Genomic DNA, 61,935 nt, shown 5'->3' with positions numbered 1-61,935 from the left:
GAGCCATGGGAGTGGCTGAAACTGCACCAAGGGGTGCTGGTTGGATGTCTGCTTGGAGCCAGAGCAGCAGGCTGAGGGCTGGCCTCTGTGCCAGTCAAGGGCCCATGCCTGGACACCTACTGCCCATGCCCCAGAAGGCATCGCAAGGGGCCCAGAGAGCCAGGGCAGATCAGGTTCAGGCGCCCCTCACACTAGCTGCATGCTGTTTCACATTCAAATGCCCTATACCCTGCCCTGAGACCCCCCCTCCCCCGACTGCTAGTGCCCTTCCCCAGCCCTGAGCATCCCCACCACACTCCCAACCAAGGGGCATTTAACCCTTCCATTACCCATAGCAAATAGGCTGCGGGTCCCATCGATCATGCGGCAGGGGTGGGCCTGCCTGCCCAGCACTGTTCAGAGCCCTCGTGTCATGCAACATAGTAAACTGACTTTGGAAGAGCCTCCCCCGGCCCAAACTGTACATCCACTGGCCCCCCCCACACACCACAGAGTGACACCTGCCCCCTCCGTGAAAGTGGCTGTGCGGGTGTACTCTGCTCCCAGCAGCGTGGTCCATTGCAGTAAGCCCTGGGAAGGGCCCTGGCACCCAGCCTGCTCTGTCTAGATGGCACCAGCAGTGTCCTCACCAACAGGCAGCCTAGAAGCTGGGCTTAGCTGAACCAAGAGCACTTGTGCTTTCTCTGGGTGGTGCTTGCCATGGGGTTCCAAGGCCCCACCTACCAGCTTCCCCTTGGCCTCTTGAGGGGATGGCATGGGCAGTATGCACACATCCCTTCCCTCTTCTGTTCACAAGGACTACCTCCTTGACACCTCCCTCCCCCCCAGCCCCACTGGAACTCTCAGAATTGTTTTCCAAGCTTGCTGGAGCTGAGGTGCAGCTAGACTACATGCTTACAGCATCCCAAGGAGCTCCTAGGAGCAGTACAGCACCTGGCCTGACTCATGCCCTGGCTCCCTTCAAGATCATCTACACCTGGGAAAAGGGTATGTGTGTGAAACTCCCTGATCAGCATGCTCCACCTACAGCCCCCCCCCCCATGAATAAACAGGCTGGGACAGGGGAAAAGGCCCATCTTGCCCATTTCATTCCATTGCCCCTGCTCCCCACCACAGCCTGGGCTCAGTTCTTTCCCCTACCACCACTGTTCATTAGGCCCTGGGGAGTAGACATGCCTTGGCCAAGGTCCTAGTGCTGGAGCTCTATGCCTGGGCCTCCAAACCCCTGTTAGAAGTTCCTTCTTATGCTACTCCGTACTGCTGCCCTGGCCTGTGAGCAGGTGCCCAGCAGCTTGTGCACACGTGTGCTGAGGTGAGAGGCCAGGCCTAGACTCCAAGGCTGGTACTACTCTGGCCTTGGGAGTAACAGCTCCTCCATGGAGCTAGGCTGAAGCACAGCTGAAGATTTAAAACACTGAGTTAGCAAGAGCCCAGCCTTGCCTTTTTGTGTCATCTCACTGAGCACAGTTGCTGCAGTGAGTAGCAACAGCTATATGCACAGAAGGTGGCTGGGGCACACTGGAGCAGGCTGCACTAAAGCAGTTTGGGCTAGAGGGGCAGAGTGGTAGAAGTGGCACCCTGCTTTCACTTGCCCCAGCTGATCCCCTGCCTGGCGGATATAAGGCTCTAGGAAAGCACACTGGAAGAGGATGCTACCCTCAGGCAAGCAAGGGGGCAGGGCTGGGCTCTTACTCAGCCGTAACAAAGGGCTGTAGCAGTAGAGCTCACTGAGCAGTGTGCAGATCCCAGGGGACAGGGTCATTTCTCTCACCCCACCCTGTGAGCACAGGAGTTCTCATCCCAAGAACAGTGCTTCCCCCCTGCCACCACCAGTTAACAGGACACGACACACACAGCGATAGAAGAGCCGGGAGGCAGAGGGCCTGATGCAGGTTTTTCTGTACATAAGTGTTTTTTGACACCACAGCCGGTTGTTTATAATAAAACAGAAATCAGAAAGAGCAGCCAGAATACACACCCAAAGGCAATAACCCTCAGCTTAAAAAAGGAACTGTCTGGTCCCAAGGAGGGGGAGGCAGACAAGTGGTGGTCAGGGGAGGCTACAACTGCCCCGGCTGGGACGAAACACAACACAAAGAAAAAACCACCCAACACTCCCACTGCAGGGCAGGACAGGGGAGAGCCAGGAAACAGATTGTCCAGTCCTCAGCATCCTTGTTAGCACCTGTACAATAAAACTGTACCATCTACACAGCGGTGCAGCCCTGCTCTCTGCTCCTGCCAGGGGCAGGCACTTGCCCCTTCAGGCCAGCTCTCTGCAGTAGAACTGCTCCTCTGAACAGAAGAAAGGGGCACAGACGGGTGGAGGAAGGGGCCTGTCTGCATGCAGACACTGCGTCAAGGAGGATGGCCCTCCGGCAGCAGCAGGAGCCCATGAGGATGGGAGGCAGCTGGAGTCCCTGTCTGTGGCTTTAGAATAGCTCTTGGGCTGCAGCTGCCTTTTCAAAGTGGCCCAGAAGAATCCAGAAACAAGTGATGTAAGTGAAATGCATGAGACAGCCAGGCAAGCACCTAGGGGAGACTGAACCCTGGGCTGGAGAACAGCTCTCAGCTGGACTTGCTTTTGGGAAGGGAACAGCCCCAGCAGAAGCTGGTGAGGGAAGGGGCTGCCCACGGGCCCTAGAATTTAACCTGGGGACTGTTGTGAGAGATGGTCCCTTTGCTGCCAGGCCGCAGCGGTTCGGTCACTGGACAGCTAGCTGCTCATGGAAGAGCAGTGTCCTCCGGGCATATCCTGGGAGAGGGGCCAGAAGAAGCCCTCTTCACCACAGCCCGGGGCTCAAATAATCACAGTGATACAGACTCAGCAGAAACCAGAGAAACATTACAAATTAAATAGTAATTAAATAAATACTATGGAAGACATTGGGGGGAGGGCAGCTTGAGAGAGAGGCGCAGTTCTATGGGGGGGGCAGGGCAGAAGCACCCACTGCCCCTCACTTCAGAGCCCATGGTCCTACAGCCAGGAGTGCCCAGCTAAGGTAGCCCAGTGGGGCAGGTCCGAGCTTCCCAGCTGATCTAGAAGGGGACCTGCAGAGAGCTGCATCTGTTGCTGCTCATCAGAAAGGGACTTTGGGAAGTCCTTGGAGACAAGTGGAGTCTCTCCCCAATCGGAGTTCAGGGGCCGCAAGGAGAGAATAAAACAGCCAAAGACTCCAGGCCCCGCTGCTGGCATTGAAAAGGCTGCTTCCCATCAGTCCATCTTATTGCCTCATGACGCAGTCCAATGTGGGGAGAGCTCCAGCCCCCGTCAGCTGCTCCAGGCCTGGAACTCCACTGCTGAGCCCAGGAGCTGCAGTAGCTCTGGCTCGTAGCGCACCAGCTCCACTGTCTCTGCAGGGCCGTGGGGGAGCAGCTCGGGGCTCTCTGGCACCTCCTCCTGGGCCAGCAGCTGGCTTGAGGACACCTGATGCTGGAACTCCACCTTGGGCAGGGTAGCAATTTCAAAGTGTGGGAAGCGAGCCTGGAATATGCGGGAGGAAAGCTTAAGCCTCTTGAGAACGTCAGAGAAGAGAAACCAATTGCAGGGCCTGTGAGAGCAGTAAGAGAGGCACAGGTTAGTGAAGAGGGACCCATTCCACATACCCCCACCAGCACCACAGGGAACAGCCCAACCACACAGATCCAGCACAAGGCAGCTATTAGTTGGTGTCTGCTTATCACATGAAAACTGGCTCCTCTGCATTTATCTAGGATAGAAAGGGAAAAAAGCTGCATAACAAGGGACTTTAATTTGAGTAACATATGCTGGAGGTCTCATGCTGTCAGGACTAAAGCGTCCTTGAAATTTCTAATATTATAGACAACAATTTACTAATTCAAAAAAGCTCTGCAGCTAATACTAGAGAATGCTATGACAGACCTTGACAGAGAGGAACTGATCACTGAACTAAAATTAATGGTAACTTAGGTACAAGTGATAGGACTTGATCACATTTATAACATGCAGGCAGAATAAAGTCCAGATCAGTGCTATATATAGCTGGTGCTTCAAAAAGGGCCAAGCTGACAAAGATGAAAACAATTATGAGCCAAAACTGCTGATAGGAAGAATTTATTCAGAAAAATGTGATTGATCATTAGGAATTGTTTAAGAAAGCTTTATTAGACTCCTAAAAAAACAAACAATTAAGGAAGACGGCAGTATTGGTTTAAAAAAAACTTGAAGTGAAAGCAACTATAAAAAATGAAAAAAAATACGTATAATAAATAGACAGGGAAAGCTGATAGTAACAAATATAAATCAGAAGCTAGGAATTGTAGAAAATTGATAAGGGAAGCAAAGACACAAGGCGAAATCTATGACCAGTAGAGTTAAGGAAAATGAGAGGGAGTTTTAAAAGTATAATAGGAACAAAAAGAATTCTAACAATGGTATTAGTTCATTAACTAGATGGAAATGGAATTATCAATAATAATGCAGAAAAGGCATAAATGTTCAATATTGCTGTTCTGTATTTGGCAAAAAAACAGATGACAATCATATTCTATGATGACACTCCTTCCATTCTGTTTAACATTCTTGAAGGAGGATGTTAAACAGCATCTATTTAAGTTAAACATTTGTAACTCAGTAGGTCTGGATAACTTGCATCCAAGAGTTTTAAAAGAAGAGCTGACTGAGGAGCTCACTGGATTGTTAACGTTGATTTTCAGTAAGTCTTGGAACACCAGGGAAGTTCAAGAAGACTGGAAGAAAGCTAATGTTGTGCCAATATTTTAAAAGGGTAAATGGAATGATTCAGCTAACTACAGGCCTGTCAGTCTGACACTAATCCCCACATGATGGAGTGGCTGCTATGGGATTTGATTAATAAATTAATAAATAAATAAATAATTAAAGGAGGATAATAAAATTAATGCCATTCAACATGGGTTTGTGGAAAATAGATCCTGTTAAACTAACTTGATTCTTTTTCTGATAAGATTACAAGTTTGGTAGATAAATGTAATACTGCTGATACTTAGATTTCTGTAAGGCATTTGACTTGCTACAGTATAACATTTTGATTAAAAACTAGAAAGATTAAAATTAACATGGCACACATTAAATAGATTAAAAGCTGGCAGATGTGTCAAAATGTAATAGTGAACAGGGAATCATCAAGTAGGATGTGTTTCTAGCGGTGTCCTGCACTGATCGGTTCTTGACCCCACACTATTTAACATTTTTATTAATGACCTGAAGGAAACCAAAATCACCACTGATAAAGTTTGCAGATGACACAAAAATTGGGTGAGAGGTAAATTATGAACACAACAGGAAGCGAGATCGGGATCACTTGGTAATCTGGGTGCAAGGAAACAACATGTGTTTTAATATGTTAAAATGTAAATGTATACACCTAGGAACAAGAAATGTAGGACATACTTCCAGGATGGGGACTCCATCTTGCAAAGCAGTGACTCTGAAAAAGATTTGGAAGAGGTGGTGAATAATCTGCTGAACATGAGCTCCCAATGAGACACTGTGCCCAAAAGAGCTAATGTGATTCTGGGATGCATAAACAGGGGAATCTCAAGTAGGAGTACTGAGGTTATTTTACTTTGTATTTGCCACCAGTGTGACTTCTACTGGAATCCTGTGACAAGTTCTGGTGTCCACATCAAAGAGAGATGTTGATAAATTGGAGAGGATTCGGAGAAGAGCCATGAGAATGATGAAAGGATTAGAAAGCATGCCTTTGGATGACAGACTCAAGGAGCTCAATCTATTTATCTTAACAAAAAAGAAGGTTAAGGAGTGACTTGATTATAGTCTATAAATACCTACTTGGGGAACAAATCTTTACCAGTGAGCTCTTCAATACAGCAGAGATAACACAATCCAATGGCTGGAAGTTGAAGCTATATCAATACAGACTGGAAATAAAGTGTACATTTTTAACAAAGAGAGTAATTAACCATTGGAACAACTTACCAAGAGCTGTGGTGGATTCTCCATGAATTACAATTTTAAAATCCAGACTGGATGTTTTTCTAGAAGATCTGCTCTAAGAATTATCTGGGGGCAGTTCTATGGCCTGTGTCATACAGTACATCAGATTAGAGGATCACAATGGTCCTTTCTGGCCTTGGAATCTATGAGGTTAGAGCCTCCCCTACAAAGCCACATTGAACAACACATCCCCCACAATGCCAGGGCTCAAGAATTCAGGCCTGCCTTGATCCTGTCTTGTCCTGGGATTTGGAGCCCATTGCAGAAGGAAGAAGCCATTGGCTAGACTGGCTGGTGAAACTGACACCTTGCTGGACAAGTGCGTTTCATGGCCTAATTTCCACTGGAGCACTCACATGCTGGACCCCTGTGCTCCCCTCGGGCTTGAACTGGTTCCCTCCTGTTCCAGGCCAACTCACAGAGTCAAGGAAGGGGAGGGGCAGTCCCCCCGCACACCTTCTGGATGCCCCCAAATGTACCTGTTCATTCTCACACTCCCTCTTCCTGAGACAGATGCCCAAGACTTTCCCACTCTGGAAGTGCAGTCACTCCATGCCCTGCATGATTGCAGAGCTTGACACCCCTCCGGACCTCTCTCCCCACAAAGGAACAGGTCTTATTGCACATCCCTAGGTCCCCAAGCCCCACGTGGAATGATCCCGAGTGACTGGCTTTCATGCACCTGGGACCTGCTGATTCTGTGTTCTCCCTGCAAAGTAAAAGCAGTAGCATACTACCTTAAAATGCTCACAACAGGCACCACAGCAACTCTTCTCCCTGCACAGGCTCACCCAAGCCTATTGGCTAGTGTGAACTGGACCAGGAAGGTGCATCTCACAAGCAGCTCTGCAAATCAGCCACCTCAGATGCTTGTGACCAAGTTGCACAGCAGTGCTCCCTGCCCCCAGCTCCAAGGGCAGATCTAGGATTGTCAGCAAGAGTGTGACGCTGATCTCAGTAACTGATGTGATCCCTACGGATGTCACATCCCAAACCAGGCAGTGCTTTCAGGATTAGAGCCAACAGCTGCTTTAAAGGGAGAGCCTGCTAGGAAAGCACAGCTCTGTTTAAGCATTTGGTCCCTGCAGAGTTACCTGCAACCTCCCAGATTCCTATAACACACAGGATTTCCAGTCAGTCAGTCTCTCTCTGCATTGGTTCCCTTTGGTTACTCTGCACTGCGGCTCTTTGGGAACCCATGAGTAGTCAAGGGCCAATGGCTATGACAGTGAATCTCTCTGGCAAGGGATGGCTATACCCCAGCAGCTGTGAAATAACCTTAAGTCTCATCAATTCCTCATGGTACTTTCCCCTTCTAACCACTTGGGGGGCGGCGAGCCAGTCAGGTCCTTCTGAAGCAGGCACTGCCTAGAGTGGATGAGGAGATATGGAGCAGTGTCATGGAAGCCCTAAATAGCTCATGATCCCCTGAAGGTAAATGCTGAGCAGAAAGGATCTCCCATGAGAAGGGCCTCTGAGGATGGATATGAAATTGCCCAACATGAGACCTCGTAGTACAACTGCCTCCTTGCTGGACCCTCAGGGGCAGCTGAGTAGCAGAGCATGATCAATGAAAGACTGCCAACAGCAGCAGCCCAGACATGTGATGTGTCTGCACAGCCAGAAGATCACTGACCTTGATCCAGTCCTGTCTATGAACTATTCCCAGGCCAGAAACTAGAATGATAGGGATCCAGGCCTGGAGGACTCCAGATTAACCCAGAGCTGTTTTGTCACAGTCAGTGTGTAAAGTCAGAAAGGATCACCTAGTCTGACCTCCTGTATATAACAAGCCACCAACACCACCCAGCATCCACACTGAACCCAACAACTGAGATGAGACCAAAAGTGTCTCAGCCCACAGGAGACTAGACTGTTATGTGCTACAGGTAGAGAACGAGGGAACAAGGCATACCGTATCTGAGGCCCCTGCTCTGGCAGGGAGATGATTAAGTGAGAGATACTCAGATAATCCAGGCAAGTGACTCACACTCCCACACACTGCAGAGCAAGGCAAAATGCCCCAAAGTCACTGCCAATCTGACTTGGCAGAAAATTCCTTCCCAGCCACCTATAGGTATACCAGGATCTAGCTGATTGCCAGACTTTAGTAAGGCATTTTATACGGTCTCACATGATATTCTTATCAATAAACTAGGCAAATACAACTTAGATGGGGCTACTATAAGGTGGGTGCATAACTGGCTGGATAACCATACTCAGAAAGTAGTTATTAAACAGTTGCCATCCTGCTGGACAAGTTATAACAAGTGGTTCCGCAAGGGTCTGATTTTGGCCGGGCTCTGTTCAATATCTTCATTCAATGACTTAGATATTGCATGAAACTACGCTTATTAAAGTTTGCAGATGATACCAAACGGGGAGATTGCAACTGCTTTGGAGATAGGGTCACAATTTCAAAATGATTGGACAAACTGGAGAAAATAGTCGAGTAAACAGGATGAAGTTAATAAAGACAAATGCAAAGTGTTCCACTTAGGAAGAAGCAATCAGTTTACACATACAGAATGGAAGAGACGTCTAGGAAGGAGCTATGGCAGAAAGGGCATCTAGGCAATACAGTGGACCACAGCCTAAATAGAGTCAAAGTGTGATGCTGTGCAAAAAAAATCAAAACGTGATTTGGTATGCAGTTAACTGATGTGTTGTGAGTGCAACACAAAGAAGTCATTCTTCACTCTTACTCGTGCGGCTGGTTAGCCTCAACTGGCGATATTGTCTGCCAGTTCTGGGCACCCGCCACTTCAAGAAAGACTTTGGAGAAATTGGAGAGGGTCCAGAGAAGAGCAACAAGAATGATTAAAGGTCTAGAGAACATGACCTACGAAGGAAGGCTGAAAGAACTGGGTTTGTTTAGTTCGGAAAAGAGAAGACCGAGGGTACATGATAGCAGTTTTCAGGTATCTAAAAGGGTGTCACAAGGAGGAGGGAGAAAACTTGTTCATCTTAGCCCCTAAGGATAGAAGAAGCAGCAATGGCCTTAAACTGCAGCAAGGAAGGTTTAGGTTGGACATTAGGAAAAAGTTCCTAACTGTCAGGGTGGTTAAACACTGGAACAAATTGCCTATGGAGGTTGTAGAATCTCCATCTCTGGAGATATTTAGGAGTAGGTTATATAAATGTCTATCAGGGACAGTCTAGACAGTATTTGGACCTGCCATGAGGGCAGGGGACTGGACTCGATGACCTCTCAAGGTCCCTTCCAGTCCTAAAAATCTATGAATCTGATCATGTGAGCAAGAACCAGCCAGCCAAGCACCTGAAAGAGAGAATGCTCAGTGCCACCTCAGAGCACTGGTCCACTCCATCCTATGTCCCATCTCCAGCCAAGGCCATCCCTGATGCTTTAAAGGAAAGAGATTTTAAAAACAGACAGAATACATGGACAGGGAAGAGAGAGAATCCCTTTCTGATCCCTGAAGATGGTTGTCTGAAGCCCTGAAGCATGAACTTTTAGAAACATAAAATAATCTAGAAGGGACCCCCCATTCCGCAGGGCTACTAAGCCCATCCCCCACCATCAAAAGCAACCCCATCATACAATCTGACTGAGAAATTTGTCCCACTCTCCCTCTCAAAACTAACTAAGTTGTTTGGCCCCACAACTTGTACTGGAAGGCTGTTTCCGAACCTTGTTATTCAGATAGTTAGAAACCTCCTTCTAATTTCCAGCCCAAATTTGTTCATGGTCAGTTTATACCCATTTGTTCTTGTGCCAACAGCATCCTTTATCTTAAAGAGCTCTTCTCCCACCCTGGTATTTACCTTCCTGATGTATTTACAGAGAGCAAACAGATCCCCTCTCTGTCTTCTTACAGATAGGCTAAATAAGCCAAGCTCTTCCCATCTCCTCTTGTAAGATAAGCCCTCCATTCCCCTGGTCTTTTCTGCACCTGTTCCAGTCTAAATTCATCTTTCTTAATCATGAGTGACTGGAATTGTACACAGAATTTCAATAGCATTAATACTTCCCAATCTCCACTAGAAATGCCTTGTCTGATACATCCTAGGATCACATTTGCCTTTTTTACAGCTGTATCACATTGGTGGCTCATAGTCATCCTGACTGACCCATTCATCCAGATCTCTCTCCATCTCTGCCATTTCCAACTGATGAGCCACAGCTTGTACCAGAAATTCTTATTATTAGACCCTAAGTGCACTGAATTTCATCCCATTTCTGTCACTCCCATCTTCAAGTTTATTCAGATCTTCCTGTATAATGTTCTGATCCTCCTCTGTACTGACGATGCCTCCCACATTTGTATCATCAGCAAACGTCATTAGCACACTCCTGCTTTTTGTGCCAAGCTCGTTAATAAAAATATTGACTAAGATTGGTCCCAAGGCCAATCCTTGAGGAGCTCCACTAGTAACCTCCCTCCTGTCCAATAATTCACCTTTCACAACAACCTGTTGCCTTCTTCCATTTAGCCAGTTCCTTATCCACCTTACAATGCTTGTATTCTCCATAATGTATTTAATAATTTCACATGTGGTACTGTGCCAAATGATTTACTGAAGTACAAGTATATTAGATCTGCTGCACTTCCCTCCTCTAAAATAATCAGTTATTGTCTCAAAGAAGGAAGTCAGGTTACCCTGGCATGATCTACCTTTGGTAAAACTATGTTGCCTCACATCCTCTCTACCGTTTAACTCCACGAATGTAATTATCCTTTCCTTCACAATGTGTTCTAAAGCCTTGTATGACTAAAAAGTACGTTATTAACCAGATCACATCCCCCCACTTCTTAAACAGAGGTACAATGTTAGCTATTCTCCAGTCATATGGTAACACCCCTGAATAGACCGGTGAGGTCATTAATGTCTAATGATGGCTTCTTGAATGAGGGCCTGGCCCATACTTGTGTGGCTGGTAATTTAACCTCCCACAGGCAAGAATTAACCTTCATCAATCCAAGACCTGGAATTAGGTCCTAATCTCCCTCACAAACCCATATGAAATGGCCCATACTGCACACTTCCTTGCTGCTGCTATGGTCAACTTTGGTACATGTATTGTCATGTCCCCTTGGACACACATACGTAAGACAGACTGGTCACTTCCAGCAATCGAACATACTGAAACAGACAATAGCAAACTAGCCACACCATCTTGTCTCTGACAGTACCCATGGCAAGATGCTAGAGGGTGGTTTAAAAACCCATGGTGGTTTCTCTCTCATTAAGGAGCCAGACTCAGTGCATGGGAAAGTTTACTGGGTTTACCGAAGTGGTGTGAGCACTGGGATGCAATGGTGTGACCCCAAACTTGCTTCATCACATGGGTCTCATTACCATCAAACTCCTCCCTCACTTTAATTGCAAGAGGGTGCTAGCAGCTGGTCTAAAGAGAAGTGCTCCAGCTAGGTATTAGCAGTTGATGATATTGGGAAACTGTCTGCCAGTTGCTTTGAGAGAAGACACAGCTACAGCACTAGTTTGTGACAGTGGTCTCTAACACTGCATTGGAACTGAAACAGAACAAAAGCAAGCCAGCAATCAGCATGTGAGCGAAGATCTGGTTGGCCTGCCAGCAGTAAAAATAAATGCACACATGCTTGGGACACTGGAAAATCCAGCTGTCAGCAGTGGTCCAGCTCTGGTGATGGCAAGAGAATGCTTGGCACTCGGTCATTCCCAGGCACAGGCATCAGTAACTTACACTTATAGGGAGTAGAAAAAAATCCTGAGAAACTCCAACTGCACTCTGTGTTGGGTGAAGGTCCAAGTTGCACCCATAAACACTCTGAAGTCAGGGAAGCCCAAAGTTGGCACTGAGCTCACCTCAGTCACTGCCCAGCTTTCGAGGCTGTCAGAACAGCTGTATGATATACTGCACTATCAAAGAAATAGTATGTGCATGTCTTTAAGCCTCTATCATAATGCCTTAATACATGAGGGCTGGCATCCTCTGATTTCTGGCTGCTAACTGTCCAGCCTTAATGAGCCCTGTGTTTTCTGATGGAACTTCCCAGGTCTACAAAAAGGAAGAAAGGATGCTCCCATGAACCTTGTGAAATCCATTGTGGGAGCTCATTCTGCTGCAGCCCTTAAGAACTATCCTTACAAGATAGGCAGGGATCGAGGAGGCCCAGTTTTCCTCTTGTTCCAAAGAGGAAAGTCAGTCTGGAATTCACTGGGCTCCTCCTCAGTAGACCTACTCCAGGTGGTGCTTTGAAGCTGCACAGGGACTTATCCAGGAAGGTCTCAGGCCCAGTATTTGATACGAATTGCTGGCCCAGCACACAGACTTGATTTCAGGTGGGGAAATCGATGGCAGCTAGAAGGAAGGTCAAACCAGGCACGATTCAGCTTCTATCTTATTTTGAAATAAAACATCAAAAACTAGGGTCTCCGTCAGATATAGGGTTATGTGCATAAAAACTATGTATCAAATTATTTGCAGCACATAATGACCTATGTGCATACCATGGCATGTGGTGAAAAGACTTCAATGTAAGCTCTTTTGGACTTGTCATGCTGTGTCCTCAGGTAACAGCTAGCACACAAGGGCAGTCTCTGGGCAAGAGCAAACAATGTAGATGCCAAAAACTTCACCAGCTGAATTGTACTGGTTGCTCCTTCACAGCTGCTGGAGACCTCCCTCCTCCAAATGTAGCATGATGTCCAAGTGCCACATTCACACCAGCTGCAGTCCTCCATGCGGTGCTTCTCAGCAAAGTATAGTCATACATTGCATATACAAACTATACATGTACTGGACTGTATTGTGTCCATGTGGATCTGAGAAACTCCGCCTCGACCGGACAAGCTGGGAGGGAATGCGGACCGGGTACCAAAGGAAAGCTGGGCTAGTGCCCCTCCCAATTTTTGTTATGACGCATCAAGAAAAGCTGAAGCGTCCATTGTCGCCCACCAGAGTTTTTATTTCTACTTGATTTTAAGCATGAGAAATTCAGATCCTGTCTAGACTGATGGACTAAAGAACTCGTGCACTGGTGAAATCACAAGAGTTAAGAGAATAAATGCTGAGCAATTAAAGGAAAAGAGTTTTTACATCTTATAACAAAAATTGTACTATAACTAAATCAGTTTACAAACTGGTTTAGTTTAACTGATGCCAAGCCCCTTGTGTGGGCACTAAGCTAAAGTAACTTTCAGGCCTCTCAAATCTATTTCAGAACATCTATACTTGGGGACTGCACCACTCAACTATATCAGGGCCTAACTGATTTAATTAAACAGTACAGTGTGAGTGTGAGTGTGTGAGTGTAAACAAGGCTTAAGAGAAAAAACTAGCAAGAAAACCCTCACGTTCCAGCCCTTCCTTTAAGTCAAAGAAACAGAGACAATGCAGCAAGATAAACCCAATTTTTTAAACACTCCTTTGCATGGTCACTGGCAGTTAAAGCATGCACAAAAACGAGGGGCAACTGTTATGAAGATCTACATTGTCTCATTTTGGCATCAGAGTGGGTGAAGCTCAGAATATGGCGGCCTAGGGGAAATACCACCACTTATTTCTGCCTCCTCTCTGTCCTCTGCAAACTGGCACTGGACACAGTTCCCTGTCAAAATTACTTAAACTGGAGCCTTTCAGCTTTGCAATTGAAAGTTAAACACTAAACACTGCACCTGAAATGTCTGTCTGCTGTAACAGCGACCCACTCAGTGATGAGCAATGCTAAGGGCTTCTGACTATCTAACCTACCCATGAGCACAAGTCCATTAAGACAGTAGGACTATGTAAACATTCACATTTTTCCAGCAGGCAGGGACCGAAAGAGGAGTGATCATTTTTGTTGCCTTTTTGATTGATTTTTTTTGCAGTTTAAGCAAAATATTATAGTTCTATCAATAGCAGTCATGAAGAGTTTGAAAGAAAAGTCCTTTTCGAATCAAAAGCTAAGGTTTGCAAGTCAAGGTGCATGCCATGAACTCAGAGGCAGGAAAATCCACCTATTACCACATCGCTGTGCTCCAGAATCTCAGCTGAACAATATTTCTAAGAGTACATTTATGCTAGAACATAAAAATGGCCATACTTGGTCTGACCAATGCTCCATAGAACCCAGTATCCTATTGCTGACCGTGGCCAGTGCCAGATGCTTTAGAGGAAATGAACAGAACAGAACAATTTGGAGTGATCCACAACCTGTTGTCCAGGCCCAGCTTCTAGCAGTTGGTGGTTTAAAAAAACCCAGAGCATGGGATTGGGTTCGTAACTATCTTGGCTAATAGCCATTGAAGAACCTATACTCCATGAAATCATCTAATTCTTTTTGAACCCAGTTATAGGTTTGGCCTTTACAATATCCCATGGCAATGAGTTCCCCAGGTTAACGTATGTTATGTTTTAATCCTGCTCTTTATTAATTTCATTGGGTGACCTCTAGATTCTTGTGTGATGTGAAGAGGTAAATAATACTCTCATTCACTTTCTCCACAGCATTCATGATTGTATAGACTTTTATCAAATCCCCCCTAGTCATCTCTTTTCCAAGCTGAACAGTTCCAGTCTTTTTAATCTCTCCCTCTATGGAAAATATTCCATATCCCTAATCATTTTTGTTGCCTTCTCTATACCCTAATATATCTTTTTTGAGATGAGGCAACCACATCTGCATGCAATATTCAAGATGTGGGTGTACCATGGACTTATACAGAAGCATTATGATATTTTCTGTTTTATTATCTAAACCTTTCCTAATAGTTCCTGACACTGTTAGCTTTTTTGACTGCCGCTGCACATTGACCGGATGTTTTCAGAGAACTACCCACAATGACTCTTTCTTGAGTGGTAACAGCTAATTTGGACCCCATCATTTTATATGTATAGTTGGGACTGTGTTTTCCAATGTGCACTACTTTGCATTTATCAACATTGAACTTCATCTGCCATTTTGTTTCCCAGTCACCCAGTTTTATGAAACTCCCATGTAACTCTTCGCTCTCAGCTTTGGACTTAACTATCTTGAGTAATTTTGTATCTTCTGCAAACTTTGACACCTCACTGTTCACCCCCTTTTTACAGATCATTTCTGAATATGTTGAGCAGCACAGGTCCCAGTACAGATCTTTGAGGGAACCTGCTATTTCCATTTCTCCACTGTGAAAACTGATCATTTATTACTACTCTTTGTTTCCTATCTTTTAAGCAGTTACTGATCCAGGAGAGAATCTTCCCTTTTACCCCATGACTGCTTAGTTTAAGAGCCTTTGGTGAGGGACCTTGTCAAAGGCTTATGGAAAGTCCAAGGGTACTGTATCCATTGGATCACACTTGTCCACATGGTTGTTGACCCCCCTCAAAGAATTTTAATAGATTAGTGAGGTGTGATTTCCCTTTCCAAAAGCCTTGTTGACTCTTCCCCAATACATCATGTTCATCTCTGGGTCTGATAATTCTGTTCCACACTATACTTTCAACCACTTTGCCTGGTACTAAAGGTAGCTTTATTAGCCTGTAATTGCCAGGATTGTCTCTGGAGTCTTTTTTTAAAAAAATCAGTGTTACATTAGTTACCCTCCTGTCATCTGGTACAAACGCTGACTTAAGACATAAATTACATATGACAGCTAGTACAGTAGTTCTGCGATTTCGTATTTGAGTTCCTTCACAACTCTTGGACGAATACCATCTGGTCCTGGTGACTTACTACTGTTTAATTTATCAGTTTGTTCCAAAACCTCCTCTATTGACACCTCAATGTGGGACAGTTCCTTAGATTTATCACCTAGAAAGAATGTTTCATGTGTAGGGATCTCCCACATATCCTCTTCAGTGAAGACCGATGCAAAGAATTCATTTAGCTTCTGAACAACAGCTTTGTCTTCCTTGAGTGCTCTTTTAGCACCTCCATCATCCAGTGGCCCCACTGTTTGGCAGACTTCCTCCTTTTGATGTACTTAATTTATTTATTGCTGTTAGTTTGTGTGTCCTTAGCTGGTTGCTCTTTGAAGTCTTTCTTGGCCTGCTTTATTATACTTTTACACTTGATTGCAAGAGTTTATGCTCCTTTCCATTTTCCTCAGTAGGATCTGACTTCCAGTTTTTAAAAGATGTCTTTTTGCCTCTAACTGCCTCTTTTACTCTGCTGTTTAGCCATGGAAGCTGGAGATGCAATACCCAACTTGAGTAGATGAATATGCACTAGCTCTTATTGAGGTTGTGCACTAAAAATAGCACGGTAGCCACGGCAGAAGGGGCAGCTGCTCATGCTAGCTCCCCAGAGTACAATCCCATACATCCTAACTACATATTCAAATGGTTAGCCTAAGCTGCTAGAGCTACACTGTTAACATGTTTATCTACCTGAGCTGGGAACTACATCTCCAGCTGTAGCGTGGACGTACCCTTAGAAGTTGACCATTATCTTTGAAAATTCATGGCGAACAGGAGAGGTCCCAGAGGACTGGAAGAAAGCAAATATAGTACCTATCTTTAAGAAAGGGAAAAAGGAGGATCCAGGGAACTACAGACCAATCAGTCTCACCTCAATCCCTGGAAAAATCATGGAGCAGGTGCTGAAGGAATCCATCCTGAAACACTTAGAGGAAAACAAGGTGATCAGAAGCAGTCAGCATGGATTCACCAAGGGTAAATCATGCCTGACCAACCTGATTGCTTTCTACGATGAGATGACTGGACTTGTGGATGGGGGCAAAGCTGTTGATGTTGTATACCTTGACTTTAGTAAGGCTTTTGACACGGTTTCCCACAGCATTCTCATCAGCAAACTAAGGAAGTATGGGTTGGAGGAATGGACTGTGAAGTGGATAGAAAATTGGTTGAATCAACGGGCTCAGCGGGTAGGTATCAATGGCACACTCTCTAGTTGGCAACCAGTAACAAGTGGTGTGCCCCAGGGGTCTGTCTTAGGGCCCGTTCTATTCAATGTCTTCATTAATGATCTTGATGATGGGATAGCTTGCACATTAAGTAAATTTGCAGATGACACCAAGTTGGGGGGAGTGGTGGACACGCTGGAGGGCAGGGATAGGATTCAGGGAGACTTAGACAAATTGGAGAAGTGGGCCACAAGAAACCTCATGAAGTTCAACAAGGACAAGTGCAAAGTCCTGCACTTAGGACAGAAAAACCCCATGCACTGCTACAGGCTGGGGACTGTTTGGCTAAGTAGCAGTGCTGAAGAAAAGGATCTTGGGGTTACGGTAGATGGAAAGTTGAACATGAGCCTACAGTGTGCTCTTGTAGCCAAAAAGGCTAATAGCATACTGGGCTGTATTAGTAGGAGTGTTGCCAGCAGATCGAGGGATGTGATTATTCCCCTCTATTCGGCACTGGTGAGGCCGCATCTGGAATATTGTGTCCAGTTTTGGGCGCCACACTACAAAAAGGACGTGGAACAATTGGAGAGAGTCCAGCGGAGGGCAACAAAAATGATTAGAGGACTGGAGCACATGACTTATGAAGAGAGACTGAAGGAACTGGGCTTATTTAGCCTGCAGAAGAGAAGACTAAGGGGGGATTTGATAGCAACCTTCAACTACTTGAAGGGGTGCTCCAAGGAGGAGGGAGCTAGGCTGTTCTCAGTGGTGACGGAGGACAGAACAAGGAGCAATGGTTTGAAGTTGCAGTTGCGGAAGTCGAGGCTGGATATTAGAAAAAACTTTCTGACTAGGAGAGTGGTGAAGTATTGGAATGGGTTACCTAGGGAGGTGGTAGAATCTCCATCTTTAGAGCTATTTAAGGTCCGGCTAGACCGCACCCTGGCTGGGATTATTTAGGGAAAGTGGTCCTGCCTTTAGCAGGGGGTTGGACTAGATGACCTCGTGAGGTCCCTTCCAACCTTTTGATTCTATGATTCTATGATTCTAGGTTGGAATGGTTCATTCATCTCAAGGGGAAATTAGCACTGAAGCCTAACAAAATGGTAGTGTTCATATTAACTCATTTACTCCTGATCGTTTTAACTGAAACCATACTTATCCTACAATTTGAAGCAATCTCCCAGGTGCCAAGTGGCCCACCTGTCCTCTCCTCACCTGCCCTTGCATACATATGGGGTGCAGCTACATGGCGTTAACACAAAAAAATCTGCAGCATATTGAAAAGAATCCAGGACCCACACTGGAGAATTCAGGTTCAGTTTGCTATGACAGATGCCTTGCTTCTCAGAGAAGCATAGTTTCAACCATAACTAGGGAGCCTTGACTGAGCCGTGTGTTAACGCTTTTTGTCTTTAGAGTGCTTTACATACATCAACTGAGCCTCAACCCCGCTACCCACCCACACACAGTGAAGTAGGCACTGGCCCCATTTCATGGATGGAGAAGAAAAAGAGGAATACTCAAAATTTCAGCCACACAATTTTTTTCAGAGAGATAGCTTATTTCCTAAAAGTCTCAGTGTTGGTAATTTCAAAACTCTCCCTGAATGTGACACAAATTCATTAGTTTTGGCCAATAATACTTTTCAGGCTCGATTCACAAACTGGTAAGTGTGAATTGAAATTTGTTTTTGATTTTCCAGGGTTGCCAGAGAACCGAAACCCCTCACTTAATTGCCCCACTCAGTTCAAGGCTTCGTTTACACTAGGATGCTTCCCCCCATTGCTACAACTGGCACAGCTCCACTTGTCAGGGTGCTAGTGTAGACAGGGCACTGGGGTGTTTTAAATACTGTGTCACTTAGACCTGAGCAGAGTCAGATGACATACGTGATGATTAAAAAAACCAGCAGCATCCCAGAAGCGAGTCTACACAAGCCGCTGCTGTTACAGCCACTCTTGGGGCTGAACAGAAGTAAGTGCAGCTATGGAGGGGAAAACAAAGACTGGTTTCCTAGTGTATGAAGAGCCCAGGTGCCTAAGCATGACAAGCCAAGAGTAACTAATTCCCAGCAGAAAGCATCTACCACTGCCATACTGTCCCACCGGGATATTCCTGCTTGTCTTCAACTGGCAATGTGCTTATGCCAGAAAGATTAAAGATTGATAGGCCTTGTGATTTTATCCCAGCTAATGTAATTGTAGGTGTCACTCATATACATGCATTTACTCTAGCTATGAAATGTATCCATCTGTTTGCCTCAATGTCCTGCAGCAGAGTTTTCATCAGGGAACTCATATATTGCATCCTAAGTAGTTTTTAAAAGAATGTCACTTCGAAAAAGATTATTTCTTAAGTATTTTGAAATGAAACGTCTTCTAATCCAGTGCCTCCTGTGCTTGTTTTATGGACAAGGGTAAATTAGAATAATTTTAAATTTGTAAATGTAACCCGAAAGATATCCACTCAATTCTTTACAACACTGAAACACACCCACCTTTGGAGCAGCAAGGCAGAGCTGTAAAAGTGTATGGCAATACTAAACAAGAGTTTAGGACAGGAAGTTCACATAAACAAATGAACGACAGAAAACGTTGCTCTCATCTGCATTTTTCATTCTTTTATAGGCTTCAGTCTGAGCTCCTTCCTAAACCACATAGCCTGGGTTTTTTATTCTCTTCTTGTATGGAATCCCCCCATGTCTCACGACTCACTGCTCTTGTCTGGACCTTTGACACCTCTGTGCTATTCTCCACCCAAAAGTTCATGATTTCTGATCTCTTATTTCCATCTTTGATTTGGGGTTTTGTAAGGCTTGTGTCCTCCCTTCCATTCCTGAACAGAACAATGGTCCATACTCTATGCCTTTATGAGACAGTTCTGTGCAGTGGGTAGTGCATCAAAATGGGAACCAAGAGACTTGAGTACTATTCCTGGCTCTGTTACCGACTTGCTGAGTAACCTTGGGGAACCTCTCCATGTCTCCACCGCCCAACTGTCATATAATGGTAACATCTGCAGTGGTGCTAAAGATGTGTTGGTCCCAGGATATGAGTGACAAGGTTGGTGAGGTAATATCCGTTATTGGACCAACTTCTGTTGGTGAGAGACACATGCTTTTGAGCTACACAGAACTCTTCTTCTTCTGACCTGAGGAAGAGCTTTGTGTAAGCTCAAAAGCTTGTCTCTCTCACCAACAGAAGTTAGTCAGATAAAGATAATGACATTTCGCCCACCTTGGCAAAGTGCTTTGAGACCTACCAATGGAATATGCAAGGTACGTGCAAAGCGTTAACATTCTCTATTGGGATTCTACAGTGCCTGTTACCTAGGTGAGCAATCGCCTAAGGCTCTCAAAAGTGCTCAAGCAGGCATCATCTGTTGCTCAATAATAGAGACAGCCCATGTACTCTGCATACTGCTCTGCCCCCGTCTGAGGGCAGCGTGGGGCCTACTTCCACTCTCAGCTAACTCTGAGGACTCATGTTCTCCGTTCCTGCTCCCATTTCTCAATACGCTCACTGGTTCCCCAAATTTGTTCAAAATTTGCTCTGCCCAAGATTTGCTATGCAAAGAGAAAATAACACTCACCCCCGTGAGACCGACACCTGGAGATTATAGCAAGGAAGCAGGGGCTTGTCTGAGAACTCAAACATGAAGCTGTCTGATTCTTGCTCCTCTTCTTCCTGATCAGAGCTTCCGGGAGGGTTGAGCAGAAGGTCGCAGCCAATCCCATCCTTCCCCTCTGAAACAAGCAAAATTAGGTGTTGGCATCTCCCATACTTTCACTCTTGCTGGTGCACAGTGTTTCCCTAGGAACTGGGGAGGAGATGGAGGGAGGAACAGAAAATATTCAGTACCAAGAGTGAAACTCAGAATCCCTGGGCAGGAAACTGGACTTGGTGTCTTACTGCACATTTCTGCTCCCAGCTGACTCAGGACACTACAGCTGTTGTTCCAGGTCTCCAAAGAAGAGGTTTCACCTGCTAGATTGTGATCTGTGTCACAAAGGTACCACCAGACAAATGAAACGCGCACTGCTGGCTGCAGACTCTGCTGGAGGAACCCCAGTACACAGCAACCCACTGCCCTGAACAGCCCACTGCCAGAAGCCAGGCTTCAATTGGACTTGTCTTTACTTTTGTGCCCATATATGTGCATCACAAGCCACCAGATCAATGTGGCATGACCGAGAAGCCAGTCTGCAGGGAAGTTGGGGTTACATGTGACTCAGAACTGCAGTGCACCAGAACTGCAGGTCAGGAGTAAGGGGTGCTAGCAAAGGGGCATGTGGAAGAAACTGGCACGTCTGCCCAAACTGCCCAGATCTACCCAGTGCAACTAGCGTCTCACCTGCACAAGTACAAAATAACAACACAAATTCAGAAACAAAACCCAGTTGAATCTCACACTTCCCATCCACCCCATCATCTCCCACTGGAAGGGCTCAGCCCCAGGGATTGCCCAGTAACTCCCTGCCCCGCTCTGAATCAAACAGTAGACTTGGGAGTACCAGCTCCTTCTCTCGTACCTCCTTGCAGCGCTGACTCGGGACTGTTCGGTCAATAAAATCTTTCCTGAGCCCATGCCCTCCAGCCACTACTAGACCAGTGCCACCAGATTCTGCCTGAACCTCTGGCCTGGTCCCATGGTTCAAGCTGGAGCACTGCAGAGGACTGTGTGCAACAGACAGCTCGTTACTCAGTAGGACAAGTTGCAGTGGTGACTCTGTCCTGTGGTTCATGAAAAGCTGGGAAAAGTTACTCTCCTTACAGTAACTATGACTCAAATGTTTTACCCCCACAGATCCCATTCTTGGCACTATGCACATGAGATACAGCTCTTTTGGCCAGCAGTATCTGTTGGGGCCACTCATGCCCCTGCATGCCCTCAAGCCCCTTACTCGAGGACATAAAGGGCTCAGTGGCCCCAACCTCCACTCTGTTCTTTCACCAATACAGAATCCCCAAGGCAAAGACACTCCACAGTCAGGGGAAGGAAGCGTGGAAGGTGAGATCTGTGTAGACAAAGCACCCCAAAGAACCAGTTACTGTAAGGCAAGTAACCATTCTTTCTTCTTTGAGTATCTGCTCACATTGATCCCACCTTAGGTGACTGGCAGGCAGTTGTCTCTCCAAGGTGATGGGTGACAGGAGTCCTGTTTGAATAAGATCTGTAAGAATGCTCTGCCAAACGGTATATCAGATCTAAAGGCTGACACCAAAGAATAGCAGTTTATAAAGGAATGTATGGAGCTCCAAGGAGCTGCTCTACAGATTTTGAGTACAGAGATGCCTCTTAAAAAGGCTGAGAAGGTTGCCTGAGCTCTTTTACAGACTTTAAGGTCAGAAGGGACCATCATGATCATCTAGTCTGACCTCCTTAAATCAGTTCACTAGAAATTCTAATGCATTCTGATATCCATTTTGAGAGTGTGTGTCAAAACACCCAGTCCTCTGGACTTATCACCAGAAGACAAATTGCCTGGGTGATCTGTGCGATGGTTTTGTTGTCTTGAGGTAATATAAGTTAGCTCTTTAAATGCTGAAGCATCTGCAGGAGATTAGAGAGGTCTTGGAAAGAACACTTGTAAGAGAATAAACTGATTAAAGTGAAAGAACGAGAGCATTTGAGGCAGAAATTTAGAATAAGAATGGAGAGTAACTGTCCTTATGGAAGGAGGTCCTACCATCAGTGCTTGTATTTCTACTCGGTTTGCGAGTAGAGCACCAATCTAAGAATGTTGTCTTAATCGACAAAACACAAAGAACAGGACGATGTAGGTTGAAACGGAGGCTCTGAGACAAGAGGACTACATGTATGTCTAAGAGAGGGGAAAAAATTCTTAACAGACAGAATAGCCCCTTCCAAAATTTGGTTACTGGAAAACCAGGAAATAAAAATGCATCCCTGTATTGGCAATATTGCTACTAAGTGAACTTAACAGAACTTCTGGAGAAACCTGAAAGCTTCAATGATAGATAGGTAATCTAGGAGGATAGGAACAGACACACCCACAGGGAGGAAAATTATGGTGGAAAGCCCATACTGAAAACGTTTTCATTTGGCCCCATAAGCCTTGAAGAATTTTGGCTTTGAATGAGAATGTTCTGTACCTCTGCTGAGCAACATCTATCTTCAAGCTCAGCCAGAGAGCCTCCAATTCAGTAAAAAGACATTGGATCTGGGTTTAGAATCAGATCTCAGTCCTGGGATATTATGTCCAGAGAGACATCTCTGAGTACAAAAATTGTCATGCCCATGCCAGGGCCATTAAGATGGCTTGAGCCCTGTCTAGTTTTATTTCGTTAAGAATGCTGTGCATCAGAGAGATTGGGGGGAAAACCCTTAGGGCAGATTCCTGTCCCAATTAATCAGAAAAACATCTGAGAGGGAGCCTGGACTTCTTCCTCCCCTGGAGCAAAGCATGGGACATTTATTTTTTAGACTGGTTGGAAACAGATCTATGGTGGAAAGGGCCCTCTTCTGAAAAGTTCTCAAAAGAACTGAGTCCTTGAGGGAACATTCATAGGAAAAGAGTATTTTCTACTGAGTACATCCATTGCATTATTCTGGAAGTCAGTTAAGAGTAGGGCTATGGAGCTGGACATGATGCTGAACATACCATTCCCACAGGAGAATGGCCACTAGACACAGAGGGGATATTTTGCTCCTCTTTGCCTGTTCAAAAGTGCCCCACAGTAGTAGTGTCAAAACATGGGCAGCGGTGCCCTGAAGCAGAGATAGAAATGCTCTGCAAATTGGACAAATAGCCTCAAGTTCTAGTATGTTTATGTGTAGTTGGGATTCTGTAGGTGGAACATAAATCTTGAGTTAGCTGTGCTCGCCCCGGCCCTGTTTGGAGGGATTTGTCACCAGACTGTTTGTGGGATTTGGAGATGAAAACATTAATCCCTAAAAGCCATTCTGAGGAATTCTACAAGATTAGTGCTGAAAACATGCTCTCACAAGAGTGGTCCCTGAAAGAGGATGGGTTGGAGGGCAGGGAGTAGGCATAGATTGGAATTGTATCTCATAGCCCTTCCGGATGACTTTGAGACCCAGAGATCTAGTAATTTCAGCTAATGCATCAGAGGCGCAAATGCCAAATGGAGGGAAGAAATGCATGATTTGGTCCAGGCATTCAACCATGGCATCAAACTTGCTGCCTTGTGCCTGATGTGTTGTGAGATGTTACAGCAGAACCCCTTTGCTTCTGATAATAGGGCCTCCTCTTAAAGGTTTCTGATGGTCTCTGGTGTTAAAAATAAGAGGAAGGAGGCATCTATCTTACCTGGTGCTGTGGTTTGAATGGTTTCTTTCTTTGGGCTGGGGTGTAAAGATCTAGGCAATGAAACATCAGTTTGGAATCTTTCAATGAGTGCAATACTTCATGTGCTTTAGAATTAGAGAGGCCATGAGCATCAAAGGGTAAATCCTTTATTGGGCTGTCTGGAGCCCAAACACTGTACACATGGTGCCTGCAGCTACCACTGATCTTGTGACAGTGTTGGAGGCATCAAACGCAGCTTGAAGAACCACTGTTGCAATTAGCTGACCCGATAAATATAGAAACTTAAGTTCAACCCTAGAATCCTGTGGAACTTCACACAAGAACTGGTAGACTCTCCCTCTGGAGACAATCATACTTAGGTAGCAAAACCTGGAAGTTTGCAAATACTGGCTTGAAGGCTAAGCAAGGAATAGACCTTCCTCTCAAATAGGTCCAACTTCTTTGAGTCTTTGTCTCCAAGAGTAAATCTTGGCTGACCAGCTGCTGCCCATGCACAATGAACCTGAAACCAGGTGAGTATAAAGTTCTCAGAGCCTTTACTTGGAACTTGAAAACAACAGCCTGCTCTTTCGGAGGTAGCTGAGTTGGAGGCCAACGTCTGCCAAAGGGCCTTGGCTTGATCGAGAATACCTCCATTAATGGCCATCACCAAACAGCCTTCATAAACAGTGTGCAATAGAATCAAACTTTCTATGTGACCGTTCTTGTACCATCTGAACAGGAATTTCTAAGGTGTCAGCGATCCTCTTCAGAAGGTTCTGCAAGGCCTTAAAGTCCTTGACAGTGGAAGGTACCCTAAGGATTAATAACTTCATAAGGGCACAGCAGGGTCCAGGGAAGGAGCACCACCTCCACCCCCGACTCACCTTAACAGGTCACCCATATGTCTGGGGCTGTGTGCCAGTGGCTGCTCCCCCAGGGCTCTACTGGTCCCATCGCCGCCTGGGCTGGTGACTCTTGCCCACATGTTCAGGGTTTAACTGATCGCCATATTTGAGGTCGGGAAGGAATTTTCCTCCAGGACAGATTGGCAGACACCCTGGACATTTTTCACCTTTCTCTGCAGCATGGGGCACGGGTCACTTGCTGGAGAATTCTCTGCAGCTTGAGGTCTTCAAACCACAATTTGAGGACTTCAATAACTCAGACACAGGTTAAGGGTTTGTTATAGAAGTGGATGGGTGAGATTCTGTGGCTTGCGTTGTGCAGAAGATCAGACTAGATGATCATAATAGTCCCTTCTGACCTTAAAGTCTATGAGAAGAAGAAGAAGAAATAGCTAATGGAACCAAAGGGTCATCATAGCAATCCATGTTATCATCTCTTCATTCCAGAATTCTTGAACCAGATGTTGAGAAGCACTCTGTGGGGTGGATGAGAGGTTGTGATACAGATAAATCTCCTAAGGTGGATCTAACTACAGAAGCTTTAGAAGAATATGGAGTGAAAGGAGGTGTGGGCTCAAGGAAGGTCAAATGGGCAGGATTGCATCCCATATGGGTATGGCATATGGGGCCAAGAGGGAAGGATCCAACAATTCTGAGATCTTCCTGAATTGTCTTGTACGATGAGAAGAACAACATCTTGAAACCCTCTTCTCAGGGCCCCCTTCACAAGCTGACTGAGGAGAAAAGGAGGCAGCGCTAGGCGATGGACTTCTGCTATAGACTGAAAGTGATGATGAGGCAGAAGAATACACCTCTTCTGAAGGAGGTGCTGATCTTTGTGGAGTTGAGGAAAACTGTGGAGAACTGATACTATGTGATGTCATACTGAAACTGAAGATTATAGTTAAGTGAAATCTTCATTACTGGGACTCTTGTCTCCAGTATCAATGAGAGATTTATTGAGAAGGGAGAAACATCAAGTAGAGGAAATACCAGCTCAGGTCTCCAGATATGCTGAAAACAGCTGCTTCAAGATCTGTGATACTGATTGCATAGATACTGGAGCAGAAATTGTCACCAATGCTAGTCTTTTGTCACTGCACAGTGCTGGAACAATTTAAGTGAGCGACACAGAAGATGACACCCAAGACAGATGAAGCGGTGGTAGCTGATATGGAATGGTGCTGAATTGGTACCATAGTTGTCGTAGCCAGCAGGTCAGGATTTAGAAGACAGAGCCTACACTTGGTCAGATGAGGGGTATGTTTTCACTCCGTTTTTAGCTAGTATTGGGGATGGTGATAAGTGCTAGGACAGTTTCAGAGGTTTTTTTTCCTGTCACAGGCAGCAGGAGCCACAGACTCACCTGAGGGGATCTGTGCCAGAGTATCAGCAGCCTTTGATAAATGCCCAGTCTTTCCGAACACAAAGAGACTTGAGATCTGGGAGCAACCTCACAAATAGAAGCAGCATTGACTTAATGCTGTCAGTCATGGAGTGGTGCGGGGTTCTTTCTGCCAAAGGATCGCAGAATTAGACCCTCTCTTCATGGAGTAATCTAACAAAAATAATTTTAAATGTGCAGCTCTAGCCTTTGGAGTTTGTGTCAAAAAAGATACACAAATGGAGCACTAGACATTTAAAATACCCATCATTTAAAAGAATGGCTGCTTTGCAGTCTGGGCATGACTTAAAGCCTAGAGCCTTAGCCTCTGCAGTACCTTGGAAAACTCCCTGAAGGAATAAAAAGGTTTTGTCTTCTTTACTTTGCCAATGGACTACCAAGACATTAACTATAAAAACATCATCTGCACTAGAGTAACAAAGACATTACAGCTACAGGGTAGTGAAACATACTGAGGCAGTTCTACCTTGCTGCCACAGGCAGCAGGAAGTGAGTGGTGGCTAGGGCCCTTGTCCTTTACACCTTCAGAGGAGGAGCTCAAGAGCATGCAGGGTACACGCATAGCCCAACTAACGCCAGACAAAAGAAGCTAATCTCATGCTCATGGGGTACACGTGACCCTAGACTGGGATCTGTGTGGACAGATATTTGAAGAAAAAGTCCCTTTCAGGAACTAGTAGATTCTTGAGTCAGTGAATGGTGTGAAACTATAGCAGATCACATCCCAGTGAGGGTTCCCTGCTCATTTTCTCGTTCTATACACTTAGCAAGTCCCAGCTTGTGTGACTGTTGTCTAGTCCTCATCCAGCAGCCACACCACACTCTGCCCTGCAAAGGGAGATAGAATCAGCTAAACTTACCCAGTACAGAGCTGCTGTAGAAATCCCATGCTGTTCGGGGGTCCCCATCAGCACGCCCTTGGAGATCCGAGAGGTAATCTGCAAGAGGAAAGCAAGGAAGGGAGGCACCCATAGAGCAGCTATACAACATTCTCATCCTTTCATCAGCAAGGCTCTTGGGGGAAGCAGCAGAGAGCTGAAGTGACTCACTCCTCCCTGCAGCCCAAGGCAATGGTAGACAAGGGACCACAGTCCATGAGGAATATGCCCTCCAACCTCCAAAAGGGTGACCAGGGACTGCGAACAGGAAAAAGAAAGTAGGGGGAGGGGAGGATGAGAAGAACAACTCTAGAACCCACTAGAGTTAAAGTATTATCTATTTGGAAGGAGTGGTTCCAAGCACACACACACACAAGAATTTAGTTAAGTCTAGAAGAGCACATGGGCACAACTTTCCACAACCACAGGAATAAAAAGGTACCTATCATCCTGAATCTAGTGAAGAACAAAAAGGAGCTAAACACAGTTTCAGGCAACACCTGTGTAATCCCATTACAGTTACTTTTTTAACTGTTTCTCTCTGCTTTGCTTCTGTGCAAGACCCACAACAGGAAAATAGCAACACCAATTCCACACAAAAGGCACAGGAAGCAAACAGACATTTTACTTTAAGCGTGCAGTCACAGTGACCTGAAGCATTATTGCTAACAATGGCAAGTAAACACTCTTCAGAGGAAGTAATTTTAGAATTGAGAACATAACTTCTCAGCTGCAAAAGTGCATGTTAATGGAGTGCTGAAGTTGCATAGTAAAGGCAGGAATTGCCAGTTAGGTTTGAACACACATCAGCTCTGCCCTGCATTAGGATACTACCTTTAGTTACATGATCACAGGTTCTTGCAGATGGTTGTGTGTCTATGACTGGAGAAGGACTCATGTCCTTTATTGCGGTATTTGAGAAACAGTATAGACTGGACTGGGCACCAGCGTGCATTGGGGCAGAAGTATGTTTATTCAATCCACCTTTCCTCTGGCATCTCCTGATGACTGAGCGTTTAACTATGGCCCCTGAATACTGCCATGCAGTTTTGTGTTTAACACCTACAGTTTGTAAAGCATTTGGGTTCTTTTGGGGTGGAAGGTACTCTGTACAAACATCAAATCATTACCATGCCCCACTTACCACTCAAGAACCGCTTCATCACCTCACTGCTGGCCAGTTTCATGGCTGTCTGCCCCGAGTAAGTGGCGAGTGTGGGGTCAGCCCCATACGACAGCAGAAGCCACATGGTCTCCAGGTTGTCATTCACCACTGCATCATGAACAGGCCTGGCAAGGGACAAGAGAGTTACCAGAGGAAAAGGAGGGTCTATGCAGTCCACAGAGCAAACGAACAATCTGTTTCTTCCTAGATGGCTATACTGCCAAAGGTCGGTTAGTGACACTGTCTGAAAGACTCCCAGACCCACAGCCCTGGAAGCTGCTGTCTCACTAGCTTCTGCCCCAAACTTTCTGGGCTAGTAGTACTGGGAGCTCGCTTGCCTTGTGCCATCCTGTGCACTGCAGTTCACATTGGCACCGTGCTCTAGCAGAATGTGCAGGATGTCAATCCAGCCTCGTGCGCAGGCTTCATGCAGAGCTGTGTAGCCGGCATTGTCACGGTGGTTCACCTCACTGCTCTTTTTCTGCAGGCAGTAGAGCACCACGTCCTGGAGGAATGACACCACCAGAGGCCTGGTTATACAAACCACAAGAGAGGGGCATGGCTCCCGAGGTACTCAGCAGCAAGCCCCAGCAGGAGGAGGTGGGTAAAAGCTGTTCTGGGCCCAGCACTCACCTTGTAACCAAGCCGTGCCGCTCGCTGAAGGAGAGTCTCCCCGGCATTCTTGTTCACAATCAGCCGCCGAGCCTCAGGAGGGATGTGCTGGGTCATGGGCAATTCAGGGGAGTTTCCTGGGCTGACCTGCCGTGACTTGCAGAGCGGCCACAGCTCCTGGGCCTTCTTCATAGAGCATGGCTTCGGCTGATTCCAGTGCCCTTTCACCTGGAAAATACAGATGGAGGGAGCTTCCTCAGAGTAGCTGGACGAGGCTGGATCCAGATATCCCCTCCCCCCTACACATGCTGGGTTGATGATCCCCGTTCCCTAGGCCTGGATCATACCTTCCCCTCTTCACAGATCCCTGCCAGGTGTTTTGTTTTACATTTGCGTTTTCCTGATGGTTTCTCGAGTGCTTCCTGGATGGAGGAGTTGTCTGGGTGATCCAGGAGAAAGCCATTTCGGAAGTCCGGGCGCCCTTGGGACTTCCGAGGCGATGGGGAAAGCCTGCTCCTCAATCGCAGCTCTGAGCCTTTGCCTTGGGTACATTCCTTCTGCTTCCGGTACCTGAAATCTAAGAAGAGACAGGGTCCACAGGATGCAGAGACAAAGACTAGGGGCCCAGACTTCCCCCTGTAGGTCAAGACCGGTCAGCCCCTGCAGGACTTCGTTGGCCACATCTGGCAGCTTTGGCCCAGGTCCACCAAAGCCACGGTTACTCTGCCAAGAAGCAGAGTACAGAAGAATAAGGGTATATGGAGATGAACACAGCACATTGAAAATGAAAGTGCATCAGTGGGATGCATGATGACAGAAGGCCTTACTGGTCTGACCCTATGCAGGTCTCTATGATGAGCAGTCGTGGAGCTGGTTATACACTCACTTGGATATTCTATTTCTCCGGACAACGTGTGCCTGTTATTCTGCACTGGGACAGTACTCAGGAGAACAGTCTGATTTCTCATCCTGTTCGCAAAAGTTCTCCAGTGGTTTAATAAAATGCATTAACAAAATCAGTATCCTGTAGCCATACTGCTACAGGGTGTGATCTATTCATATCTTTGAAGCTAAGCAGTGTTGATGAGAGACATCTAAGGGGAAAATAGGGAATCCTCCTATCCACAGATGGCACCTGCTATTCCACTTCCTGCCAAACTATGCCCTGTAATGCTGTCCATGCTGCCTTTTCAGTGATTTTTCTTATTTCTTCCTCTTAAGTGCAACATTAAGGCTCTGATTTTACATACACAGAAGTAGGGACATTCTGAGTTAAGGTTTCTCAACGGAAATTTGGACTCTTCCCACCTAATATAGGGTTGCTTATTACAGAACCCCATAACATCAGGCAAAGACATGCAATTTTATAACACCTAACAATGAGGGAACGATTATAAGTGGAAGATATTAAAGTATATGATGAGAAAATAAAGCCCTTGGGTGCAAAGAAGGTGAGAATAAAACCCCTGTGCACTGAGCAATGCACAGGCATTTGCAGTGCTGGCCCTTTTCCAATGGGTACAGATTAACAATTGCTTTAAAGTGGGCTGCAGGGGAACACAGTGACCCTATGTTGCCTGCAGAGCACTATCTGACTGACTGTGTTAAAGGCTAAGCCTGAGAAGAGTCTGAGTGCAGAACAAGGTAGTCACTCTGGATAAGTCACTGCTTCTCCACCTCTGCTCCACAGAGACAAGGCCACCTGCCTCTCAGGGGAATGCATGCACATGACAGTTATGTAAGGGCAACACAGGTGCAGTTCATAATTATAACTCCATAGGTAACACTTTGTCCTCCTACTTTGCAAAGAGATGATGGTTCCTTCACAGTGAAGGTTGCAACCAGCTTCCCCCACCAGACTTATGTGAATGGCCCCCAGCCCCTCCATCAATAACTTTGCTTGGAAACATTGGTTTGGCCCAAGTTGCCATATAAAGGAGAAGTTTTCTGAAGAAAACTGGTCATACTGCTCTTGAGTTAGCACTCATCCAATCAGAAGGTGGTCTGGCTGCAGACTACTTGACTTTCCGAGGCAGCTCCATCAGGTTCCCTCCATCACACATCATTAGTAGCTCCTGCAGTACCTCAAGGGCCATGGTAGTTCTTTCTCCCCTGCCCCAATTCCAGGTTTACACCCCTGGACATTCCACCTGTCTCATTCCCAGGAGCAGGTGGCTGGCTCATTCCCAGATTCATCATGCAGCTACTGATAAAGAAGAGACCCAAGAGCAGGAGCAGTTACTGTGCACTCCAAAGAGGCACCCCTACCCCCCAGAATAATCACAGCAGCGTTCTCCTGCCTGACACCAGCAGCCCCACACCGGGCACATATGAGCAAAGCCAGAGGGTACAAGCAGAGCAATGTACCCACAAGCCAGGCCATTGTGCAGCTCCAGAAGCTGACAAAATTCACTGCTTTCCAAATGCTTCACAAACACCTCCACAGCACAGAAAGGGAGAGCTGGCCTGCAAAGCAGCAGACATCCCAAAATGCCCAGGAAAGAATAGGGGTGTGTGTGTGGGGGGAGCACGAGTGGCTACCTAGACTCAGGAGCATCTGCGTCACTGGCTGAGCCACAGGTGGGAAGCTCAGGAGATGGTGAATGGAGGACTGTGGCCTGGATCAGGAGGAGCTGGGAGGGGAACAACTGTAGCTTTCTGTTACAGCCCTGAATGTGCACTGTGGGACAGGATTCACCCCACAGATTCAGGCATTTTGCTGGGGTCTGTCACACCCCTGGCTCCCAAGTCACCCTCTCTCCTAGGCTCCTGCTGAACAAAGCTTCCCCTGCTCCCTTTCATAAGCCTTACAGCTTACTTATGTATAAAGACAAACGGTTAGCTGTATGTGTAAAAGCAAGTCTTAACTGCAATGGTCTCAGTTCTTTCTACTCCTTGGATGCCTCTCCCTAGGGTCCACATTTACCCAGTGCAATTATACTGGGCCTCCTCCTTCCCTGTGCCCAGTCCAGCCTAACTGTGGAGTGAAGTCAGTACCCAGTTAACACTGCCACATAATTTGGGGTTCCCTGCCCCATCATTTACAGTAATTATCCTGGAAAGGACCGGTGGCCCACCGCAGTGGCAGCACAATGGAGTGAATGGTCCCTGAACATGCAGCCCCTGGCCCATAGGACTTGGAGCTGATGCTCTGGTTCTAAGCCAGAACTTTAAGAGCAGTGCTGGAACAAGAGGCTGGTCTGGAAGAAGTCCTGCAGAATAGCCAGCTGAGCCAAAGACCCTTCCCCTCTGCCAGTGCCGGTACCTGCTTTCGATTTCCGACTCCTATGGGAGTAGCAGCTCACATGTTCCTCCTCTTCTCGCTCAGTCAAGTACTCCCCAGTCTGGTATTTCCAGCTCTTCTGCCGTCTCCTCTTCTTCCTCTTGACATGGCTGTCATCATCCTCCTCATCTGGGTCCCACAGTTGCCTTGGTGCCTCCACTCTCCAGGGCAACTCCCGGACCCTTCTCAGGTGGCAGCTGCCCTTTTCTGCCTGAGACCTGTCTCTGGCCCTGCGGCTGCGATAGCGGGACATTCTGTGGGATTTCCTCAGCCTGCGGCGTTTCAAGGATGTCTCCTCCTCCTGCTCCTCCTCCAGCAGTGGTAAGATCTCCTGGCCAGTCACTTCGCACTCTCCTCTCACACTAGCAGAGGAGCCACCAACACTTCCTGCAGAGAGGACCACACAAGGTGTGTCCAGTTACTAGAGATCTCTCAACACAAGCAGAGCCAAAAGTGCCCACAAGAACACTCCCAGCTAGGAAACTGGAGACAGAACAGTCCCTCCTTAGTACCCCACAAGACCTTCCTGCCCCCAAAACTGACTGGGTCATGTGGGCAGGGACATGCTCCTGCTCCCTTCACCCCCAACTCCCCACTGAACCAGTCACTAGACCAAGTTAGTAAAGTACTCTGCTCCCATCTGCCAGGCACACAGCTTGCAGTGCCTAACGGACAGGACATCTGTCTCAGCCATATTGGCTAGCTGAATCTCCCTGGCAGAGGCTGGCCTCTGGGGTCTGCTGCAATCACCAACCTGACTGACTGCGTGTCCGGCTGCTCAGCACCACTGGGATGAAATCACGAAAATTGTTCTTGGGTTTCTTCTCAAGGTAACCTGGGAAGAAAGAAGACCCCAGAGGACTAATGCCACCGAAAAGCTAATGGGGAATCCAGCAGCTGACAAAGGACTGCTGGCATGGGAATGACAAAGCACCACATTATACTGGATCCCTACATGGGATTCTAACCTGCTGTATGTAGTGCCTAGCTCCACAGCCCATAGGAACTCAGCTCCAGGAGAACTGGCAGCCAGATCTTCTGGCAGGCAAGGGGAGCACAGAGCCAAGACAATGCTACAGCTTGGCTTTGCAACGGAAGAACACTATTCAGAATTTGTAACAGTACCTTCCTCATGGCTGTCCCCACGACGCCCTGGAGACTGGAGCTCTGTCTTTGCTGGCCTCCTGCGCTTGCGCTTTACCCTGAGGCTATTGTGCTCATTCATGGATCCTGGGCCCACCCGGCTTTCTCGTTTGCTGATCTCATGCAGGTCCCCGCGATGCTTTTGCCACTGCAAACACAAGACAGATATAAGTTTCAGTCCAAGCTTCAATACAAGCATCATGTTGGGACAGCAGGAAGGGAAGGACCCCAGAATAGTGTCCCCCACTGCTAGCTGTATCAATACCTCTCAGTCCTGACCCACAGCCTTCCCAGGTACTCAGCTCCACCAATGCCCCTCAGTCCCAACACTCTGCTATTCCAATCATAAACCCAATGCCAGGCAATACTGAGATGCCTGGAATGAAAAGGCTCCTAGTGAGGTTCCTCAAACTCATCTCTTCACCCAGCTGCCAATCCCTCTTGCTGCCCTAATGATGGGTTCCTCTTCCTCCTTACACTGTTGTCCCCTCTTCCCTTACTTTGGTTTTGACCCCCGATATTATTCTAGGAAGTACAGAGCCCCAGCACTAGAACTATCTGTGCCTGCCTCCTTCTGGGGGGCTGGTGACCACCTTGAGTGGCTCCTCACCCACCTTCCATCCATGCAAGCTCCGGCTCCCCGACTTGCTTGGGGCCTCCTCTCCATCTCTGGCTCTGCACTTCAGTCTCTTGTGGGCCTGTTTGGCCCGCCCATCGTGTTGCCGTTTGGATTTGCAACATAAGCTGCCCTCTTGTTTGATTTGCGCTGCTCCCTTGAGTTTGGTCTCTGGAAAGCCCTTGGGGGCTGCCCCAGCTCGCAGACAAGCCCCAGAGGCAAATGACACATCACATTCCACTCGCTCTTTCTTGACCCTGCACAGGTCCACCTGGTGCATAAACTGGGGGGCCTCTGAGGCTGGCTGCTCCTGGGCCACCTCACATCCCAGTTCCTTGCGCTGACTCTCCACAGGTGCAGCTGGCAGCTCAGAGGCTGTTTGCAGGCCTTGCTGATTGACTACAGGCAGGTCATGTGACAGATAGGCAGCTAACACTTGGTTTTTAGGTTTTGAGTCTCCTAACTGCTTGAGGCTACAGCTCCCTGGAGGAGCCTCAGTCTGTACAACACTATCTTTACCGGAGTCAGCCTCTGGTTCATCACACCCTTGGCTCCTGGAAGGGCTTTCTGCCTTCCCCTTTCCCCCACTTGCTTCCACAGTATTGGCCTGAAGAGATGGAGCTACAGCTATGGGGACTGGATTGATGGGCTCCTCACAGAACTTGGGCAAGGCCCTGCAGTTCTTGGCTTTGGACATGGTTTCCCATTCCAGAGACGGAAGTCTTGGCAGACTCTCTGGGACCTTGGAGGCTGCCATGCCAGACTCTACAGGCTGCATGCTGGGAAATACAGGGAGCTCGCCTGCACCAGATGGTTTGGAGGGGCCACTCTGATTCAGGGGCAGCTGTCCAGTTGTGGAGATGCCAATTGAAAGCAGAGGGGTCTGGTGATAGGGAGACCACCCAACAGGCAGAAGCTGGGGACTGGATGGTTTCCCATTAACTGGGCATCGGGGGTAAATGCTTCCCTGACCAGGATTCCAGAGAGAGAGTTCTTTGGATTGGCACAATGAGGCCCCTGGGGCAACTCTGCCATAGAGGAACCGCCTAGCTGGGTCCTGCTGACCCTCCACACTAGCCTGGCTGCCTTTTTTCCCAGAGGGTGGCCCAACATTTCGGGGGTCTCCCTGATCGATGATGGAAATGGGCTCCTGTTTGGGGAGGTGCTGTGGATCCCTGCTGAAGCTAATGCTGGAGTCTTTGCTGAGCAGTAGTGAGGCAGGCACTGGGTTGGCCACCCCCACGTAGGTGCCTGGAATGGTGCTAATCAGTGCAGTGGAGTTTTTCATCCAGGAGCCCTGCTCACCATTACGCAGGAAGTCAGGAAAAATTACCAAGGGAGGGCTGGTACCCAAGCATGAGGTGACACTGCTTCCTGCGCTCTGGGCTGCACGCTGGGACTTGGACAGGACCGTAGTGAGCACTGCCTTGCCACTGGTGTGCACCGGCGTTAGAATGGGCATGGGGGGTGTCTTACGCTGGCTCGGTGGAGGCAGCTTCTGGCGGTTGGATTTAGAGGACAGATCAAGAGGCATCTCACAACATTCTGGGAAGGAAACCATCTCACGCTCCAGCTGTGGGGGGGACTTCAGGGGAGAAAGCGAAGTGGTGGCCCCTTGAGCGACCTGCTCTGGAGCACCAGAGGCCTTAGTATGTACGCCAGTACCTGGTGGGGGAGCTGCACTCCCACATGATGCTGTCAGGGAAGGCTGGCTGGGTGAAAGCAAAGAGCCCTCCATGGATGGGGAAGGGCCATCAATAGCTGCAGCAGTTTGTGTGCTGTTCCCACCTGAAGGTGAAGGGCAGCTCAGCTGGTTCACCTCCACAGACACCACTTTGGAGTCTGAAGGCAAGGGCCTGGCTACGGAGAAGGTACAGGGAAACGAGCACAGCTCAGGGGGAGCAATAATGCCTGGCGGGCCACACTCCTGCAGGTAGGAGGAATGGACTGGGAGAGCAAGTGTGGAGGGGACCCCAAGGGGGCTTGGAAGAGTAGCCACACTGAGTGGCTGCCCACAGCTGGAGGGTGGGATATACACTAGGGGCTGGCTTGGGGCCAGAACTGCCCCGGGCTGAAAGGAGAGGGGCATTTTTTGCATAGCTGGGGCTTGAGATGTGGAAAAACACACTCTATTCAAGGTAAAGGTGGCTGGAGTGGGTGCAAGGGTGTTGCAGCTGGAGGCAACCACAGGCAGTGTCTCCTCCACAGGCACTCCTGCCTCTTGTGTTTCAGCATTCAGGGTGCTCTTCTCTTTCCCAGCATGTTCACTGTCTGGAGCATTGGGACAGGCAAGAGAAGCATCAGCTTGTTTGTCACTGTGAAGATCTGCAGGTGTCCTGGCACTGTCAGTGCTGCTGCTCTCGGGCTCCACAGCTCCCGGGACTGCAGGCTCCAGCTCTCTCTCATCGCCCTGGTTTGCCAGAGGGCCCAGCACATCATCTTCTATCACTGCTTGTCCAGCACACTCTGGTTTCAAGTAGGGTTTGGGTGGCTGCTCTTCCAGCTTGGGCCCAAGTTTTTCCTCCACGCTGCTATTTGCATCCAGCCCCTGGGCATTGCTGCCACCGCTGACTGCTGTGAGCTCCACCTGCAATGAGAAAGGGAGAAGGGACACCCTGGAAGCTGAGACAGCATTTCCCAATGGGAAGGGCTGCTCCCTCTCTCTGCTAGGTCTCTATAGGACAGAGAGAAGCCCACAGGAAAGGGGAGCAGTGCTGCTTCCAGGCCCTGCACTCCTGCCTTACACAGTCTCCGGCCCTGCACACCATACTGTCACAAGGGACTCGTCACTTGGGTCCAGGTCAGGGTCAAACTCCCACACGTGGCCCCTTCCATCACAGTCCTTGGCTCCTCAGCCCAGCCACTCTGTACAAGGAGCTCACCTTGGAAAGGCTGCTGCTGACGCAAAATTCCTGGGACCCCAAATGCTGGGAGCTGCTCTTGTTAGACTCCTCATCAGAAAGCGGGACTCTCCTATGACAGAGATGAGACAAAACAAAGGAGGTACAATGAACCCCAGCAGCACTCTCCTAGCCCACTGTTAGCTCCGCGCTGCACACAGGGCAGCGAGTCAGAAGGGGCTTCCTGGCTATAGGGGAGTAGGGACTCCTACCCTAGAGCCTAAATCCCTGCCTCTCCAGGCTCGCCCCTGTGCTACTTTCCAAGCTCCCAAATTCAGCACAGCAGGCACACGTTGGAGAGCCAGCCAGCCAGAGACTGCCTGCACTGCCCTCAGGTGCAGGTAGTGGGGGCCTGGGATCCCCCTAAAGCCAGGTCTCGGGAAACAGCCAGCAGGTAATTTTTAGGCTACTGCCCCTTTAAGAAGGAGATGGAAAGCACTGGCTTAAAAGTTCCATGGCAGTTGGGAAGTGATAGTTGGCAAATGAAGCTGCAGAGTGGGGGATGGGGAGACCCACAAAATGACCATCACCCGAAGGGCAGGGAGCTGGCCCACCCCCCCAACACCAACCCCCCAGTGCTCCCCACGAACTGCTGCCTGTCAGTCCTCCCTTCCACTACCCCATGGGTGCTCCATCCCCCCCCACAAACTGGCAATCCCACCTTTTCCCAGACCTGCCCCTCAGAGCCTCCCCTCCCGCAATCCGGCAGGCCCACCTTTCCTCGAGCCTCCCCTCCCCCAGCCCGGCAGTCCCTCCTGCCCCCCAGAGCCTCCCCTCCCCCAACCCGGCACCTTTCCCCGAGCCTCCCCTCCCGCAACCCAGCAGTCCCACCTTCCCCCCAGAGCTTCCCCTGCCCCCAACCCGGCAGTCCCTCCTGCCCCCCAGAGCCTCCCCTCCCCCCAACCCGGCAGTCCCTCCTGCCCCCCAGAGCCTCCCTTCCCCCAACCCCAGCAGTCCCTCCTGCCCCCCAGAGCCTCCCTTCCCCCAACCCCAGCAGNTTCCCCCTCCCACTCTTCAAACCCCTCAATCCCACCCCAGAGCACCCTCCTTCACTCCAATGCCCCCCTAAAACTTCCCTCCTCGCTTATAATCTCATCATCTCTCAACTCCCCCTCCTGACCACATCCCCCCTTCCCCCAACCCCAGCAGTGCCACCTTCCCCCAATACCACCCCCCCAGAACCTGCCCCCCACCTGGCAGTCCCACCTTCCCCCAATGCCCCCCTAAAACTTCCCTCCTCGCTTATAATCTCATCATCTCTCAACTCCCCCTCCTGACCACAATCCCTCCTTCCCCCAGCCCTGCCCCATACAATCCCCCCAGGTCCAGTCCCGCCTGCCCCACACTCATTCAGAGTTCTCACCCTCCCCCAGCCTCCTCATGTTCTTGTTTATGTCCTCTTCTCCCCATTTGCACATTCTAGGTCTGCCCATCCCACAGCCAACCCCCTCATCTGCAACCCCCACCTTCCAATCCTGCCCTCCCCCCTAGACTCACATTCCTATCGCACCCACCCTCCCAGTCTCTCTCTCACATCCACACATTACAACTGTTGTTCATTCCTCACCCACCAGGCATACTACCCCGATTCCTCTCACGTGCCCTCCCCCACATCCTCCAGCCACACACTAACCCTGGTTCTGGTCCAAAACCAAATCCCCCCACAGATAATTTTAATTCCACACCCACCCAGTATACCAGTCTTGTCCCGTCTACACACCACCCAGAACCATCTACACTTCTCACCTATAGTTTCTCTTCCCACCCATACGCTAGTGTCAGTCATGTCCCCGCTTCATAGACCCTTCAGATAGCTGCAGAGTCCTGTCACTGCTCCAGGAGCCTGAGCACATTCAGCTCTATTGCCCCCCTCCAGCCTCAAAGCAGGAGACACCTGGGGCCTGGAGTGTGTGATTGGAGCTTTAACCCCTTATCCTTCACAAGACAGAAAGAGGGCAGTTCACTCCTTCAAATAAAGGAGTTCCCCAGGTGGAAAGTGTGAATTCAGAGTAAGGACCATGATCAAATCCAAGGAAAGGAGATATGAGGTGGGAGGCCAATGGCAACAATTGTGCACATGATATGGTCACACTGGAGAGATGGAAACAAGCATTACTTCTGCCTAAGTCAACATCTGAACCAGGAGCTGGTCCGATGGGAGAGAGTATGGTGTCCAGCACAGGGTTCAATATCCTAAGATGGTTTGAGGCCCAACCCTAATGTTTTCTGTCTGCTGACACAACAGCCTGTGAACGTTAACTACAGGGAAAGCCAGTGGGGCAGAATAAACACTGTGATGCTGGTAGTCTTTTCTTTCTCCCCTTGTCTGCTATGACAGGGATTAAGTGATGCAAATCTCCAACCTCATAGCTCCAGTGTCCAGTACTGGTACTCTGCTCTCTTGGCCATCCTAAGGTTGCCCTGGAAGGGATACAACTGCTGAAGTTGTATGCTTGAGTAATGACCTTCAGGTTTAAACATCCTGGTAAGGCAAGCATCCTCGTATTGGCCCATTACACCTGTTCCTTTACAGATGCCCTCAGTATCATGACCCCACACCAGCTCCCCCACCTCACGGTACAGCAATGTTACAAATACAATGCTGGTCTTCCCCACAGCTGCACTAGTTCCCTTGTGCTATGGCAAAAGTACAGCACCTCGTATAGGTCCCTGCGCCCTTCCCACTAGACATCATCCTTGCTGTTATTTACAAACATAATTTGACAGAGATTTCTTAAACCTGGATTTCCCAAGTTAGTCAGGCCGCAAAAGGCTTAAGAGGATTGTTATTAATAAGGGAAGATCAGGTTTCTGCAATAGGCAGCAGCAGCAAGATCCAGAGGGCAGCCAAGAGGTGATGGGATTGGGGGGCAGCTGGAATTGCAAGAGAACCACCCTTAGAACTAATGCCTGAGATAGGCTTTTAGTAGTCTGTAACCCAGGAAAACATAGCTCAGACGCAGAATCAGGTTCCTGCGTCTTGCCCAGTTTGTTAGCCAGGGTGGTGGAGGAAGGAGGGTGGAACGTGCCCAAGGTCAGTCAGGTAGGATTTGTGGCCAGGCCACATATTCTACCCAGCAGAGCTTGTAGACTACTACCTAGCAGGCATGTATGTTCTGGTACTGCCACAGAGCTGGGCAGGAATGGAACTCCCCAGCATCTCAGGTCTAAGCTGGCCTCCCCAGTGTCCTCCTGTGAGACATCTAAATTGCAGTAACTGTGAGTCTGAGGGCTTTTGAAAACGTGCAAGAGCGGTATCGACAGTGCCAGCATGCCCCTTGCGCCCCCACCAGAAGACCATAAAGCTGGAGCTTGGTATGCCAGGAAAGGCAGAGTTAAGGGGACTTTTTCGACCCTGCCCCCACTGAAATGCTGAGAGGGGCCAAAAATCTCATGGCCCTTACCTCAACTATTGTCCCATGGGATCTCTGCCAAAAAGCAGCACAGGCCTTGAGCCCAGGCAGGCTATGGAGGAGCTGGATGGGATCAGTGAAAGAGCAGAGGTGTTAGGGAGCTGAGACCGTGGCCAGGCAGGCATCTCCGTGACAACAAGCTGGATAACTGGCAGAGAGAGCTTCCTATGCACTATGCAGCAGAGCTGGGAGCCCCGCTCTAGCTCCACCTCCTGCTACAACGCCAATCGCGGCCCTCTCGCAGACAGAGGCAGAGACGTGGCAAGGACAGCAGGTGGAGCTAGAGCGCAGTTCCTGGCCCTACAACAGCCCAGGCAGCTTCAACAATCAGGCCCAAGTGAGGGATTGAGCTAGTCAGTAAAGGCAAGCAGCTCCGGCATCCTAGGGTTCCAACAGGTGAGGACAGCCTGCCTGCCAGAGAGGCTTGTCCAACATCCCCCCTTGCCCCTCTCCCCCCACCACAGGAGACCACCATCCCGTTCAAGCTGCCACAACATCATTCCCCCTGTCTTGGAGAGGGGGTGATTCCCTTCCCCCAGGGCAGCACCTGTCTCAAAAGGCACAGCAGATCAGCACACCCAGGCTGGTGATGCACAGGTTGATTGCTGGTTGGGAGCCCAGACAAGTAGCTGAGCTGCCCACTCAGCTTCTAAGACACCCTTGGAGAGAGCACCCCCTCTTGTTCCTGCCACTGTCTCAAAAGCCAAACTAGCAGCCTGCTCTTCTGAAAGCTAATGGAGATGCAAACTACTTTGTTTGTCATACTGCTGGGGAGGGGAGGGGGAAGTACAGTGACTCTGGTGCAGGCAAAAGTGGCCAGAGAGTCAGCCCCGGAGACTGAGGTCTTCTCCTTAGCCCCAGAGCACATACAACCTGGCCAGTGGAGGAACAAACTGCATCCACACTGCTCACTGCCAGTGTTCCTCACCCTGGCCTTAGGGAAGCCACTTCTTGGCACAGAGAGAGCTTAGGATCCATGGTCCCTTAGCCACTCCAAGAGACAGCAAGGAAGGGAGCCAGCTGGGACAGTGATTTCTGTGATGTGAAATTTTGTCCAAGAAGGAAATGGAATGAGTGTTCCCCCAAATGATTATCCCCACGCACCCACTTTACACAGGGGCCAACAACTGGTAAAAAAAAATCCCACCATTCAGTTACGATCAACCTGGTTTGTCTGTCTTGATTTAATCTTGTATTCGGGCTGTTTGGTATTTCTGTTAAGGTGCCTAGACCCCTTAGTGCTCAGGTGCCTGAAACACTGAAATTTATTAGGATCAAGAAGTAGGCCTGCATAGTCTTTATCAAGGGATAACTAAGATGAGAGGCCATACATTACTTGCCAAAATCTCCCTTACCCCACTGTTCTTCTGCCTATCTGTTGCAGCAGCTATCAGCATTCCTAATGCCCGAGACCCTACCATCCCAAATGCAGGACAGTCTGCACCACACACAGCTCATTTTAGTCCATATAACATGACCTTTCTAACCCTCCTAGTGTGTTTGCCACAGCTGAAAAAGCTCCACTGCATCCTGGCACCAGGGAGGCACAAGCTGGCCAGTTCTGAGCACAACACCTGAGAACTGCACGATTAGATAGGTGCTAAAGCTGTGGGTTTGGAGAGGGCTGCCAGGGCAAGGAAATGGGATAGGTCAGGACTCCTGCAAGAAGCAGATCCTGACCAACCGCTAATCTTCCCTAGTCCCTATCTGTGGTGTTCATGCAACTCACCTATCCAATCACCTGATCCAGTGGCTCTCAACCTTTCCAGACTACAGTACCCCTTTCAGGAGTCTGATTTGTCTTGTGTACCCCAAGTTTCACCTCACAAACTACTTGCTTACAAAATTATACACACAAAAATACAAGTGTCACAGCACACTATTAATGAAAAATTGCTGACTTCCGCATTTTGTCTGTATGAAATTTTAGTTTGTTCTGCCTTCGCTAGTGCTTTCTATGTAGCCTGTTGTAAAACTAGGCAAATATCTACATGAGTTGATGTACCCCCTGGAAGATCCCTGCATACCCCTAGGGGTACACATACCCCTGGTTGAGTACCACTGATCTAATCTGCACCGCCCACGCAAATGGAAACACTTCTCAGTTACCTAGTCTGTACTGTCCACGTAGCCCTCTTCCCAGGTCCCAACCTGTCAGGCTCTATGGCAATCAGTGAGGGCACAAATCCAACAAAGTCAAAGAGGAAAGGTACAGAGGGTAACAACGTCATGAGCAGCCTTAACACTGGGGTAGCAAGGCAACAAGAAGCACCCTGGCTCCATACAGCTGGTGGTTCTTGCCCAGAAAGCAGAGAGCCTCCAGCATCATTCCCCTGCAAGCATCAGACCCTTTCTTTTTCTTGGGCATGGAACACAAGGACCATAAAGGAGACTTGACTGCCTAATGCATCCTTGTCCTACCCCTGTGCTTCTTATGAGCTCAGCCCTGTAACAGATAATAGGCTGACCCTGCACTAGCCCCAAAGAGAACCACTAAACAGGATTCAGTATGCTTTCTGTTTCTAGCCTCTCCAATTCCCTGACCGAAGCTCCCTGCTTAAAGTCTTTCCCCTAACAAGCCACCCACGCACCTCACCTCTCCTCGTTGAGGCCACACATGCAAATCCGCTCTGCACTGGCCCAGTTATGCACCCCACTGTACAGAGGTGCTGTAGAGATCATGACAGCTGCTCACCACCAACCAGGACCTGCTGGGGCTCACGAGGCCACTTCGCCTGCAAAGACAAAACAGAGTCAGAAGCTGTTCCTTGGACACTGCATTCAATTCCATTCCTTGGAGTTCTCCAATAAAGTTGTGAGTCTGTGGTACAGTTCAGAGAGATCATCTGCATGCCAGATCACTGAGAAAAGGAGAGGGCAACACCTCCTCCTTACCTGCCATCTGCAGGTTCATTTCCATGCAGCTGGGGTACATCGTTTGAGCAGCTACAAGTCTGTTTGCAAAGAGCCCTCAAGAGAGGAGAACACTCAGGGCTGGGACAATACACAAGGCTTACACTCATGCTAGGATTTTTCACCAAACCCATTCAATCTGTAGTAGGACTTGGCCTCCCCCAAAAGCGCTTTGTGCAGACACCTCTTCATTCCCCAAGAAAGTCTCCCAGACACTACAGGCAGGCAAAAGGCAGCTTTACCCAAAACAACAGACTTATAAAGCCATAGAATTGTCCAATCTTTTATATTTCTCTATCAGTCACCACCAACCAGCTCAGGAGACAATTGTACAAAGAGGAAGATGACTGTTCAGGCAATCAAGTGCCTAGGGTACACCTGCATGGGACCAATGCGGAGAATGTGTGGGGCGGTGCTTGACAAACTTGCAGGGCTTTCACCACTAGAATTTCATTTTAGTGTTGTTAGGAGGTGGCAGGCATTCTTAGGGGTTAGAGACAGAAAGTAGAGCAGAACCCTGAGATTTGTGAGTCAGCCAAGATGCCGGCCTCTGTGATGGAATTTTTCAGGGGAAGATATGCCTGCCATTGCAGTAGGGTTGTCTCATTGAGCACTTCAAGGGCTGGGCTGCTTCTTGAGTCCCATCATTCTGGAGAATGAACTGAGCTAAACAGAATCAGAGCAATGAAGGAGGGGAAGGATCTGAAGTATATGGCCAGCAGGAGCAGGCTAAGTTAGACTGGGCAGGAGAGATTAAGGAGGCAGTGACATTGTCGAAAGGTTCCTGTTTCAGAGATGTTATATACATGAAGCAAAAGGTGTACAAATGGACAGCATCCTTGGGAGAGCAGGAAGGAAATCTAAAGACAGCATGTGATCCAAAGTCTTATATAGTTTTTTCTGTCATGACATGTCAGACGGACACAAGCTCTTGGTGGGACAAGGAGCAGTCTGTAGTATTAGTCCACACTGGAATCCGTTGTATAGGGATAAGCCGACTGAAGGTTTGAGGAATCAGATGGAAAGCTAAAAAACTGAAGGTGTTCTCAGAACATACTGCCTGCTTATTCGGTGCCAGGTATGAAGACACCTGGTACACACAGGCACAGTCCAGGTCAGTGGGGTGTTTCTGGGACGCATTTGGGAAGAGACAAGGGCCACAGAAGCAGGAGGAACCAGAGAAATACCAGTATACTGGCTGAGGGGACAGAGTGAGCCACAGATGAGGGAAAGAGTTTAGATGAGCAGGCAGAGACTGCAGAGAAGAGAAGCTACCCAGAAGTCAGGAAATGAGAGGAAGCAGCAGCCAACATACACACCTGGAAAGCGAAGAAATACTAAGCAATGAAATGGGTACCTAGGCTGAGTGCGAGACCCCCAAAAACTGGGTTGTACCTAGAAAGAATGAAAGGTCACTTGGGGTGGGAAGAGGCGGAGTCTTGCAATGGTTGGAGAGAAATGCAAGAACCCAAAGGAAATAGGGGAACAAACAATCTGTGGGGATTTCACCATCCTGGGCTCAACTGAAAGAAGGGAAAGGGAAAGCGTATGACAGTGAGGGTACAATGGCAGCATAGACATTTTAGGAGCGCTCCAAGAGAATCTTGTGTGGGAGCAGGGAGAGAGAGACATGTACCACTGTGCTAAACAGAACGGAAATTTGGGAAGAGACTGAACTAGGAAACCTCCAAGAAAGCACTGATGGGGCAGAACCATTGTGGCTTGAAATTAAAGATGCCAAGAGAGAAGGTTGATAGCAAGATTTCACAAGCAGTTACAACAAACAGCACATTTTGAGTGCATGAAGAAGAAGAGGTCAATGATGGAACCTGCATGGCCTCTTGGAGAAAGTTACGAACATGTAATGACAGAACTGACATTGTTAAATGAATTCTTGATTTCTTATTTGAGGAGGATGCAAGACACATGTCAAAGGCAGACATTTTCCAGGGAATGAAGAAGAAATAGGGAGGGAAATTAGAATCCCAACCAAGAGAAGGGATCAAAGCATTCAAATGTAGAGCGACAAAATAAAACACCTGACTCAGGTGGTTTCAAACCCCAATTCCAGAGGAAGCAGCAAAAGAATCAGAGAATCCTCAGCAGAAGGTGCCAGGTGCAGAGATAATTCTATCTGAGAAACACAGGGCAGGGCCACCACTCCCTTAGACACTACTGAGCTATTCTGGAATAACTCTGTAGACATACTCTAACTTGAGTTTATATCCTAGAGAAAACCAGGCAGTTGTATTTTTAACATGAGATATCAGATTAAGTTTATGACTGTACAGGGGCCGAGGGTTTAACTCAACCTGTTAACTCATGTTAAACTAACTGCCTTGTCTTCATTAGGATTGTAACTCAAGTCAGCCAACTTGAGTTAAGAACACTTTTTTTTTTTTTTTAATAGTGAAAACAAGCCCTGAGTGCACTCTCCCTTCTTCCTAGCAGAGGACGCATCTGCACTAAGGTCTGGTCCACATACAGTTTTTGTACCAATTTAACTATGTTGGTTGGGGGCATGATTTTCTACCAAAGCAGTTAAGTTGGTACAGTCCCCTACTGTGGATGCAATTATACCAGTATAAAGTTGCCTTCTACTAGTATAGCATATTCCTATTCCCTTATGGAAATAAGCTATGCCAGCATAAGCACCCATATTAGGGATCTGTACTGCTTTAATTATACTAGTATAGTTTTTACTCACTTTACTGGTTCTACTTATACTGGTATACACATGTCCATGTATCAACAAGATATGAGAATTTTGGGAAATTCTCTGACCACTGCTATTGCACCAGTCTGAACTCTAGTGTAAAGCAGCTGCCAGCAGTTTACCACTGTTTCATCCAAGCCTTGCTCAGAGGAAGTACCAGACGGCAGGGTGGTAAAAACACTGACAGACAGTCTACACTAGCTTTCCCACCATTGCTATCACCAGGGGAGCCACACTAACGTTCTCAGGGTAACAAAGAATTGTCTCTACTGGAGATTTGCCCAGTGGCCAGCCAGTGGTACAGGTGCACTAGTGCCATGCCTAGGGCAGACAGGCAAAGCTCCTGGGAGGCAAGATTTGCACCATTACAGCACATCCTGGTTAAGTAAGGGTAAGCTCCACCAGTGCCAGTAATGGCTCTGCTCATCTGCACTAGGCATCTATACTAGTGGTTGTGACTGGTGCAAATTCCCAGTGTTAGCAAAGTGCAGAGCAATGATGCTCACTTCAGTGCCTAACTTGGACCATTTCAATGCTAAAATTATTTAACAGAGCAGACTGAGAAACATACTCAGCTGGAGTTCAGGTACTTGAAGAACACTGTAAACCCTGTCTGCCTGCTGTCCCTCCTTTTCCCCCTGTGATGGGCTCTCAGCCACTGCTTTCTCTAAAGTGGGACACCCTAGAAGTCTGCCATGACTGGAAGGAGACTGGGAACCATCAACCCTGAAATTTTTCTTTTTGATTTCCCAACCTGTAGCAAGAACTACTGAGGATGAGCACATGGATACTTTTTTCTTTTTTTAACGTGTTCTACAACTCATTTGGCCAGGGGGCACTGTGGAATGCCACGAAGGGTTGCACTTTGACCCTGGAAACACATGATAGCTGGGACTGGATATTGCAAATAAAATCTATGATCAAAATGTGGAATACATTAAAAAGGGGTTTCAAAACCTATGCCCAATATGATATTTCTATTATATTTTTAAACTCCAGTGGAAACCACTGTTTTGAACAAATCAATGATAATCTATATAGGATGCAACCCAGGTGCTTCTCCTGAGAACGTGACTGGACATGACTATTAGAAAAAAGATAAACAAACTTCACTAATTTTTAGCGAAACTTAGAGAAATGTCAAAAGGAAACAAATTACATCAACAGTAATAATTACATTTACTTTTTTAAAATTTCAGTTTAACTATCTTTGATACCATTAGTAACAGAGGCAAAGAATTATGTTTACCATATGTGATCTTTGAGGTGACAGTGCTTTGAAGTCCAAAATAAGCACAAATCCAAAGAGCTTCCAGAAATGTCCTAACACAAGGCTTCAGCTCCACTCACATTTCATACAAACCATTTAAACTAAACTGTTTGCAACAGAACTATAAAAACCCCTTGCAGGGGTCATACATGCAGGGTAGGCTTTAGGACAATTCCCCCGAAACGGGCCTCAAGCCTAAGATGGCCCCGCATCCTAAAGAAGAGCGCCTAACTTTAATTTTAACTCACCTGGCGGCAGTCCGGGTCTTTGGCGGCACTTCGGTGGCAGGTCCGGCGAATCCTTCCGGGCCGCAGAAGACCCAGTGCGATTGAAGGACCCATCGCCGAAGTGCCGCCGAAGACCCGGACCGCCGCCAGGTATCCGAATTGGGTCCTGCACTTCCTAAAGCCGGACCTGCATACATGGGTCTTGAATCCAACTGGAAAAAAGTTTTTAAAAATGTAATATTGAATGCAAACCATATCATGTTAAAAGCAGATATGCATCCGACGAAGTGGGTATTCACCCACGAAAGCTCACGCTCTTATACGTCTGTTAGTCTATAAGGTGCCACAGGACTCTTTGCTGCTTTTACAGATCCAGACTAAAACGGCTACCCCTCTGATACTTCATATCATGTTACTTACCTTAAACAGTTTGGAAACTGTAGTGTGATAAAAGTCATACCAATCTACAGCCAAATTCAGTCCCGGATAAGCCAGGCTACATCTACCATAGTCTTCAGTAGTAACATGCAAGTTGCATTTGGCCTGCAGAGCAGATAATAATCTGGATCTAAACTTGGGTCTTCCACTCTGTTGCCTAGTACAACCACTGGCTACAGCTGTGCTGAGCTTGTGTGCATGTATCTGCCTATGCCAGTTTAAAAACACACTAACTCTGACTTAAGTCATTGCAATGACCAGCATAATAAACAGAAATGTTCAACTAAAAAAAATAAAAATACAGCCCTATTTGAACTAGGAAAGTTTCCTGAAAATTTAGCAATTTGTAAAATTACATCTTCCCTACTGGCTAAAGCTACAGCTAGTACCTAAGTCACTGACTGCAGTCTAACAAAAAAGCCTGTCCCTGTGGAAGGCTATCACAGCAGATTCTTAAGGTGGTTTTTAAAAAAAAAAAAAAGGGGGGGGGGAAGGAATGGGAGGTGCCAAAAAGCCACCAAAAGGTGTAAAATCTTTGCAAAATCTCTGACATAGAAAGAAAACCACACATTGCACACAATCTTACAATCTTTTTACTTTTCCCTGCCCATGACATATGATACTATCCCAAAGCATGTTCCCCTACCCCAGTTCAGTCCTACCCTCTCAAAGTCCTCCATTAATTTACTCCTTTAAGACTTCGTTTACACTGGATTCAGTTTTCTAAAATTTCTCATAGCTGCTCTTTGCAGAGATAGTTGACATGTTGGTAAAGCACTGGCAAAGTATCTATACTGATGGCAGCAATAGTGGGAAATATTACGGCAAAAAAGCAAATGTAGATATAGCCTAAGGCCTCAAACCTGCAGAGGGATTCACATGGGCAAATCCTTTCATCCATGCAGATCCCATTGACTTTAAAGGGACACCCCATGGATGTACAGCCACAAGTACAGATTCTCTTGCAAAATCAGGACCAAAAGACTATCCCAATACTTCATATCTTGGTACGACCCCATAAGAGTCTATCCTGGTGCTCCCTCAAATCCACCATAAAAATCAAAGTTAAATTCAAGGAATCAATGTCCTCCCCAATAAGCCTAACTGTATGAAAGGCAGCTCTTCTGCTGAATTTGGTTATGTCTCAAAACTCATCTTGAATGTAGTGTACAAGAATAGGCCATAACATCTGGGAGACCTCTTCAGAAATTCCTCACTCCAAAACATTATTAATCACACCAGGAGCAAAGTGAAAGTAATGTTGAGTGCCAGCATGGACTAGGGCACTGCAGTAGGAATCAGGACACCTGAGTTCTGTTCCTAATCCTGCCCCTGACCTGCTGTGACACTTTGGGCAGTCCCTTTCCCTCTCCTCTGCCTGCTTCCCCCTTACCTTTTGTCTGTCTAGTCTACTTAGATTGCAGGCTCTTTGGGGCAGAAACTGTCTCTGAGGCCTGGACTACACGTAAGAGTTTTATTGGCATAGATATGTTGGCTGGTAGTGTGCGGGGAAGGGGGAATCACATCCCTAACCAATGTATCTATGCCAGCAAAAGCTCCAGTTGTAGATAGTTATACTGGCAAGAAGTTTTACAAGTATAGCTTATTTAGATTGGGGAACTGCTATAAGCGATATCACCTAAAGAATTCCAATGCAGAAAGGTCTTACTATACATTTGTACAGTGCCTAGCACAATCCTCATTAGGATCTTTAGACACTACTGTAATACCAATAAATAAAGGCACATAATGTCACTCTCCCTTGCCCAGGCCTCTCTTTGGGGTCTTGCCCAGAACAGTCCTCAATTCTGAGATGAAGGCTCCTAGATGAATGGGTACTGTCCTCTTTCAACAGTTGGCTCCTGCAGCTAGGTTGGGGAGAACTGATGATACCTGGGCATTGCTGTTCTCCCCACATAGATGGCCACTAATCTGACTTTACTTCCTACAGCACCTACCTCTACAGAAGGAAGCTCTAAAAAAAACAAAACAAAAAACCATAAATTGCTGGCAGGAGACCAAACTCTGCCAACCAAGGGCCATCAGAGCAACATGCCAGGACCCCGAGGACCTAATTGGCAAAATATGGAGCTGACTAGTCTCTTATATTTAGTAGTGAGGTTCTGCCAGCCTAGAGAGATTACAGAATCCACTGGGGAGGCTAGGACCTCGAGTTTCTGCTGGGCATCCCCTATGCAAGAGATTAGGTCGCTGGGGCCATACTCAAACTCCAGGAGCCACGCCATCCAGTCCCGTTGTCTAAGGAGCAAGGGGCCAGGTCCGGGTCTCAGCTGTGCAGCTCGTAGAACAACGTGCACATGCACGGAAGAGTCGGGATCAAAGCACGGAAGATTCCTATCCCCCCCCGGCGCCCCAAAAAGGGACCCGTCAGGTCGAGGGGACGCACTCCGGGAGCTGGGGGTCCGTCCTCCGGCTAGATCTGGGAGCGGCAGGTGATGGGGCGCGAAGCGAGGAAGGAGCGGCGGCTACACGCGGGACGCGGAACCCGTCCCAGGTACGTGCAGAGGAGGCAGCAGCAGCTCCCCGCCGGGATCCCTCGGTGCCCAGCTGCGCCGGCTCCAAGCTCGCAGCGCCTCCGCTGTCACAGCCTCCGCGATCCGTCCCCACCCTCCCCTGCTCCGGGATTCGCTGCCCTCCTCCCCGTCCCACTCCGGACGCTGCTCCCCCTCCTCCCAGCCCAAGCCCCCAGCAGCGCCCGTTGCCCGGAGGGGGTCCCGGGGCCGGTCTCCATGGAGACCCAGCCGGAGGCGATGAGTCGGGCCGCCTGCTCGGCCGCTCGCTCGGTCCGGCTCCCCGGTGGTGGGTGCGGGGCGAACGGGCCCGGGGTGCCCGGGCAGCGGGGGCCGGGTGTCCGGATTCAGGTGCCGAAGTTTAGGAATTCAGGGTGAAATTTTCAAAGGCCCTCTGTATCTTGAAACTTTCACTCTGACATTTGGAAATTTTGGCTATAGTATCTAGGTGATCTATTTGTTGTCTGTTTATAGAATTTTAATATATAACAGTTGACTCTGCAACATGAAGCTAAGATTGTGCTGGTTTTCTGTTGATTAATAAACCACAAGAGCCTTATAACATGTCAGATTTGGGTGAAAGTTATTCCTGGCGGGTTTGGAAAATTCTGGTCATCTCTAGTGCTTAACTTTGTTTGCCAGATAAACACAATGTGATTAGTGTTATCATCTGCATCATTCTAAACTATGGAAAAGTAGATTTTGTGCCCAGGTTGGCAAACTTTCTTCATATTTTTGCAAGGAAGATGTTGGAAATTGGACATCAACAAAATTGTGTATGTTAGATTTTTGTCCCACAGTTTTTGTCAGTTTCTGCCTTGCATAATTATTTCTATTGTTTTGATCTTTAAATGTGTCTCTGCTCCTGAGAGAGAATAGAAAATCTGAGTTCCTTTTTGAAGATATTTTCCTGCTAATAGCCAAAAATATCTTTTTTTAAAAAACAGGTCCAATTGTGACACTTTTTGTAATGCAGTGTAGTGGTAGCCGTGTTGGTCCCACGATACTAGAGAGACAGGATGGGTGAAATAATGTCTTTAATTGGACCAACTTTATAAAGTTAACTTATAAAGGTGGTCCAATAAAAGATATTACCTCCCACAGCTTGTCTCACTTCTTGTAATAATATGTCACAGTTCATGAAATGAAACTTTAAACTACCAGACTGTAAAACACAACACACAAAACCTCCAGGGTTCAAAGTTATATAATACAACAATTATTTACTGAGATGTGAGAAAGTGGTGTTTGCAAGTACTGTAGTTTGGGTGGCATAAGAGATGTTTTGTAACAAATGTGCTTCATAATCTTGACTTGAAAGGCAGCAATCTTGCAATTAATATGAAGTATATNCCGGGGCACGGAGCTCGCAGGCCGAGCCGAGGGCAACGCCCGGCCCTCCTCAGCACCCTGGGCAGCCCGGCCCCTGCGCCACGCCAGCGCCCTCCCGCGCCGCCTCCCTACACCGGGGAAGTGGGGATCTCGCCCCCGGTCCCCCGCAGGGCCCTGTCCCCCGCACCTAGGGCTTTGCATCGCACAGCTCTGTTTCCTCTGCCCCACCGCAGGGCCTTGGCCCCTCTGCCCCCCATACCAAGGGCTCTGCGTTCCCCCAGCACAGCCTTGTTCTCTCTGCCCCCACATCTGTGCAGGGCCCTGCTACTTCTGTCTCCCACCCCACCCTTGGGCTTTGCCTCATACCCCTGCAGAGTCTTATCCCCTCTGCCCCCTCTACCCAGGGCTCTGCCCTTCACTGCACAGTCCCGTCCCCCCTTCCCCACACCCAGGGTTCTGCCCCTGTACCACACAGCTCCGTTCCCTATACCCTCCACCAGCGCAGGGCCCTGTCCCCTCTGCCCCCACCCCAGGGCTCTGCCCCTGCATTGCACTGCCCTGTCCTCTCTGACCCACCCCACCCCTCAGGCTCTGCCGGTGCACTGCACAGCCCTGTTCCCTCTGCCCCCCACCCCAGGGCTCTGCTCTCCCCACTGCTCAGTCCTGTCCCCTTGGACCCCCACTGCCCCCCCTGCCCCTGGGTTCTGTCGCTGCACCACAGGGCCCTGTCCCCTCTTCCTCCCACCATCACCATACAGCCCTGTCCCTTCTGTCCCCCCCACCCCAGGGCTCTGTTCCCCTCCACTGCACAGCCCTGTCCCCTTTGCCCACCACCATAGGGCTCTGCCCCGTGACAGCAGCACAGGGCCCCCCGACGCCAAAGCTCTGCCCCTGCACTGCACAGCCCTGTCCCCTTTGCCCACCACCGTAGTGCTCTGCCCCCTGACAGCAGCACAGCCCCCCCCCCCCACGCCAAGGCTCTTCCCCTGCACTGCACAGCCCTGTCCCCTTTGCCCCGCCACCACCACCGCAGTACCTGTTCCCTTCTGTTCCCCCCCCAAACAGCTCTGTCCCTTCTGTCCCACCACTCCAGGGTTCTGCTCCCCCCATTGCTCAGCCCTGTCTCCTCTGCCCCCACCACCACTGCAGGATCTGTCCACCACCACAGAGCCCTGTCCCCTCTGTCCTCCCTCTCCAGGGCTCTGCTTCGCCCACTGCATAGCCCTGTCCCCTCTGCCCCCCCCCACCATAGGGCTCTGCCACCAGCACAGGGCCCTGCCCCTGCACTGCACAGCCCTGTCCCCTCTGCCCCCCTCACCATTGCAGGACCTGTCCCCTCTCCCTCCCCTGCCCACCACACAGCTCTGTCCCCCCTCTCCAGGGCTCTGCCCCTGCACTGCACAGCCCTGTCCCCTCTGCCACCCTTCACCATCACAGGACCTGTCCCCTCCATGGTCTCTCATTGTCATCGCCCCCACCTTGCCCCTGCACTGCACAGCCCTGTTCCCTCTTCCCCCTCACCACAGTGCTCTGTTCCCCCCACACTAGGGCTCTGTCCGGTACACCCTTGTCCCCTCTGCTGTCCCCCCCCACCACAGGGCTATGTCCGCTCTGCCACCCCACCCTCCCTGCAGGGCCCTGTTGCCTTCCGCCCTTCTTGTAGTCCCTGTCCCCTCTGCCCTGGCCTTCACACCCCTCCAGTGCCCTATGCCTTCTCTTTCCTTTTGGCACTCTGTTCCTCCTCCCTTCCCCCTAGTGCCCTGCCCCCTTCCTCCCTCTCACAGCGCCCTGTGCCCTGTTTCTTGTGCTCTGAGCTACCTCCCCCACCTACTTCCCCCAGAGACCTGTCCCTTCTCCCCCATGAACTGGGACCTGGGCCCTTTCAATCCCCCCCCCGCCCCATTCAGTACACTGTCCCTTCTGCCAAGCTCCCCCAATCTCTTGTCCTCTTTCTGCTCTGGAACCATCTCTTCCCCATGTTGCTCTTTGCCCCTCAGTGCCCTAGGGCCATGTCCCTTCATTTCTCCCCACACTCTGTCCCCTTTTCTGACCTGGACTGGAACCCTCCCTTGTCTCTTCTGGCCTTATGCTGGTGCTAGGAGCTGCACCCCTAGTACATATTCCCTAAACCCTGGGGCCATGTGCCCTTTCCCCCTCCCCCTGTGTTCTGTCCCCTCTGCCTTTGGGCCAGGAGTCCCTCCTCAAACCCAATCTACCTCACCCCAGCAGCTGTGGGTCCTTGGCACCTCATCTGCTCCACAGCAGGGCTATTGTCCCTTCCCAATCAGCTGTGGTCCTCTACCATAGAGCCCTCTAGCCCAGGACCCTGGGCCCCACTCCTTGTGCCCTGTCTCCCCTGCTGTGGTGACATGATACTCCCCTACCTTGCACAGATCCACTCCACCTGGGAGCTACAAGCCACTGGGTTCATAGCCATCTGCGCTCTGCTGTGGAGCTGCGGTGCTACACCAATCCTTCTCTGCCCAAAAGCCATGGGCCCTTCCGCTCCACTCTGTCTGTGGACCTTTCTCTGGGCACCCCTCCCACTTCTTACTCTTCTCTGTGGCCCTAAGTGCTATGCCAGTGTCTCATCTCCTCTGCTCTGAGGCCATAAGTCTCTCTGTGCCAGGCTCTGACATGCTGTCCCCCCGAGTGCCCCATCTCCTTTGTCCTGGCAGCTGTAGGCTCCATCTGTATCTGTGCAGCACCCCATTCCTTTCAGCCCTGTGATGCCCAGTCCCCTACATCCTAGGGCTTCAGGTCCTTCCTCTGCTCTGGAAAGTCTGCTCCTCTCTGTAACATCCCCTTTTGCAGAGTTCTCTGCCCCTCTTCTGTTTTTTCTCCAGAATGATAACATCTTTTGTCTTCACTGATCTGCATCATACAGCCTAGGGTGAGGTAAGGGGCTGTTTCACTGAAGTGCCCCTGTAGCCTGGGTAGTAACTAATGTCTCCACCCAAGAGGGGTATTCACAGGGGTGGCTCTAGACATTTCACCACCCCAAGCCACGGGATCAGGGGACCCTTCGCAGGCATGCTGCCAAAGGCTGTCTGCCTGCTGCCCTCCTGGCGACCGGCAGAGCACCCCCCGTAGCATGCCACCCCAAGCACGTGCTTGGCATGCTGGGGCCTGGAGTCGCCCTTGGGTATTCAGCTGCATAGTGGTAGAGGACCAAAGGAGCTGCAAAGAGAAGCCCATTTCCTATTCCACAGAGGAAGTGGGGGAGGCATCCACCAAAGGGGAACTGTGGGGAGGGGGCAGGCAGAGACTGCCTTGCTCCAGAGAGTAGCTGGATGAGGAGGGGGAGAGACAAGAGTCCTGTGTGCTTCTGATGGCAGCCCCATATTATCTCTAAGGGGAAGTGAATTTTGCCAGTTAGTCGCTGCCCTCAGGTTCCTGGCATGTTGCCAGGTGACCCTTAGTTGGTAGAGTTTGGTCTGTTGCTAGCAATTTCTGTGATTTTCTAGGGCTTCCTTCTCTGCAGTTGAGCACCTTAACCACTCAGCCACTGCACTGAAAGGCCACCTCTCATTCACCCAGCTGTAAAATGAGTGCCTAACCCATCTGGCTGAGGCAGTCAAAGGCGGTTGGATGTGATGCTGGCCATATCCTTCCCTTGTGTACTGCTGGCTATGAAACTGACATGCCTTTACGACATCAGCCCAATGAGCTGTTGGCTCCAAAGAACTTTGAACTTTTGACTTCTGTGGAGATAGGTGCTGTAGGAAGTAGAGTCAGTTTAATGGCCATCTGCCTGGGGAGAACAGCAATGCCAGTCTCCTCAGTTCCAACCAATGTTGGTTGCTGCAGGAGCCAACTATTGAAAGAGGCTGGTGCCCATTCATCTAGGCGCCTTCCCATAAGAACTGAAGACAGTTCTAGGCTAGGATTCCTGGGCAGGGGAGACTGATGGGCAGGGGAGACTGATAGCCAGAGTCCACACCTCTGGGGAAAATTTTTCTTCATACTCATTCTTGTTACAGTAGTGTCTAAATATCCCAGTCAAGACTGAGATAGGCACTATACAAATGTGCAGTTACTCTGCCCCAAAGAGCTTACAATCTAAATAGCTCAGACAGACAAAGGGTGAGGGGGAAGTGGGCCCAGAGAGGGGAAGGGACTTGTCCAGTCTCATAGCCGATCAGTGGCAGAAATGGGTGTCTTGACTCCTAGTCCATTGTTATCTTGACCATGCTGCCCTCAGTCAAGGCAGGCCTCTTCTCCTAGGTCAAAATGACCAAAGATTTCAGCACTGAAGTCCCTGGTCTCTGACAGTGACAGGGAAAGGGGGCTGAACTACTATGGAGAATAACAAAATGTACACAGAGTGCCAGAGAGAGGCTCCCCACATAACCAACATTGCTGTTACTTTGCTTCTGATTTGATTAATAGTATTTTGGGGCGAGGGATTGCTGGAGAGGGCTCCCAGATATTGTGGCCCATTCTTATACACTGCATTGGATCCCTTGATGCTGTCCCTCTTGTCCCCTTTTCACCTTGAGGGATTACCTGCAACACGCACGAGTTTATGCAGGGTTAGGGGTAGGAAGACTGTTCAATCATGTGTTGTCATGCTTCTAATTCAAGGCATAAAACACTGCCTAACACAGGGGATTAAGAGGAAGTTTACCCTATGGGCTATTTACTCTATAATTGTCCATTTCTGGGTTTTCGTACCCCTTCCTCTGAAGCAGCTGTGAGGGAGACAATATTGAACTAGATGGAGTCATGGTCTGACAATTCCTGGGTTCTTATGAATGCAATGTCTGGTTCAGGAACTCTCTCCTGGGTTTCAAACTCCTCCACTGGGCTGGCCCTTCCTACCTGGGAGACTGACTCTCCTTCTCAACTGTGATCCCCAAGACAGCCTTTGAGGCTGGGGAATTGAGTGTAAGAGACAGCACTTTCAGGAGCTGGGCCTATGCTATCATGTGGCCTGCCCAACCGCTTTCTCTTCCCCTAGCCTGCCCCACTGCTTTTGCTATCTCATAGCCTGCCTCACCCCTCTAGTGTCCCTTAGATTGCCCCAATCCCTCTGCCAATCTGCAGCCCACCACCTCCCCTATGTTATCTTTGTATCAACATCAATGAGAGTGTGGATTTAACAATTATATTCTTTTTATTCCATCATTCCATAACACACAAACCAGAAGATGCAGCCTACCTCTCTCTGATCTGCCCCTTGCAATCAACAGCCCCATCTTTTAAAATGGAGGAGGATCTTTGGTCTCACCCAATGTCATTGCATGACAGCTGCTCTACACTTCCTCCCCTTCTCCAAAATTAAAATTTTGTGAAGCTCTGGATGGGTGAGCTACAAGTCTCCCGTCACAACCTTGCCTTTGAAGTAGTGCTGTGTCTAGTCCATCTTTTGTGCTCTCTGGAGACATTTTCGTAGGGCAGGAAACTTCAAATATTGCAGTGTGGCCGTGTTCTTGCCCTTTTCCATTCCAACCCTGGAGCAGTTATTTCATATCTTTAGTTTTAGCAGACAGATTTTCTATGAATTTTCCCAAGAAAGTCATACCTAAGATCATCCATAAGTCCTTTCTTTCTGGAACTGTATTTCACCGTAGGCCGGGCCATGTGTGGTCAAAGATGTTTGCTGCAAGTCTGGCTCTCTGTTCTGACTGCTTTGGAGAATTCTTTACTGGTCATTATTGCTCCTCTGGAAGCAACTTCTGCAAAGCTCGAATCTGTTCCCAGCTGTCTGGTGGAGGAGTTCTAGTTCCTCTGGATCTAGGTGCATCCGGAGCAGTGGAACTGCATTCAGGATATTGCTCCTGTTCTTGCCGCTGCTTTTTGTCTTCCTGGGTGAGAAGGGGAGAAGTGTATCTCTTGGAAAAAGCTTCATGCCATAAAGCTGCTTCCGAATTCTGTGCGTCTCCTTTAGGTTGAAATTCAGACTTTCACTTGGTCTCATTTGTGGATTCAGTGGCACTTAGCTCACTGGACTTTGGGCAGCCACTCTTCCAGTTCTGTTTAGTTGGCAGTGGTGTGCGCCTCCCCATTTACCAGCACCTGTGACTGTTAGTGTAGGGCAGGGGTGGCCAACCTGTGGCTCCCGAGCCACATGTGGCTTTTCAGAAGTTAATATGTGGCTCCTTGTATAGGCACCGACTCCGGGGCTGGAGCTACAGGCGCCAACTTTCCCATGTGCCGGGAGGTGCTCACTGCTCAACCCCTGGCTCTGCCACAGGCCCTGCCCCCACTCCACCTCCTCCCCTGACCTGCTGTGCCCTTGCTCCTCCCTCACCCCTCCGCCCCAGAGCCTCCTGCACACCACAAAACAGCAGGTGTGGGGAGGGAGGGGGAAGCGCTGATTGGCAGGGCTGCCAGTGGGTGGGAGGCCCTGGGAGTGGGGGGCAGGGGAAGCCGATGTTGGGGCTGCTGACGTGTTACTGTGGCTCTTTGGCAATGTACATTGGTAAATTCTGTCTCCTTCCCAAGCTCAGGTTGGTCACCCCTGGTGTAGAGAATCATCACTGGATGCCTTGGCTGCATTGCTTAGCAAAATGGTTGTATTTGTGGCAACTCAGCACCTTTTCCTTAATGCTGGACAATGTTCACTTCCACATCTCTCACATTGTCACCTGGGCTGTTTGTTACAAGGGTTTAGTGCTCTTCCTTGCATTCTCACTCCCATCCCTTATATTGCACTGTGTGTGAGCCCTCATCTACGGTTTATTGACTCGCTGTTTCACTTTACACCTGCCCTTGTGATTTTGCCTGTCCTGCTGCTTTGCAGATTATTATGACTTTTTGAAAGTCTCTGTGCAAAAACATTCATGTCCCTTCTCAGCTCTGCAGCCCACCACCAGCCCCCCCTATAATCTGGGTATCTATTCCAGGCCAAAATTGCAAGAATGTCTCTTGAGCTTCAGATCTGTAACATGCTTGTTAGTACTTTCTTGTGCCTTTTGCAGGGTTGAGTAAAAGAAGAATTTTTCAACTGTTTAATTTTTTCTGGACACAAGATAAGTTTCAGACTGTGCTAGGACCTTTTCAAATGCTGTCCATGAAAACTATTATGACAGGCAGAGCTGGTAGTACTGCCTGTTAAGGTTGTCTGACCTTCCCTGTCCCACACTGAGATGTAGACAGTGTGACCTAGTGGTTGGAGCAGCAGTCTGGCCTAGTGGTCGGAGCAGAATCAGAGGGCAGACCTAGAGGCATGATCAGAAAACTAGCCAATGGTTGAAGAAAGGAACCAGAACGGAACCAAAGAGCAGTTGTGGTCAGGAGACAAGCCAGTGGTCAGAGCCAGGAGTTAGGAATCAGGAATTCAGAGGTAGTCACCAACTAGGGCTGGAGCAGAGCAGAAGGGTGGAGCAAAGGCTGAACAGGAAGCAGGTCTGAGGCAGCTGTGGGTGTGGAATACATTGATCAGCCACTGTACTGCTGTTGCTTCAGGGTTTAAATGGGAATCTGATGGCTCTTCTGATGAATCAAGAACCACAATTGTTTGTTGAGGGTTCATTGGGCCCAGCCACACTTGTTGGGTTGCTAGCATGGGTGGCAGGTGGAGCTCCCCTTTGGGGAGGCCAGCCCCAGCTCTGCCCCTTCTGCCCCCCGCCACTGCGGTCAGAGGAGCCCCAAGACATCCCCCCACCCCCTCGGCCAGAGGAGCCCTGAGCCAGCCAAAGCCCCAAGAGACTCCCTCCTTGGCCAGAGGAGCCCCGACACCCTCACCCCTCGTCTGGAGGAGCTGGCCTAATCCTGAGACACCCCTGCCACCTGCCTAGAAGAGCCCCCAACTGGCTGAAGCCCCGAGCTTCACTGCCCGGAGTCCCGGGCCAGCTGCAGCCTCCCCTCCCCAAAAGCGTGCATCTCTTCTCCAGAAGAAGCTTTTGCTATGCCCCATGCAGGTTCCTGGTGGCTGAAGAGGTGGTAGCACATACTGCCGCCTCAGCTGCCCCAGAACCTGCATGGGGCATAATACATCAAAAACTCCCCCACCAAAACCCTGCAACTGGGGTCTGGTGGCCGAAGCAGCGCCAGGGAAGGCTGAGCCTCCCTGGCCTATACCAGCTGCCCATGGTTGCTAGGCAACTGAACCTGGAGGCAGCTGATTTTCTAACAGCCCCCCACTGAAGGACTTGGTTGTCAGTTGCTTATAACTTTGCCAAACTTTAGTTTTACATTCTGGGTATCTGCCTCAAGATGAATTGTTTTGGAAAGTGTCAACCAGAATAGTTCAGCCATTTCCAAGAATGAAGTTAAGGAAATAGATGGAGCCAGAGAATGGTTCTGGCTATTGTCACCACAATTGGAAGCCACTTGGACTCTGGCCAGAGGAAGTGGGTGGACTGCTTGGCCAGAGCATGGGTCTGCGCACCCTGCATGTTCTGTGCTCTAGGAAGTGAGGGCAGCCTTGCCTCCTGCTTCTCTCAAGTGGGCTCTGTGGGAGGGTGCTCTTTGGCCCTCTGGAACTCATCATTGGGCCCCTCCCCATAAGCCTCCCCAACCATCTCCCCATGCCACATGAGCAGGTGGAACAATTTCCAGCCAATCTGCTTCCAAATCATGCTTAGGGAACATGTGTACATGCTCGTGCTTCACACCTTCCATTTCCTCGCTTTCATGTCCCATGTGCCGGGGGGGGGGGGGCTGTAGTTATGGAGGGGCATGTCCCTAGTGTGTCAAATACCCATACCTGTTGGCACCTGTGGAGGGTGAGGAAGCCTGGTGGGCCAGTCTGTACTCCACTCTAGTTCCACAGCCTGCCGGAGATATTAGTTCTCAGCTCCATGGAGCCAGGAGCATAGGCATGTGGGTGGAGACAGAACTGCTGGTTGCAGTGGAGCCCTTGGCTATAGTAGAGGAACACATACAACATGCACCGTGCCAGACTATGTGCCTGGAAGGCATGTACTATTTGAATTACTGGGGTCAGGGATGTGCCACATGAACAAACAGCAGAAGGAATGGGGTCAAAGTTTGAAAGGGATACAATGGGGGATGTTGAACAGAGAACCCTGACAGCACCCACTGTTCATAGAATATCAGGGTTGGAAGGGACCTCAGGAGGTCATCTAGTCCAACTCCCTGCTCAAAGCAGGACCAATTCCCAACTAACTGTTCCTCAGAGGGGTCTAGAGGCTCAGTGGATGTAGCCTGCAGGAACCCTGCACGGAGGCATTATCATAGGAGAGAGTGGAAATAGTTGCAGAACACCCACTCATCCAGCTTCCTTTTCCTGGAATGGCAGATGGCCATCTTGACCAGCCCCGGGAGGAAGTTGATGAGGCAGTCTCACAGCTTTATAGGGGCATGGATGGAGTTCTCATTGATCAGGAGGTGCAAGGAAAAGTACAGGCAGAATATCAGTGAGACAGAACCTTACTGGGGCTGCAGCCTGGTGCTCCCTACATAGATGTGTGCAAGGGTCTTCTCTCCGCTAAAGGGACAGGTATCAGGGGAATTCAAGAACTGCATCAGGTAACATGCCCATGCTTACAGCACCTGGAGGATTCACCAGTTAATGCCCATTGTGGGCCATAGAACCAGAGTTCTTTGCCCTCCGTTAGTGGCAACAGGTCCTGCCACTTGCTGTTGAGGTGGGACATGGGGATGAGGAAGTGGATGGTGGGAAGCATGAGCACAGATGGATGTTCTCTAGGTGCCGTTTGGAGGTGGCTTGGCTGGATGGCACACAGCCAGCTCAAGTGGCATGTTGGGTGGGCAGCTGGAGAGGTTTGCAGGGCAAGGTCCCGATGGCGAATTCTGGAAGGCAAAGGGTTCAGATAGGTGGGAAGCCTCCTGCCTCATGATCCAATCAAGTGAATCAGGAGGCAAGGCTGCCTCCACCCCCTGGAGCACATAACAGGGACATGCAGGATGGACAACCTCATGTGTTGGCCAAGCATCATGGGGTTCACCCGGTCCCTCTGGCCATAGTCTAGAAGGTTTCAAATTCTGGTGGCACCAGCTAGGACCATCCTCCAGTGCACTAGGGAGACTCTATCACCTGCACACAGAGATGGCAGTTGTGTAGCAGTGGTTCCATTAGGAGGTCTTCCCCCTTGGTGGCCAATATGGACCTAGTCATAGGATCTAGCTTCCAGGTCCTGAGGGCATCCTGATAAATGACCAGCAGCTCAGAAAGCTCTCAGCGTGTTATACACGAAACATCTCCCCTAGCAAATTCATGGTCCATTTTGGTCAATTT

The 61,935-nt window shown here is 48.9% G+C and overlaps 1 protein-coding gene across 2 annotated transcripts; it reads right to left on the bottom strand.

Moving 5' to 3' along the window:
* Positions 1-1,881: 1,881 nt before the first annotated feature.
* BCORL1 (BCL6 corepressor like 1) lies at positions 1,882-43,076 on the bottom strand. 2 transcript variants are annotated; one of them, XM_032785989.2, is made up of 13 exons: positions 42,934-43,076; positions 36,907-36,997; positions 34,023-36,611; positions 33,391-33,556; positions 33,020-33,100; positions 32,248-32,652; positions 29,330-29,559; positions 29,004-29,210; positions 28,709-28,875; positions 28,350-28,495; positions 27,188-27,265; positions 20,333-20,486; positions 1,882-3,551 (listed from the first exon to the last, which is right to left on the bottom strand). In XM_032785989.2, exons 1-13 carry the CDS (start codon positions 43,017-43,019, stop codon positions 3,272-3,274), a joined length of 4,680 nt encoding a protein of 1,559 aa, XP_032641880.1. In that variant the 5' UTR covers positions 43,020-43,076; the 3' UTR covers positions 1,882-3,271. The 2 variants fall into 2 exon arrangements, with proteins under 2 accessions (XP_032641880.1, XP_074924807.1); XM_075068706.1 differs by having other exon boundaries at positions 42,929-43,075.
* Between the last annotated feature and the right edge of the window lie 18,859 nt (positions 43,077-61,935).

This window comes from Chelonoidis abingdonii, chromosome 8, assembly GCF_003597395.2.
Source record: "Chelonoidis abingdonii isolate Lonesome George chromosome 8, CheloAbing_2.0, whole genome shotgun sequence".
Classification (NCBI taxonomy): Eukaryota; Metazoa; Chordata; order Testudines; family Testudinidae; genus Chelonoidis; species Chelonoidis abingdonii.
This window is presented reverse-complemented; position numbering and strand designations above follow the sequence as displayed.

Bases quoted from the DNA above. Each gene is read 5' to 3' on its own strand.
- BCORL1 (XM_032785989.2), bottom strand. From the start codon at position 43,019: ATGATCTCTACAGCACCTCTGTACAGTGGGGTGCATAACTGGGCCAGT. The intron at 36,612-36,906 runs GTGAGCTCCTTG...TTCTCATTGCAG, and splicing joins TCAGCAGCAGCCTTTCCAAG to GTGGAGCTCACAGCAGTCAG. The intron at 33,557-34,022 runs GTGGGTGAGGAG...TTGTGTTTGCAG, and splicing joins GGAGCTTGCATGGATGGAAG to TGGCAAAAGCATCGCGGGGA.